At 36.1% G+C, this 72,089-nt stretch overlaps 3 protein-coding genes and 2 long non-coding RNA genes across 6 annotated transcripts in view; 3 read left to right on the top strand and 2 right to left on the bottom strand.

The window, feature by feature from the left end:
• LOC133829850 (receptor-like protein 6) overlaps positions 1 to 1,552 on the bottom strand; it is a 2,888-nt gene extending 1,336 nt beyond the window's left edge. The window contains exon 1 of the mRNA XM_062259665.1: positions 1 to 1,552. This exon is cut by the window's left edge and continues 1,336 nt beyond it. Within this exon, the coding sequence (XP_062115649.1) occupies positions 1 to 1,500 (1,500 nt within the window). The 5' untranslated portion in view covers positions 1,501 to 1,552.
• Positions 1,553 to 19,655: 18,103 nt separating this feature from the next.
• Positions 19,656 to 28,233, bottom strand: LOC133829849 (receptor-like protein 6). 2 transcript variants are annotated; one of them, XM_062259664.1, is made up of 2 exons: positions 27,727 to 28,229; positions 19,656 to 19,870 (listed from the first exon to the last, which is right to left on the bottom strand). In XM_062259664.1, exons 1-2 carry the CDS (start codon positions 28,109 to 28,111, stop codon positions 19,863 to 19,865), a joined length of 393 nt encoding a protein of 130 aa, XP_062115648.1. In that variant the 5' UTR covers positions 28,112 to 28,229; the 3' UTR covers positions 19,656 to 19,862. The 2 variants fall into 2 exon arrangements, with proteins under 2 accessions (XP_062115648.1, XP_062115647.1); XM_062259663.1 differs by lacking the exon at positions 19,656 to 19,870 and adding an exon at positions 21,378 to 21,704 and having other exon boundaries at positions 27,727 to 28,233.
• A 16,787-nt stretch (positions 28,234 to 45,020) lies between these two features.
• On the top strand, positions 45,021 to 47,790 carry LOC133831834 (uncharacterized). Its single transcript, XM_062262245.1, has 5 exons — positions 45,021 to 45,075; positions 45,449 to 46,201; positions 46,302 to 46,463; positions 46,587 to 46,954; positions 47,036 to 47,790. Exons 1-5 carry the CDS (start codon positions 45,021 to 45,023, stop codon positions 47,498 to 47,500), a joined length of 1,803 nt encoding a protein of 600 aa, XP_062118229.1. The 3' UTR covers positions 47,501 to 47,790.
• A 7,696-nt stretch (positions 47,791 to 55,486) lies between these two features.
• Positions 55,487 to 58,355, top strand: LOC133828808 (uncharacterized). Its single transcript, XR_009891327.1, has 3 exons — positions 55,487 to 56,111; positions 57,237 to 57,305; positions 57,923 to 58,355. It is a non-coding gene; the product is annotated as an uncharacterized LOC133828808 (long non-coding RNA).
• A 5,267-nt stretch (positions 58,356 to 63,622) lies between these two features.
• LOC133829848 (uncharacterized) lies at positions 63,623 to 66,067 on the top strand. The gene is made up of 2 exons (XR_009891882.1): positions 63,623 to 64,256; positions 65,382 to 66,067. It is a non-coding gene; the product is annotated as an uncharacterized LOC133829848 (long non-coding RNA).
• Positions 66,068 to 72,089: the final 6,022 nt, after the last annotated feature.

Here is a 72,089-nt window from a genome sequence, read left to right as displayed (position 1 = left end):
CAAAGCTATTACAGAGCCACTGATCATACCGCTTGAACAACGAGGAAACTCCCCACTCAAGTTATTGTTTGACAAATCAACGATCAAAATTGAACTCAAATTGCATATCGACTTGGGAATTTCACCACTTAGAATATTGTCAGAGGCATCGTAATGTATGACAGATGATGGAAGAATTGGCAGTTGTCCTTCCAACAAGTTAGATTGGATTTTTAACACACGAAGACTAGACCAAGGTAGAATGGTTTGATGGTTATGAAACCCTGTTATCAAGTTGTTGGATATATCTATCTCTTCCAAGCGTTGAAGACTTGAGTTCATTAGATTTTGGGGAATTTGGCCATATATATTGTTACTGGAAAGGTCCAACAGTTCGAGATTAGTTTGATTACCAATAAATTCAGGAAACTTGCTCAAGTTACAAGAGGCCAACGATATATAATAGAAATTTGAATGTGTGGTGTTAGGATCTCTTTCTCGTTCTTCAATATGTAACGAAATCATATTGTAGCTTAGACCAAGGGCAGCGAGATTTCTCAGTTTAAGAAATGAATCTAACGGCAATGTACCACTCAAACTATTATGCGCGAGGTCGAGATCTTCAAGATTATTGAGTTTGAACAAGGACGGCGGAATTGAACCAATCAATTTGTTTGAATAAAAATATATGTATTGTATTGCAGTAAGATTGCCAAACCAATAAGGGATTGGCCCTGAAATTTGATTTTTATTTAAATTTATGAAGGAAAGGTGGGTGAGGTTTTGAACAAAAGATGGGATGTACCCAGTGAAATCATTTTCTTTGAGATTTAGAGCAGAAAGCTGGGTTAATTCACCAAGTGAAGATGGAATAGGCCCATACAATCCACAACCTCCTAGACCAAGAGTTTTCAAAGAAGTCAAATTTGCCAAGGAATTACCTAGTTCATAACCTATGTCCACATAGGTTAGAAACAAAGTATCCAAAGCAGTCAAGTTTTGGACTAGGCTTCCAAGATTGGGATTTTTAAGTTTCAAAAGATTCACAACTACAGCTGGATCGTTACCACCAGTGTTACTTGACAGGTCAAGGTGAGACAACTTAGACAAAAGTGAAAGTTGAGATGGAATCTGACCTTGGAAGAAAGAAGAACTCAAGCGAAGAGATTTCAACTCCAGAAAAAAGCCCATGGCAGTGGGAATTGGAGAGAAAGTGAAGTTATTAAAACTAAGATCAAGCTCCTGAAGATGAACAAGCTGAAAGATAGTGTTGTTGGAGTGGAAAGAGCCGTAGAGACATGAACAATTGAGGTAAAGACCGATGACATGACCAGTCTCCACATCACAGTCAACACCATCCCACGAGCAGCAGTTGGTACCATTATTGGATCCCCAAGACAATGTCTTTGGATGGACAACTACAGGAAAATAGGGATCATCTCTACTCCGACAATCTAATTTAAAACTTTTGTTGAATTGTATCAAAGCATTTCTCTCCTCATCATGGCAAGAAGGCTGCATAGAATTAACAAGTTGATGAGATAGTAGCAGAAAATGAAACAGTACATTAATCACAACTAATAAGGAAAGAGCCATAGTGTTTCTTTCCAACTTAATAATGGTTTTTATGATCTTGGTTTAGAGACCATGCAATTCGCTTATTCCTTTAAAAATAGACAGAAATGTGTGGATATATATATATATATATAATTATATATGTTATCTCCATTTATTCAACTTGATGTGTACACGAGTGGCGGAGCTCAAGTCTATCTTCACATATGCATGCATCGTTACAACAGTTTGTCATCATTTCCACGTCCCAATACTAACGAGTCATCACCACATGAAACCAATTCGTATTTTCCACACGTAGAAAGTACGTAATGCTGACAAAACGCATTGTCTTTAAAGTTAACTGATGCACTAATTAATACCATAATATTTGTGTTTGCCTCATTAAAACTAATTCGTAAGGGCAACGTTAAAACTAATTCGTAATGTTTGAATGGTAAGAATGGTGTTGAAAAATGATTATGATGTTTGAATTCTTGTTGGAATGAACATTGGAATCTGTCATTAATTGACTTAATTGTCCATATTTTACTTTTTTGTTTATATTTTTTAAAATATTCAAAATATAAATAAATTTAAAAAATATTTATGATTTAAAGGCACGACAAAAAAATATTTTTAAATAAATAAAAATCACTTTTCAAAATTAAATGTATTTAGTAATGTTGATCACAGATTTAGTCAACGACATTGAGTCAAGTAAATGATAATAAATAATAAAATAACTGAACTTAAGTACACAACATATAAATATGAGCATAAATATATAGTCATCCGGCTCCAAAAGTTGATAATCACTTACGTCCACTTGCACTTTTATTAATCACAAAGGTCTCAGACTCAAAATCATAAAAACAAGATTCAGTTGAGTTATTTCTTCATTAAGCTTGAGAGAGAAAATACAGTTTGAAAGAGTTTATGTATGTAAAGTGCGCATGAAAAATAATGGTGGTGAGAGGTCTTTATTTATAGTCTCTAATGGGTCTTGGGCCTTACAGAAATAATACGGGTTTGTTACAACTAGATATGCAATAAAAGAATATAAAAAAAAATACATTCAAATCGCAGTTAAATAAATATCTTGTTAGATTCGGGTTGCTCAACTGGTCGTTTGAATTGCATCTAGGGATTTCCTGCGACGAGAGGGCTTCTTCGAGCCATCGTAGTTTGCATGTATTTAAATTGTTGTCTTCGAACAACACCCTTTAACTATATCGGATGAACCCGAGGAGGGAAATTCTTAACTTTCTGATCGAGCTTAATTAACAAGCTCTGATACATGCCATTTTGTTATATGCCACATCACTATGTCTATTTTTTTTTTGGAAAAACAAGTAATAACAACAATAATAATAGTATATGAATTAATAATAAAAATAATAATAGTATATGTTTATATGTTTTTATTATTAACATATCATATATATTTTACATCTTACGTGTGTATTTTATGTGTATATATAATATTATCTTAACAAAAAATATTAAATATTAAATATCATATATATATATATCTTTATATATTATTAATGTAAGTTTAACAGAAATTGTTAATTTATGTTAGATTTAATACTTTTTTTATTGTTTTCTAGCACTGTTAGTATTAAAGTCATCTAAAAAAAAAGTAAATAAATTAAAAGATTATCTAAATAAGGTAAATAAATTTAAAATAAAAAAATAATAAATAAGCCATAATAATTTCTCATTACATAATTTAAATTTTTATATTAAAGTATTTAAATTACTCTATCAATTATATTTTAAAAACTATAACAAAAAAATATTTATGTGTTTAATTTTTTTCTTTCTTTTATCAATTATTTGTCTTGTCACTTAATATATTTTGTTTATCCAAACATATATGTAATATTGACATAAGACATAAATGTACATATTTGTTATTTTTTTCCTTTAGTATTTTAATGAGAAATCACTTATTTTAATTGTTCTAGTCATTAATTGAATAATATATTTATATATAAATTTTTGTGTTCGCTTTAAATTTTTTTTAATATATAAATCAAAGCATAAAAAATACCAAAATTTAAATTATTATGGACACTAAAATTAAAACTTGTTGACCGCGTTTTTGGCCAACGACGTGAGAACGTCAAAAACGATAAAACCTTCAAGAGAAAATAAACGACACAGACGATTTTATAGTGGTTCAGCCCCAATGTGATGGTAATAGCCTAATCCACTTAGAATTATGATTATATGTCTACACTCAAGATCAGATGAACCTGAGTCAACTGAGTTTCTTCAGTGTAGATTCCAAGAATACAAGAATTCCCTCAAATACAAGTACTCTCTCTCTCTAGAAAATTCAGATCAAAAGTTCAAAATTCCAAAAGTCCACTTTATGATGCTATAAGCCTTGTATTTATAGGCTTAGGATCGTACATATGATATCCCCATAATCGGGATATTTTATTATTCTCATTATATTTAAATTACAACAATATTCAAAATGTAACAGTACACTAAATTTGTGGGATAAATGAGAGATTCTCGCGTATGCCAAGACCGATTCTTGTTGAAGCCGTTTCTGGGAATCTAGATGTAGTCCTGCTCTATCTAGTTGATCCATATCACCTTCAGTCTGGTCGGTCACACCTTTACTGGGCAGTCATGCACTTGACTGGGCAGACATGCACTTAACTGGGCAGACATGCACTTAGCTGGTCGGACAAAGTCATGCCTGGGTAGGCAAGGTCATTCCTGGGCAGACAAGGTCATTCCTGGGCAGACAAGGTCATGCCTGGGCAGACAAGGTCATGCCTGGGCAGACAAGGTCATTCTTGGGCAGACAAACACGTGACTGGTCGGACAAGGTCATGCCTGGTCGGTCATGACACTTCTCAAGCCAGTCAAAATTCTTCAATGGCCTACTGGGCTACTCCTAAGCCAGGTCGCCCATCCATTCCTGCCACATCATCATTTTCAAATTTTGGGGATAACAAAACTATTAAACAACATCAAATTATTTACTTTAAAACTAGAATGCATCATATTTTTATACATAAAAAGTGTGTATCTAACGAATTCTTGGTTTAACGATATTTTTAAATAAAAATTATGATATTATTTATTTCTTTAAGACTATGGACAATGTTCTTTTATAAAATATGATATTGTTTATTTATTTAAAATGAAATGATAATTAAAAAATATATAATAATTTTTAAATAAAACTAATCAAACGTGCATTGCACGTTACTTATACTTAGTATATAAAAATGGAAGAGTTTTCAATAGTTTTTATTGACCAGCGTTTTCGTCAATGACACATGGTCAAATTATACGACAGGAATTAATTAAATGAACTGAAATCAAGTAAAACGACACAAATAATTTATAGTGGTTTGACCACAAGAATTAGTAATGACCTACGTCCACTTGCACTTTTATTAATCAAAGAGGTTTAAGACTCAAGATCAAGGAAAAACAGGGTTCAACGCCTGGTAGAAAAAGAATACAATTCGGTATAGTTTTGTATGTAAAATGCGCACAAATTTAACTTAGAAATAACGACTGAGAGATATCTCTATTTACAAAGTCTCTTAATGGGCTATGGGCCCTTACAAGTTAATCTAGGCACTACATGTGTAGTGTAGGATTGTTACAACTAATTACAAATTCAAATAATACATAAAAAGTACATTCAAATATCGGCTACATAAATATCTCAGGATATTTTGCAGTGTCTCAAGAAATCCAGATCTTCGGGTGAAAAATGATGCAAAATGATGCAAAATCGATCCTGTTTCGATGCAATCATGAAAACTTGATTTTTGGTCAAAACGATTTTTTATGCAAACTCGATGCTTTTTCGATACAAAATCGATGTTGTTTCGATGCAATCATGAAACAATTACAAAAAATCAAAACCAATCCAATTATCCTGAACTAATCTAACCCAATACAATTACAAAAAATTAGAATTGATTGGATTTGAAAAGTTGGATATTAATTGGATTGAGTCGGTTGGCAGATTAAACTGTGAAAATCCAATTAGGAACAGATCCAATCCAATTATAATTAATATATATATACATATAAATATATATTATATTTACATATAAATATATTTAATTATATTCTTGTTGTTTTTTGATCCTATGTTAGCACTTTGGAGATGTTGTTGTTGTTTTCATGTTATGTTATTATCTAAGAACTTTAGTTATTGGTTTTTGGATATTAGTTTTAAATTTGAATGGTTATATTGTAAACTTAATATTTCAAGAGAAATTTCACTATTCATGCATAATAGTGTCTATTATTACAAAAAAAAAATGCAATCACTATTAACTATTTCATTTGGATGTTAAACATTCCTCATCTACCCAAAATACCCTTCCCATTTTTTTACCCAAATTTTTTTTACATCTCTCTATACACTCGGTTTCTCTCTCTCTCACACAGGTTACCCCAACTTTCCATCAAACCTAACCCCCGTCGAGCCCCAACCCCTTTGAACCCCAACCCTATCAAGCCCCATTCCTCGTCGATCCCCAACATCTGACAAGCCCCAGCCTCTGTCGAGCCCAACCCCCATCGATAACATCTCAGGCGACCTATGGCAAATGAATGCAATTGAAACCCGGCCGATGGTAACACGATTTCCTCCCAATCAGATCAAAGGTTAGATCTCGAATACCCACTCCCTATTTAATCAAAAAACGAGTTTCATTTGGAATATGGGCTCTGTGATCTACGAAAGGGAATGGGTTCATCGATATTGTGCGTTTTTTGTTTGGGTTCATAACAGTTGCTCGATAGGTTTGATATTTTTCTGGGTTCATACCAGTTGCTCGATAGGTTCGATACTGGTTCGATAGGAGCTCAATAGGATGAGTGTAAATTTCTCGATGGATATGTGGTATTAGATAAAAGGGGCTCGATAGACCACTCTGGAAACTGTTCAGACAGAAGATCATGGTCTCCAGAATTGTCTCTCGACCATAGAGCAACTTCAGTGCACCATGATGTCTCAATTTGATGTGGGTCCTTCCAAATGATACCTTCTGTCCCATTCTATGCTTTAGCTGCACCGTTTTCAGTTTAAATAAATTGTAAAAGAATGCTTTTTGTGTCTTTTTGTTTGGCTTCTTTTGTTTGTGTTGTTTTTCTCCTTTGGCTTATTGATAGACAACAAGGGGGAGAAATGTTTATCTTGGTCTATGTTTATTTTGTCATTGTGATAATTGATTATCTTGTTTGTGTTGTTATTGTTGTTATTGAGATACCTATCGCAGGGGGAGTAATTACAATACTATTTTGCTCTAACCTGGTTGTCTTTGTAGGGTCTTTCAAAATAAATTCTTAAAATATATTTGTCTATCAAGTTGCCAAAGGGGGAGATTGTAAAACCCTGATTGCCTAGCTTTATTTTTAGACAAAATATTTTAAATTGCAAAAAATCAGCAGCATATTACCCCATAATTCAGCTGGATTTTTTAAGTGAAAATATCTTTTAGTGTGAATACAATTTTTACCTTATTTATCACAATCAATATTTATTGGTAAAATATTATATTTTATCTTATGAGAATATTTTTAGGGATTATGTTCATTCAGGAATAAAGAAGGTTTCGAAAATGAACATGGTCAAAAGAAATGACCATGCTTGTTTTGCCAGATAAGTCTAATGTCATTGCTGACTCATCAATTTCCTTTTTTGTCAACACAGAATTCATTTGGTTGGCAGATTTCCTAAATCAAAGGAATTTGCAAATTGATTACAAAGATTTCAAAGAATGATGGTCTTGGACGATTTCTTTTCCTATAAATACCTTGTCAAGGCCTTTGGAAATTTCACCTCTTCCATTTGGAAATTTGTAAACATAATGTTATTTTGAAGAGTGTTTTCTTTGTATAGATTAAGTTTGTTCATCTTAACCTTTGTGAGAGTGCTGAGTGTACTTGTGGATATCTATCTGGTCATTTGTAAATAGGTAGTGTCTATTGTGAACGTGTTCATAAGGATCTTCGGGAGAGGATTCTATCCAAGTCTCACTTCGGGAGGAAGTGAGCACTCACTATTCTTTGAAGGGACATCAACTTCTTCTATGCTCATTAGAACTTCTTCTATGTTCACACCTCTAGTAGATGTTAAACCATAACTTCTTAATTTATCACATAATTTGCAAAATACATGTTTTTCCATTCGATAAATTTCATGGCAACGCTAATCGTGTCTATTAAGAATTTCCATGATAAAATTCCATCGTGAAATAGGAGAATCTCTACATGGCTCTTTAAATACAAAATTTTAATACAGTTCACGACCGTGGGAATTAGCCAAGAGATAAGTAGTGAGGTATCCTAGGAGTCTGAATGATCCTTGGGGTGCTTATGCCCCATTTTATAATACGGTGTGTAAATGTGTTTAGTGTGTGCACACATTACAATAAAAAAATTATCCGCATTTTTTGGACCTTTTAAATGTTATGAATGGTTTTAATTCTGCAAAATTGGCGTTAGTATTTTCCAGTCTCTATGTGGTCCAACAAAAACCTATAAAAGAAAGCTTACACATAAGTAGAAAAGAGAACCTACCCAAACAAAAACTCATAAATCATTTCATTTGTCCTTTATGTATGGAATATGTATTTGCTGTTAGCAGTATGTATGGACGACGATGGTGTAGACCTCGGTGAGATCGTCTTGCCCCATTCAATTTAGCGGCCTGGGCATTTGGTTGAAATTATGGCATAAACCTACCAAAAGTCATATAAATAAAAAAACAAATAAATAATATATAGGAGAAAGTTTGGTTGAAATTATGGCATAAACTTAAAATGCAATCTGATACGAGTATGGGCGTTTCTTCTCATAAACCTTCTAAGGATTTCTGGGCTAAAGGGGAGGACGAAAGAGGCACCCCGCTCATGCACATCTGGGTTTTTCTTTTCAGGTGGGGGTCGACGAGTATGGGTTCTTCTCTCAGGCGAGGATGGGCGCTTCTTCTCAGGCGATGGTCAGCATCGGGGCCTCGGGGGTACTCTCGCTAAGGATGGGCGTTTCTTCTCAAGCGATGGTTAGCGTCGGGGCCTCGGGGGTACTCTCGCTGAGGATGGGCGCTTCTTCTCGATGGGCGCTTCTTCGACTGGTTTTCTAAGAGGGAGAGAGACCAGACCAGAGTATTTTTTTTTGTCTGAAAGGGTTAACTGATAAAATATATATTATTATGATTTTGTTTTTACTGATAGTTAGAATTAATTTAATTTTAATTTTTGTTTTTGTAATGTTTATTTGTTTTTAAGATTTGTACCCTTTGTTAAAAATAAAATGACATGTTAAAAATAAGTAAGATGACATGTAGGATATTTTTAACACATCATCACACAACTCAGCATCATTTTTATTAAAAATTAAAATAATAAGAGGGAAACATTGGCGCCAAATGCAAAAAAATTTCCCTCCAGTATATGTGTAGGGTAACACTCTTTACTTACCCATATTATTAGTAGATAATCATCCTTCTAAAATATTATAATATTGGAAATATTTACCTACCAATAAATCTTACGAATAAATATTGGTGGGTAAAGGTTCCCTTTAGCTACCAATATATATTGGTAAGTAAAATATTGGTAGGTAAAGATCAGATTTCTTGTAGTGAACACTCTTCACTTTGGTTGTGTGAGTGAGAGTATCTTATTATTTTTTTCTTGTTCTTATTTTCTTATTTTCTTCTTATCATTCTTGTTATATTTACTTGTATCTTTGCTTAAGAGTTGTAATCTCATCTACATCTTTCTTTCTACTACCTCAAGTTTATTTGTATCTTTTTGTCAAAAGTTGTATTTTCTATTTCAATTCTCTTCTTCTTCTTCCTCTATATTTATTTGTACTTTCAGTCATTGAGTTTTAACCTTATTTAATCAATCAATATTTATTTGTAATATTATTGCATAGAGTTGTATTATCTTACCTTTTCCATTGAGGCAATCTATTTTTTCCTAACATGAAGAACATCCCATATGCTTCTGCTGTTGGAAGCTTGATGTATGCTCAGGTGTGCACAAGACCCGACATTGCCTTTGCTGTCGGAATGCTAGAAAGATTTCAGAGTAACCCGGGGTTAGACCACTGGAAAGCTGCAAAGAAAGTTATGAGGTACCTTCAGGGTACTAAGTATTACAAACTCATGTTCAGACGAATCGACAACCTGGAAGTAGTTGGCTACTCAGATTCAGACTTTGCTGGTTGTACTGATTCACGTAAATCAACCTCTGGTTACGTGTTTATGTTTTTCGGTGGAGCTATATCATGGAGGAGTAACAAATAGACCTTGACTGCTACTTCTACTATGGAAGCCGAGTTCGTTTCGTGTTTTGAGGCTACATCGCATGGTGTATGGCTAAAGAGTTTCATTTCAGGCCTTAGAGTTGTAGATTCCATATCTAGGCCATTGAGAATGTTCTGCGACAATTCAGCTACTGTATTCATGGCTAAGAACAACAAAAGTGGTAGTCGAAGCAAGCACATCGACATCAAGTACTTAGCCATGAGAGAATGTGTTAAAGAAAATAAAGTGGTCATTCAACACATTAGCACTGAATTGATAATTGTTGATCCTATGACGAAAGGCTTGCCACCTCATAAATTCAAGGATCATGTAGTGAACATGGGACTTGGTTCCCTTATGTAAATTTATTGTACAAACTGAAGTTACTATCAATAAAACTCTTATTTTGATGTTTTCTCATATTTATGTGCATCTTAATTTTATTTGAGAAAATTTTATCTTCATAGGACCTGAATAAACATAAAGTTTATTCATTTAAGTACATAGCCACATAAATTACATTGTTATGTAATAAATATATTGTAATACATGGAAGATAATACTCACCATTAAAAGAGGACCTATCGCCATGATTCATGTGTTTATTATCTAATAGGGATAATCGTCGGGCTTAAATAATATATTAATTTACATGCTGACCAAGTGGGAGAATGTTAGAATATTTATTTAAATGGTATATAAAATCAATTTGTTACAATTAATTGATTTAATATATAAGTCAATATTTTATTTATTGACAAAATATTTTTATTAATGGTCAACATTATTTGTTACCCGATTTTGCATATCCCAACAGATTGAGAGAATATCTCAATCTGTGGCAGAGACTCTGATGGTAGGTCTCACTCTATAAATATAGAGTATCGGTCCCCAAGCTCACTGTTCATTCTAACTTTCAGTAACTCCATCTAAAAGAGTTTGTGAGAGCTTGGAAGCCCGAGTACTCGTTCTAATTATTTTCTTTTTCTTTTGTAGATCTAAAGTTTTTAGATCGAGGTTCACCAAATCAATGGCTGGAGGTATACAATTTCGATCCTCTCTTTGTATATGTTCAATCTATATATTAATTCCGCCTACATGTATAGAATTGTTCATATGCCTATATTTTATTTTAATCTAACATTATAAAGATTTACAATCACAAATGGTTGTAGAGATTGATACAATAAAATTAGAAAAGTAGTGATATATGTGGATAATTTAGAAGTTATGTATTATTCTACCCTACTTTACACGTTTGGTTATGTATAATCACTACAACAAAATAGATGTTTTATGACTTTAATGGGGAGACATTGGAAGTCTACAATGTCTCCCACTTAGTGAGACGTTGTTGCTGGGGTCATTGTAGGTATATATCCCACGTCTCCCGTTGGGAGACGTGCCTCACTTCCCACGTCTCCCACTGGGAGAGGTGAAAAGTCAAATGTTGACTTTCCACCTCTCCCATTGGGAGACGTGGGAAGTCACTCACCTCTCCCAATGGGAGACGTGGGAAGTCCATAGGAGACATCCCACGTCTCCCATTGGGAGAGGTGAGTGATTTCCCACGTCTCCCAATGGGAGAGGTGGAAAGTCAAATGTTGACTTTCCACCTCTCCCATTGGGAGACGTGGGAAGTCTCCCACCTCTCCCATTGGGAGACATTGAAAGTCTCCCACCTCTCCTAATGGGAGACATTGAAAGTCTCCCACATTTAAAAAAAATAAATTAAATAAATTTATAATTAATATTATTAATTTAAATTGAATAATTAATATTAATTAATTATTAAATTAATATTAATTATTAATTAATTTAATATTTAATATTATTAATTTAATATTATTAAATTAATTTAATATTTAATATTATTAATTTAATAATTAATTAAATTGAAATAATATTAATTTAAATTTAAATTATTTTAATCTAAATTTAAATTAATTTAATAATAAATTAAATTGGAAGAAAAAAATATATTTGTTAGATATATACAAGAAATACAATATTTGTTAGAAATATTCAAAATGAACAAATATTGCATTGTGTATGAAGAAAGAGTTAAAAAATTAAAAAAAAAAAACCTATCAACGAGGTCGGTAACTTTGGATTATCGGCAACATATATGTCGCCCATTCTTGTCGCAACTCATCAATTTGTGCCTCTGTATATGATGTGCTTGTTAGCTGCAAGAAATATAAAGTAAAATATATTAATTAATTATTTGATTACATTTATAGTTTCAAAAATAATTTGTAAATTTTAATTAATAATACCGTTCTCAAGTAATGCCCAGGACTCGCATGCTCAATCAAATCCTTCAACATCCTCATTAAGTAGTATCCACATGCCACATTGTCCGGTTGGTGTGGACACTAATTATTTAAAAATATGAGTAATTTATTATTAAATTGAAACTTTTTAAAAAAAATGCATACATATTATTCTACTTAATTATTATAAATGTTCAAAAATTTCTGCTAAAGTTACTTACCTGAGGTTGCTTAATGCGTAGAGTATCAGGGATCTCGACATCAGGAAGATTCATAGAGAAAAAAAGATTGAAAGCGCTGACGATCACTGATACAATCTCCTCACGGTTATTTAGCTCTGAATTCACTGGATCACAACAATAAACATGATATGCATATGGTGCCAAAATAAGCAACATCCAATGTTCACTGTATAAGAAAAACAAAAAAATTATAGCTCAAATGTTAAACAATGAAATTATTGATATGGGTCGGAAAAATGACAACTTTTTAAACTTACCCATGGTTCCAAGGGACAAGCATAACTTGTTCTTTTGATTTTACGTCATTGCAACGTCTGAACAGATTCTGAACACGATCGTCGAATGAACTCCCTTGAGTGGCGACGATATTAGGATTGACAAATAAAAACTTATTTTGGCGACCTTGTTGTACCACATATCTGTAAATGAACCTAATACAAAAATATGAAAAATTGTTATATGAATGAATAAATCAAATTAGAAAATTAAATGAACAAACTTATTTGTCAGATATATACCTCATGTAGCTGACAAGTACTGCTTGTCCAATCTTCTCCTTTCGAGCAAACTGAAGTATGTCATCCTTAAATATATAACAGTGAGACATATCCTGATCAAAAACTTCAGACTCTATGCCTAGATTGACACACTCGCCATCATCCCAATGAGATACGATATTCTGTAATCGTTCCAATGGAGTTTGGGCCAATTGTGTTGGAGGAGTTTGTTGTCGTCTTCTTTCTCGAGGTTGTTGTGTTGATGGAGCTCTTGGTCGTTGTGATCTGGTCCTACTTGTAGAGGGAGTCTGCATACAATTATATCAACAATTAAAAAAATTACAAACAAATATAGAATTGTAAAGATAATTATGTAAAAACATGGCATCACCTCATGAGTTACATCTTCAGATATAATGACAAAATCCTTAGGCCACGCTATTGGCGTCCCAATGGCCTGAGCAACTATGTACATGTCCAAATCAGGATATGCAAAAGGGAGAGGACATGTTGGCTTAAGAACACTCGTAATCATAACTTGGAAGTTGTTGCCTGCCTCTCTTTCAATGAGTGTACCTGATGCAACAATGTTTGAAACCGAACCAATTGCTAATTGGCATGCTCGGCCCTGCATAAGAAACATATTATATACAAATAATCATGTTGAAGCAGTAAAGAAATTTATTTGGTTTCAGAATATTCAAGAAAGTTTAATTACCTCTTGCAAAAGCGGTTGTAGTGCAACAATGTGGTGTTCTGCTTGAGGCACTACTGGGTCCGGAGTATAGTAGGACGCCTGCGCTGGTGGCACTGGTGGGTCGGGCACATAGTATGATGATGGCGCTGGTGGGACTCCAACGTTAGATCCTGACCCGCTCTGTTGGGCCAATAATTTTCTCAAGAGCTCATCTTGTTGTTGAAGGCGCTCTTCTAGGCGTTGTGCTTGTTGACGATGCTCTTCTTCTTGTTTTCGAAATCTTTCTTCAAATTCCTTTCTAATGTCGTCATTCGAAGAAGAGGCTTTTGATTTATTTTTCGTTGAGGTAGGTGTTGGAGTATTCCAATATACTGAGCGGGACACACCGTGTCCTCCAGCCCTAACACGTCCTCGAGGCTCAGGAGTGCCCAACGCCCTCGTCAGCACATCATCAGGGCCATCAGGTGTACCCTAGTAAGATTAGTCTTCCAATTTCGGAAGTACTTTCCCGCATCCTTCAACATCTGTTGCTTTTGTTTGGGGTCCAAATCATAAGTTTTCTGCAAGTTTGAAAGTAATAAGAAGCATATTATCAAAATAATATATATTTTAAAAACATTAAATGAAATATAATTAATAAAAATATACCTTCATTGTGTCCCATATTTTATTTTTATCCACCACACTAACATCTTTCCAACTGTTAATGTTGATGGACACAGTTGCTCGAACAACTGATCCAAGCTGTGATGAAACATTACTTCTAGATCCACCCACTAGTTGACCATACTCATTGTATTCAACAGGAGTAAGATGTCCTTCACTCCTTTTTTTGGTGTTTCTAGACATCCATGTACGTCCTCTCACAGATTTATTTTCTTGCTCCACTGACTGAGAATTAGGGCGTTGCTCTCCCTCATCAGAACTACCACCAAAAGGATCAGCCTCCATCTGTGAAACATAAATATCATTATTATAACAATTTTGGACACTCATAATCAAAAGATGAAACACATTGTGATAACAACTAAGAATGTACCCATCAAAAGCTCCCATGCACATCCAACGTCTCCCACTGGGAGACGTGCCACGTGTCCCACGTCTCCCAGTGGGAGACGTTGGATGTACCCATAAATCACTACCAGCCTATTTCCAACGTCTTCCACTATTTTTAATGTCTTCCAATTGTAACCATTAATATGCACTTTCAATGTCTTACACCATTAGCCATTTAAAATCCCTTCTAATTTTTAATGTCTTACACCAATGGTGTAAGACATTGTAGGGAGTCATTGAAAGTAGAATTTGTTGTAGTGAATTTTCCTACTTTTTGTCTCTACTATCAAATCAATCTTTTTTTATTATTATTGATAAATACCTCTACCTATCACTAATTAATGAGATTAAAAGACTTTTCTTCTCAATAGATATTCTCACAACAAAGTCATCACCCCAACATGAATTACTACCATTAATTATACATAGACCACATGTAGGAAGATATATAAAAAAAAATCAATGACTTTATCACCTATATATAATAGAATTCGAACCACAAGTTTTCTTCATTGAAAGTTTGAAACTTGTCAAAATAGTGATAACACGTTTTGGCCAGTTTTTGTTTGATCTTTCTTCTTGTTTTTGTTCTCCCTAATAGAATGACACTCTTGATAAATATGTGAAGGACCTCCATCAATAATGACACATCTAGTGAGATCACCTTATCTTATGGGAAAGTGATCAATTAATGACTTTTCTTCTCAATATATAGGCACTACTCTCACACCATAATATGCCAATTATTATCATTATTTTTTTTTTTGAAAGAAATTATTATCATTATTAATTAGGCATGAACCAACAATTTCTTCTTCTTCTTCTTCTTTTTTTTTTTTTTTAAAGATGAACAATTAATACTAGTATAAATCTTTTAATAAAAAAAGGCTAGTTGTAATTAAAATTTACCAGCACATTAACCGTTAATAAAATCATCTCTAATTAATGTATGTGGCAAATATAGTGTTAAATTTTACACAATATTTTAATATATGTAGTGCTCCCTTGCACCATTTAAAATATTGGCAATTTGATTTGAAAGTTAAAAAAAATACTAACGTTAAAATTGTCAATATTTGTCATGTTATTTTTTCTTCATTTAAATAAATGAATAAATAAGAAGGTATAAAAGGTTATAGTTTTAAGTCAAATTTTGTAAAAGAAATGGACAAAAAAAGATAAACTATTAACGTCGGCTGTACGTGTATGTGTGATATGCCTGACTTTTGAACAAAAATAGTTCCACTCACTTTGATAATAAATAGTTATACTTTATATATAATGTTGAAAAATCTTATAAATTATATGGCTGAGTTAAAGGATTCACTTTCTCATTCATTATCTAGTCTTCGATCGATTAAACATAGAGGGCCAATTATTCCAACTTAGTTTACACGTTTTGATTTTTCTCTTGAGACTATAATGAATTTCTTCTCAATAGACAAAATAATATCATCAAAGTAGTATTAGTTCCATTAATTTCCACCCTACTTTACACGTTGTACCTTATCTATTATTTTCTCTCGTTTCATCCTTTGACCTCTTTTTGTTCTTAGTTAGTTTCTTCTCACTACTAGGAGTATAGGCATTTACTTCGGTTCTTTTTCCATATACACCTCGGTTCTCGCACCAAATAAAAACTGCAGTGTATCCGAGTGAAAGTTAAATGTCTAAAAAAAAGCGAAGTAGTAAATTAACTTTTAACTTCGGTTCTTACATAATAACCGAAGTAAAAAATAGACTTTCTACTTCGATTTTTATGTAAAAACCGAAGTTAAAGTATAAATAAATGTTGCGTAATATTTTAAGAAGACTTACTACTTCGGTTCTTTGTAAATAACCGAAGTAATATCTGTATAAACAAAAAAAAAATATTTACATATATATTACTTAATCCAGATATATTTCTTTCATCCACATATAATTATTTAAAAAAAACATTACAATACTTTCAAGATCTCAAAACATTACAGATTTTTAAACATTGTTATCTTATTGTCTAATAAAATAATAATCTGTCTTTTTTTCTTTCTAGCTCAAGATTATAATTCATACTTCAAAGTTTTTTTCTTGTCAGCATGATCAAGAAAATAGAGTTATTATCATTAATGTGGCTGGCCCATAAAAAGATTACATAGAAAAGACAAAGAGAACCCATGAAGTTCTCGGAAAGACCGTCACTTTAATTCTACTAGAATACAACCAAATTTCTCATAATATTCTCAATGAAAATTAACGAATGACTTCACAACTAAATGACTCTGTTAAGACCAACTTTTATTCTCAAACTCTAACTAAAGACAAAAAAAGAATAATTGAACAGATAAAAAAGAAATCCTAAAAACAAAATAGTGGTCAAAGAAAGAAAATAGATCAATTTCTTCAAAAAGATTAAAAAATTGATTCAGCTAGAATCAAATAGCTCGCATGTTTTGGATTTTTCTGAGAAAACACTTTATTGCTTGAGCCCCCATCTTCTTTTCTATTTCTTTTTGGTCTGAAATTGTAACAATGGCTCATGATAATGATGTGGATGAGACTCAGACGAGGGAAGCAGTAGGGATGCGACTCTCGTGACGAAGCTTGGCGTCGTGACTCTCCCGATGAAGGAACTTGCCAAGGAGGCGAAGGAGATGCATCTTGCGTAATGGCAGCGACGGCATGTGGCGGAGCTTGGATTTGTGACTAGAAGAGCAGAGAGATTTAGATGAGAAATTGAATTTATTTTTTTGATAAAATGGGTTTGCTATAAGAGTGGCGGCTGGGAACACATGGAGGACTATTGTAGGGTTTCTTAATTAATTTGATTATATATACAACTTGGGGAGATAAATAAACGGGCTGGGCCTTTTGTTTAATTAAATATTCAACAATTTCTTTTTTACTTCGGTTTATATATAAGAACCGAAGTAAAAGGGTTTCAAAAAAAGAAAGACTCTTGTTTGTTATGTACAGTTTTTCACTACAGTTTTTTCATAAAACCGAAGTGGAAAGCCATTCATGGTGTACATTTTTTCATTTCAGTTTTTTCATTAAAATCGAAGTGGAAAGCCTTTCGTGGTGTACCCAACCAAATGCGTCCCTTGTCTTATTGCTCTTTTTACTTCTTTTTTTTTATAAAAGCGAAGTAGTAACTTATTTTCTTTGAAGCGTCATTCCCACAAGCGAAGTAAAAATCTATTTAGAAGCTTTTACTTCGTTTTTAATTATTGTTTGTGTAAAAAACGAAGTAGAAGCTTATATTTCTTGTAGTGTATCTACACAACTACAAAAATAGGCTTTAACTTCAGTTTTTTCGCTTGTTATTCTTCGGATCTCGCGGAGATATTAACTGAAGTTAATCCGAGCAAAGTTAAAAGTATTTAAAAACCGAAGTTAAAGGGTACCATTTAACTTCGGTTATTATGTAAAAACTGAAGTTAAAATGTACATTTTAACTTCGATTATTATGTAAAAACCGATGTTAAAGCCCTTTAACTTCGATTTTTACATAATAACCAAACTTAAAGGGTACCCTTTAACTTCAGTTTTTACATAAAAACTGAAGTTAAAATAGTACCATTTAACTTCAGTTTTTACATAATAACTGAGGTTAAATGTATTTTTTTCTAAAAAAAAATATTTTTATTTTTATTATTATTTTGGTTTTTATAAAATATTTTCATAATTATTTTTTTATTCTAATTTGAAATTATTTTAATATTAATAAATATATTTGAACACTCCAATAAACTTAAAATAAAACAAATTTACAAACTATATAAATGTGATGTACATATATATACATATTCATACAGAAATAAAAACCAAGTACCACATAAATATCTAAAGTGTTCATACAATTAAACAAGTGAAGTTCACCTAAGTAATTATTTGAAATATTGAAATTTCTTATGTATTAAATATATTTTAAAAAATTTAGTAGAATTTTCTTTATAAATAGGACTACCCAAATCTGTAGTTCAAAGTAATCTTATCTAATCAAGAGGCATGATAATTTTACTTCAAACTAGGGACTTATGGTTATCAACGCAATACACAAATTCTTGATATCCTATTCAAAACCTATTGCCAAACCTAAAAAGTTTAAATTACAACTCTATGAATAAATACTACATATATAAAACATGTTCAATTAATAAATCCAAAAAAAAAATGGGTAGAGTTAGTTGATTTCAAATTTTACCTTTGTCAGATCATTAGATTCAGTAGGTGGTGTCCAACTAGTTAAGATTGATCTCCATGTATTTTCATCCAATGATTTGACGAAATCTTTCATTCTAACTTTCCATTAAGAATAGTTAGAGCTATTCAACAAGGGAGGACGTATTATTGAACCACCTTCTGAAAAGAAAGATATTTCACAAGGCACAAGACAAACAGAAAAAAAAATACAAGATCGCACTAAGAGTTTAGTGACCCACTATGGTACCAATTGAAATTCCGTATTTTAATATTACCAAGTGATTTAAAATAAATAGCTTAATTAAATGCGGAATACTGATTAAGTTGTTTCGACACATTTCAGATTTGTTAACACTACTTATGCAACTGTTACAACAGAAATAGAAAAATAAGTAAAAATCAACACACGAGAATTATTACGTGGTTAAAAAATCCTTTCAGATAACCTACATCCACGGGGCCACGCTCAGAGAATAAACCAAATAGTAAGGAAATAATGTGTATAAAAGCATTGACTTATACAATGTAAGACTCCCTCTGAAACCATTGCCTTAATCTTTGTTGTACTCTTCTTTACAAATCTGGTTTTGATGAAACACAAATTCTCTTGAAATCCCTTCAAAGAATAGCGAGTGCTCACTTCCTCCTGAAGTGAGAATTATTAGATAGAATCATCTCCCGAAGATCCTTATGAACACGTTCACAATAGACACTACCTGTGTAATGACCCACTAATCTAGACTTTTGGACCATTAACGAAACTATACATACAAATTCTTACTAAAACTTACATTTGCAAAAATACCATAATTTTATTAGGTAACTTGTAGAAATAAAAATTACTTACATAAATACCAAAAAGGATATGGGATCCCATTGTCTTTAAAAACAAAACATGATTTAAAATAAAAAGACATTACATAAATCGTGCGGAAAATTACATGTAAAAAGACATAAAACAGAAACTACATCCTCGAATCGAATAACGCTCGACTCCTTGACTCCATTCACCATCGATACACATTCTCTAAGCGTCACGAATCTTACCGCCTCTTAAAGCTATTTTCCTGCACATAAAACAAAAAGGAATGAGCCTAATGTCCAGCAAGGAAAATCTAACACATAGTCATACACATAAATTTCGTAATAAACGTAAAGACATATCATAACACTTAATACATACACTTATTATAATGGCCATTATTACTTGGGGTCCCATAGACTAAACAAGCATATGCCCATGGGATTAGTGGGGTCCTACTAGCTAAGTAGGTCATATGCCCATAACCCATTTGGGGTCTTGTTAGTCATATGGGTCATATGCCCAAGCCTACAAACATACATGCATACATATTATAACACATTTAATAACATAAAACATATAGATAACATAAGCATATAACATATTGATTCTAGCCTATTTTCCTTACCAAAGTTTCCGGGATATGTGGACAGCGTTGGGACTTTGGAACACTCCTAATAACCATAATGAACAAGAGTGAGTCTAAAGAAGGAAAAGAGATGAAAAGGAATGGGAAGACTAAACCATTTGAGAAACATGCTTACCGAAACTTATGTGCTCAAGAACTTAGATTTCCTAACCAAAATAAGAATGAGGTTAGGAAACTGAATAGAAGACTATGAGAAAGAAAATAACATAAAACAATGAGCTAGAGTTTTGGTTTACCTCAAAGACTTGAAAGACCAATCTACACCACAATCGAAATACTACAGAACCTCACTTCCCAAAGTGTTTGATAAGCTTATGATGTTTAAGCTTATGATTTTCCCAAAGCAGGTGTTTACACTCTCACACTCACTTAACACTAGCAGCTTCTGAACTTAGAGCAAAAGGTGAATAATGGCTGGGTACTAGGTCCTATTTATAGAGTTTGGGAATGAAAGTATCTTGATTTTACTTGAATAAAAATAATGGCTTTTTAGGTGAAAATAATTTGAATAATCGTTCAGCAGAGGCTGAAGACTCGTTCAAAAGATGCTGGACTTATGAAGGAGTTTGAATGGCTGAAAGGAAAAGAATTCAAAAATGTTTGAAAACATGCTGGAGGAGGCGATATATCGCCCCCTGTAGGCGATATATCGCCTGGACTATTATTCCCGAGGCGACCGTGCATCGTTTCGTGTTTTCCGTATCAACGTGCTGCGATATATCGCCCCCTATAGCTGCGATATATCGGCATACGCTGAATATTTAAACACAAAATTACACATTTTTAGCTAAGTTTGAATGGGGTAAACAGCCTTGACTAAGCCCTCAACGTATTCAAAGCTGCTGACTGACTTTAAAGCATTCAAATTTTACCCTTATTTAATTTAATCCTCAAAAATACTTAATCCTTAATTACCCATTCATAACATGTGCTTAAAATCCTATTGGTTGATATCTTAACCTTATAGTATAACAAATATTACCCTTAATATCAGTCATATAATCAAACCTTAGGTTATACTTAATATTCTTAAACTATAGGTTAAACTTAGAAAATCTATAAGTACTACTATGAGTGTCCAAATAATTCCTGGTCTGAACCAAAAATCCACAGTTACAAAGATAATACTATACATACTATAATACTACTAAATAATTAGCTAAGTAAAGTTCTTGGACTCTACAACCTGTTTACAAAGGACTTGATAGATTCCATAAATACACTCAACACTCTCACAAAGATTAAGGTGAACAAACTTAATCTCTACAAAGAAAACACTCTTCAAAGTAACATAATGTTTACAAATTTCCAAATGGAAGAGGTGAAATTTCCAAAGGCCTTGGCAAGGTATTTATAGGAAAAGAAATCGTCCAAGCCCAGCATTCTCTGAGATCTTTGTAATGAATTTGCAAACTCCTTTGATTTAGGAAATCTCCCAGCCAGATAAATTCTGTGTCGACAGAAAAAGAAACTGATGAGTCAGCAACAACATCAGACTTATTTCGCAAAACGAACATGGTCATTTCTTTTGACCATGTTCATTTTCGAAACATTCTTTATTTCGCAATGAACATAATCCCTGAAAATATTCTCACAAGATAAAATACAAAATTTTACCAATAAAAATTGATTGTGATAGATAAGATAAAAATTGTATTCACACTAAAAGAGATTTTCACTTAAAAATCCAGCTGAATTATGGGGTAATATGCTGCTGATTTTTTACAATTTAAAATATTTTGTCTAAAGATAAAGCTAGGCAATCAGGGTTTTACAACAATAATTGCATGTGAGTAGTATATTTTCAATTCAGATTGTACATGAAGCTATGCTCGTTAACGTCAACTAAATTGCATCAGACAGTAGTTGTAGAGACTCAGAAAAAGGAAAAAAAAATATTATTTAAATTATTTTTTTTGTGGGTGGGACCCACCTGAGTAAATGAGTCAGTACTCATTTTTTTTCTTCTTTTCTTTTCTTCTTCTTTTCCCTTCTCTCTCCCCGAAACCCCTTCTTCTTCTCCCTTTTTCTTTTCTTTTCTTTTCTTTCCTTCGTTTTCTCTCCAAACTAGTCACGGCCACAACCAGTTGGACCACCGCCGGAGCGCCATTTCCGACACGCGCCAGAGCTACAGCTTCCCTGACCGGTGATGACGGAAACCCCAAATTTTGGTGGCCATCGGAGCAAGGACGTGCCTATACAGCCACTTCGAAGTTTCGCCGTCGAAACTTTGAGGTGACTTTCCGGCGAACTCCGACCACCGTTCAGCGAGTGGGTGGTACCGTTGGAATCAGCGCCGTGAGAGGATCGTCGCCCACTAAGTCATTCTTGTCAACTCACCATTTTTCTCTGGCGAGATTTTGGGTATCTTCGCCCCTTTGGAAGCATTTTCCGGCGACACCGGAGGTCATTTGGGCGAAGGAGCTGTACTTTCGTGATGTACTCATCGGGATGATCGTATCGACATATGCCATGCATATATTCGTTGACGTTTCCGGTACCGCCACCAACCGCTATTGTGCACCGCTTGGGTGAGGTTCCGAAACTTGAAATTTTAAATATGGTCATATTATATGTCATTGGATACGATTTTGAATAAGGAATGCTATGATGATAATCGTTTGCTCATTTGGTGCACGTAGGAAAAACGTGATATTAAAACCGGACTAAATCATTCTAAGATCATCGATAAGCTTAGGAGCGTCGCTTTGGGCTCGGATTAAATTCTAAAGAGGTAGGGATTCAACTAGACTATTGGACTTATTTTACTCGTATTAAATTGCATTCAACATATTCCAATTTTGATATTTATAAACTGTTTGAAAAATTGAAAACTTAACCTGCATGTTTTCTGATCTGTTCTGAGGGCACCGAGTGCCAAATATATATTTTGTTCACTTATTTATGCAGGTTATGATTTTTGGGTTTACTCAAATGTAGCTGTTATGCTGCAAAATTTTCTAAAATATAAAGGGAATATGTTTCTTTCTTTTTATGTTTACCTGCATTTGGTTATACTGATGAGAGCCATAGTGATCATGATTGGTGCACGTTGTTGTTTCACGACCTAGTCTCTATGTCATCATAGGTAGATCAGGTGTCCACTCACCTGTAGGTGTAAATACCTAGCATCTGTATATAGGAAGTGTTCTGAGCCTCCCCCTTGTGGTGGTTATCAAGTCCGGCTACCCGGTTTAGGATGTCGGATTTTCTATGGTGGGTAACGGGAACTAGGGATCTAGTGGACGGTGTGATGTGCACTTGTAGCTATGCTCTTATGATTATTTGTGGTTTCTCTATTTTGGTTTATACATGATGATATATGTTTTGCTTTCAAAGCTAACTATGCAGGGGTTTTATTAAACTCTTGGGTCCATGATATCAGTTGTTTTCCTACTGGGCTTTATAAGCTCACCCCTATCTCTCCCATTCCAGGAGCCTAGTGACGCGAATTTGGAAATGATGAATTATCGATGGAGCCAATGTGTTTAGCCTATTTCTATTTCGGGTCATTGTCTTATCTTTTGAGCATTATATATGTATTCGATTTCGAATCTAATGATCGGTATATCTGAATGAGCTATGAAATAGTTAGGGATGAGGAATGGTGGATGCTAAGTATTATTTTGAGTGTTTATGACTTATTAAATTTAACTATTTGGTGATTACATAACTGTGAGAATATTATTGTTTTATGTATAATGATGAATAATCATACTTTTATTACTCATATTTTTCTATCTAATTATAGGAGTTATTTCATTATTTTAACTTATAATTATAGTACGATTTAATATAAATTAAATGATCATTTATAAATACTATTTTTCAACGAGGGTCAAAGTTTGACCTTTGACCACCCAAGTTATGGATATTACAAATCTGCCACGGCCTAGGGCTCGGGTCGTGACAGAAAAATGGTATCAGAGCACCAGGTTCAAATACCTCGAAGTGTGTCACCAAATAGATTAAATTTATTTTAAAATAAAGTATTTTGATCTATAAAAGGCGTATGTATATAGATAGCATCCATTCCTCACTAACTGGTTAGCTTTTGATTTACTGACCTAAGAAAATGCCTCCGAAAGGAAGGACAACAAGGAGAAGGTCTGCAGATGATGTCCTTAAGGCTGAGGTTCCTTCTTCACCAGTTGCATTCCTTGTGAACGCCATTCTTGAGGCTTTAAGAGGCATTCCTGCCAAATAGATGGATCCAGCTGCCCGACAAAGCAATCACTTCCAGATGTTCCATCGGATTCAAATGCGTAAGTCTAAAGGTGGAAAGGATTCCACGGTTGCTGAAAGATGGTCGAGGCATATAAAGAAGAGTTTAAACATTATGGGAACACCTAAGGAGTATCATGTTAATATTAATGTGCCCAAGTTGGAAAGGAGCGCACCAGATTTGTAGGAAGCCTTAAGTAGGATGAGTGGAGCTGATGGGATGACTTGAGGAAATTTTGAGATGGGTTCTCGAAGAACAACATTTTAACCCATCTCATAGGAGGACTTGATTGGATCATTTGATTGCTTAAGATCAATGACAGGTTGATGAGATCACAGAATGACTAGATAATGATGGATGTCAGTGAATGAATTCTACATGAAGTTTGTATAGTTATCTTCCTATGTTTAAGCCTGTACGGTCTATTAGCCTCTTTTAATTGAGCAGTTCCTCCGTCCCTTACTCCCTTCAATGCTGGGTCCACTTGCCCTATGACCTTTGGAAATTTGAATGAGTGTGTGACAGCAGCCTTACGGATTGAGGCTCATCAAGAAGGAATCGAAAGAAAGATTGCCCACACGACAACAGAGGTTCCAGCCATCACATGGAGGACCCATAGGGAGTTATGCAAGGTCTACTCCTTTCACAGGACAAACTAAGAGTAACCAGTCTCAGACTTCATCATATGGTTTCACACCCACACTAGGGCAACAATCCCAATATCAACATTAGTTATAGCCCCAAAGTTCAGGATTCAACCAGGGGTACTCGCAGAGTGTTCAAACTCCTATTTCAGCTGGAAGTTAGAGAGAGTTCAATCCCGAAGGAGACTCTAGTGCAAGCACAAGCCATATGGTCAAGGAAAAGGGAAAGCAGAGGAAAAAGCCTATGGTCAAGCCTATGCTCTTAGTAGTGATGATGTGCAAGGAGGAGCATGCCAAGGAGTTATGGATGGTGTGGTTCTTATCTCACACTCTTGGGCTCATGTATTATTTGATACTCGTGCATCTCATTCTTGTATATCATTAATGTTTGCTAGCATGTTGGGTTTGAGTTGAGAAACTTTTAGTCCTACATTGCAGTTGAGTGTACCCATGGGAGGGTATGGTGAAGTATCAACCATATACAAATCGGTTGTATTATGTTTGAATGGCATAATTTATTAGGAAACCTGATGGTGTTACCTATAGGACAATTTGATGTGATTCTTGGCATGGATTGGTTGTTTAAGTACCAAGCCATTGTTGATTGCTCACGCAAAAGGGTGACTCTTTTAACTCAAAGTGGAGATTTCATTGTATATTGAGCCAACATGAGTGCAGTAAGGTAGGATCCTATCCTTAAGGCATGTTTAGGTGGGAAAAGAAACTTAGAGTGTTATGGGAGTCTGTTTGCAATTGAGGATAAGTCTAGGCCTCTAGACAAGTTTCCTTGGATATCAGTGGTTAGTGGCTTTCCAGATGTGTTTCCTGAGGATTCGCCAGGATTACCACCTTATAGAGAGATCAAATTTTGCATTGATTTGATTCCCGGGACTCAACAAGTTTCTACTACCCCTTATCGCATGGCACCTACAGAGTTGGATAAATTGAAAAAGCAATTGGGTGAGCTAATGGATAAGGTACATCAGGAACAGTACTTCCCCATGGGGAGCTCCAGTTTTGTTTGCCAAGAAATCTGATGGATCCTTGTGATTGTGCGTCGATTATAAGAAATTAATTTAGATGACAATTAAGAACAAGTATCCATTGCCAATGATATATGAGTTGTTTGATCAGCTCATATGTTCAAAGTGTTTTTCCAAGATTGACTTAAGCTCAGGCTATCATCAATTGAGGATTTAGGAAGAGGATATATTCCCATGCGTTCATGTATTTCAAATTGCTCACCTTAAAAGCTTTCATTGTGAGACACATCAATAATTTGTAGCCTTGGAAACTCGCCCTTAGTGTATTCATGTTTCCCTATGACTCCATGAAATTTGTTCTCCCTCATTAAAACAACTTTTAACAGAGGAAACCTCCCAAGCCAAGTGGGGAACACATCACTGATTTGATTGTAAGAAAAGTCAAGAAACTCAAGATTCACACATGTTGCAAATGGTCGTTGAAGTTTTCCCTGAAAATTATTGTGACTGAAATCCACCATCCTCAAATCACTTTCCTGCTACTGACATTCAAGAGGAATGGTGCCATGGAAAGAGTTGTTTCTCAAATTCAAAGCTATTATAGAGCCACTGATCATACCGCCTGAACAACGAGGAAACTCCCCACTCAAGTTATTGTTTGACAAATCAAGGATCAAAATTGAACTCAAATTGCATATCGACTTGGGAATTTCACCACTTAGAATATTGTCAGAGGCATCGTAATGCATGACAGATGATGGAAGAAATGGCAGTTGTCCTTGCAAGGAGTTGTTGGATATATCTATCACTTCCAAGCGTTGAAGACTTGAGTTCATTAGATTTTGGGGAATTTTTCCATATATATTGTTACTGGAAAGGTCCAACATTTCGAGATTAGTTTGATTACCAATAAATTCAGGAAACTTGCTCAAGTTGCAAGAGGCCAACGATAGACAATAGAAATTTGAAAGTGTGGTGTTAGGATCTCTTTCTCGTTCTTCAATATGTAACGAAATCATATTGTAGCTTAGAACAAGGGTAGCGAGATTTCTCAGTTTAAGAAATGAATCTAACTGCAATGTACCACTCAAACTATTATGCGAGAGGTCGAGATTTTCAAGATTATTGAGTTTGAACAAGGATGGCAGAATCGAACCAATCAATTTGTTTCAATTTCTTGTATTGCAGTAAGATTGCCAAACCAAGAAGGGATTGGCCCTGAAATTTGATTGTTTTGTAAATTTATGAAGATAAGGTGGGTGAGGTTTTGAACAAAAGATGGGATGTACCCAGTGATGTCATTTTCTTTGAGATTTAGAACAGAAAGCTGGGTTAATTCACCAAGTGAAGATGGAATAGGCCCATACAATCCACAACCCCCTAGACCAAGAACTTTCAAAGAAGTCAAATTTGCCAAGGAATCACCTAGTTCATAACCCATGTCGACATAGTTTAGAAAAAAAAAATCCAAAGCAGTCAAGTTTTGGACTAAGCTTCCAAGATTAGGATTTTTAAGTTTCAAAAGATTCTTAACTACAGATGGATCGTTAACACCAGTGTTATATGACAGGTCAAGGAGAGACAACTTAGACAAAAGTGAAAGTTGAGATGGAGTCTGACCTTGGAAGAAAGAAGAACGCAAGCGAAGAAATTTCAACTCCGGAAAAAAGCCCATGGCAGTGGGAATTGGAGAGAAAGTGAAGTTATTATAGCTAAGATCAAGCTCCTGAAGATGAACAAGGTGAAAGATAGTGTTGTTGGAGTGGAAAGAGCCGTAGAGACATGAACTATTGAGGTAAAGACCAATGACATGACCAGTCTCCACATCACAGTCAACACCATCCCACGAGCAGCAGTTGGTACCATTATTCGATCCCCAAGACGATGTCTTTGGATGGACAACTACAGTCAAAAAGGGGTCTTGTCTACTCCGACAATCTAATTTAAAGCTTTTGTTGAATTGTATCAAAGCATTTCTCTCCTCATCATGGCAAGAAGGCTGCATAGAATTAACAAGTTGATGAGAAAGTAGCAGAAAATGAAACAGTACATTAATCACAACTCATAATGAAAGAGCCATAGTGTTTCTTTCCAACTTAATAATGGTTTTTATGATCTTGGTAGAGATCATGCAATTCCCTTATTCCTTTAAAAATAGACAGAAATGTGTGGATATATATATATATAATTATATATGTTATCTCCATTTATTCAACTTGATGTGTACACGAGTGGCGGAGCTTAAGTCTATCTTCACATATGCATGCATCTTTACAACAGTTTGTCATCATTTCCACGTCCCAATACTAACGAGTCATCACCACATGAAACCAATTCGTATTTTCCACGTTAAAACCATCAAAAAGACAAAACCCAAACCGTAGAAAGTACGTAATGGCGAGGAAAAGTACGTAATGCTGACAAAACGCAATGTCTTTAAAGTCATCACTGATGCACTAATTAATACCATAATATATTTGTGATTGCTCATTAAAACTAATTCGTGAGTGCAACGTTAAAATTAATTCGTAATGTTTGAGTGGTAGGAATGGTGTTGAAAAATGATTATGATGTTTGAATTCTTGTTGGAATGAACATTGGAATCTGTCATTAATTGACTTAATTGTCCATATATTTTCTTTTTTGTTTATATTTTTTTAAATATTCAAAATATAAATAAATTTAAAAAATATTTATGATTTAAAGGCCCGACAAAAAAATATTTTTAAATAAATAAAAATCACTTTTCAAAATTAAATGTATTCATTAATGTTGATCACAGATTTAGTCAACGACACTCAGTCAAGGAAATGATAATAAATTATAAAATAACTGAACTTAAGTACACAACATATAAATATAAGCATAAATATATAGTCGTTCGGCTCCAAAAGTTGATAATGACTTACGTCCACTTGTACTTTTATTAATCACAAATGTCTCAGACTCAAGATCATAAGAACAAGATTCAGCTGAGTTATTTCTTCATTAAGCTTGAGAGAGAAAATACAGTTTGAAAGAGTTTATGTATGTAAAGTGCGCATGAAAAATAATGGTGGTGAGAGGTCTTTATTTATAGTCTCTAGTGGGTCTTGGGCCTTACAGAAATAATGCGGGTTTGTTACAACTGGATATGCAATAAAAGAATATAAAAAAAAATACATTCAAATCACAATTAAATAAATATCTTGTAAGATTTGGGTTGCTCATCTGGTTGTTTGAATTGCATCTAGGGATTTCCTACAACGAGGGCTTCTTCGATCCATCGTAGTTTGCATGTATTTAAATTGTTGTTTTCGAACAAGCTCAGATACATGCCATTTTGTTATATGCCACATCACTATGTCTATTTTTTTTTTTGGAAAAACAAGTAATAACAACAATAATAATAGTATATGAATTAATAATAAAAATAATAATAGTATATGTTTATATGTTTTTATTATTAACATATCATATATATTTTATATCTTAGGTGTGTATATATAATATTATCTTAACAAAAAATATTAAATATTAAATATCATATATATATGGAAGACTTCTCAATGGTTATTACCCATAGATGGGTACTAACAATTATGATGATTTGATAACATAGTGACTTTGTATAGCAAGTCACCAACAGATAAATATTTTTTTTCTACATTAATTTCGAATTTAGTTATTTTTCTTTTGTCATAGTTAATGTTGTGTACAACCAATGAGAGACACTAGTATATTTAAAAATTGACATGTATTTGAAAAATGAAAAGTTTAGAATATTATATTTTCATAATAAATACACTTTTTTTCATCAAGTAAACCTTCCAAAAATTTGAAAAATCAAAATTTATTTTTAGAAATATTAATTAACAACTATAAATATGGATCATTGATCTTAATCCAATGGTTAATAATAAAGTAACTATTCATGGGTAGTAACCATTAAGAGTGCACTCATATATATATATATATATATCTTTATATATTATAAATGTGAGTTTAACAGAAATTGTTAATTTATGTTAGATTTAATACTTTTTTATTGTTTTCTAACACTGTTAGTATTAAAGTCATCTAAAAAAAAAGGTAAATAGATTAAAATATTATCTAAATAAGGTAAATAAATTTAAAATAAAAAAATAATAAATAAGCCATAATAATTTCTCATTACATAATTTAAAATTTTATATTAAAGTATTTAAATTACTCTATCAATTATGTTTTAAAAACTATAACAAAAAAATATTTATGTGTTTAATTTTTTTTCTTTCTTTTATCAATTATTTGTCTTGTCACTTAATATATTTTGTTTATCCAAACATATATGTAATATTAACATAAGACATAAATGTACAAATTTGTTATTTTGTCCTTTAGTATTTTAATGAGAAATCACTTATTTTAATTGTTCTAGTCATTAATTGAATAATATATTTATATATAAATTTCTGTGTTCGCTTTAAATTTTTTTTAATATATAAATCAAAACATAAAAAATACCAAAATTTAAATTATTATGGACACTAAAATTAAAACTATTAAACAACATCAAATTATTTACTTTAAAACTAGAATGCATCATATTTTTATACATAAAAAGTGTGTATCTAACGAATTCTTGGTTGAACGATATTTTTAAAGAAAAATTATGATATTATTTATTTCTTTAAGACTATGGACAATGTTCTTTTATAATATATATGATATTGTTTATTTATTTAAAATTAAATGATAATTAAAAAATATATAATAATTTTTAAATAAAACTAAGCAAACGTGCATTGCACGTTACTTATATTTAGTATATAAAAATGGAAGAGTTTTCAATAGTTATTATTGACCAGCGTTTTCGTCAACGACACATAGTCAAATTATACGACAGGAATTAATTAAATGAACTGAAATCAAGTAAAACGACACAAATAATTTATAGTAGTTTGACCATAAGAATTAGTAATGACCTACGTCCACTTGCACTTTTATTAATCAAAGAGGTTTCAGACTCAAGATCAAGGAAAAACAGGGTTCAACGCCTGATAGAAAAAGAATACAATTCGGTATAGTTTTGTATGTAAAATGCGCACAAATTTAACTTAGAAATAATGACTGAGATATCTCTATTTACAAAGTCTCTTAATGGGCTATGGGCCCTTACAAGTTAGTCTAGGCACTACATGTGTGGTGTAGGATTGTTACAACTAATTACAAATTCAAATAATACATAAAAAGTACATTCAAATATCGGCTACATAAATATCTTAGGATATTTTGCAGTGTCTCAAGAAATCCGGATCTTCGGGTGAAAAATGATGCAAAATGATGAAAAATCGATCATGTTTTGATGCAATCATGAAAACTTGATTTTTGGTCAAAACGATTTTTTTTATGCAAACTCGATGCTTTTTCGATACAAAATCGATGTTGTTTCGATGCAATCATGAAAACTTGATTTTTGGCCAAAACGATACTTTGCCGATGCAATTTTGATACAAAATCGATGTTGTTTCGATGCTCTTGCGATACAATCATAAAAAAAAATGATTTTTGGCCAAAACGATATTTTTTCGATGCAATATCGATGTTCTGTGCTGAAATTATTTGACGAAATTAAACTTTGGAGGCTTATATCTTTTCACTCAAATGTCTGTTTCAGGTATTTTTTTTTTTAATTCTGGTATTTTTACGAGATCTACAAGACGAGATCATGTAAAATCCTAAAATTTGTATGTAGTACACACAATTTTGATGAGTCCTTACATGGGTACTTGAATGGTGGTGTTAATGGGGTACGTACTTGTAACGACCTCATTTCTTAACATACGTATATATAGTGTAAAACAAAGTTTAATCTGAATACGACAATTCTGAAATTCTGAATTTACAAAAAACTTTATTAAACATTACATAAACCAATGTTCATAGCTTCAAACCATACAATACTCTCGACTGAATAAATTTTTTATCTTACATACAAATCTTAATACTTTTATAAATAATTTTCGTGGCATTACTACATCTTCACGTAAAACTATAGATGTATCCAACCGATAAATTTAAACGCTTTAGGTAAATTACAACGTCCACGAAATACTTTTAAAGCCTTATGTAAATTATAAAGTCTCCAAAATACTTTTTATGAAATATAAATATAAAATCAAGTTTCTTGTTTATTTATAATATAGCATAGCAGAACTCAATTCCCTTCAGGTCAGTCCTATATGTACAGTCATGTTGGCTCCACGTATACTCATCAACGATTTATATTTGGGGCCTCTTACCTACAATACAAAACATTATCTGATGAGCCAAGGCTCAGTAAGCAGAATAGCTACCTCGTATGCATTAAAATAAACGTGCAACATGTTATGTATTTTCTTTATTTCACTTTCCTTTCTTTTGGGCCCTAGAGGATGCTGCTGCTGGCATTACATAGGGAATCACATTCCCTTCTGAATATAAACATGATAATAGGGAATTTCTCCCTCATAAAAATTCATTATATAGGGAAGTACATCTCCCTCCTTACATTTTTGGGATGTAGGTCTCCCAAGCAGCACCTCTACTTTAACGCTTTCAATAACTTGTTTGTGAACATTAAGCGTGCTTATGCATAAGAAATATAACATTCTTAAAAATAACTTATGCATAACAACATGACAGGATAACATATAAAGCATATAAATGCACATAAGATACATAAAAGACTTGTATTGTAGATGAGGGTTCTACTTACCTTGCGTCTTGATAAAACAACTGAAATTGTTAGCTTCCTGATAAAAACACAAACTATTAACTTACATAAAATCTACATGATGTAAATTTTAGTTTATAATTGTTGTTATTCTATTTTTCTTATTTTATTGTTTATTTTATATGTCTAGGCGTATGGTCATACTATAATTGTCCATGTCAAGATCCCGGTCTAAAAGTCGTGGTCATGGTCATGGTCATGGTCATGGTCATGGTCATGGTCATGGTCATGGTCATGGTCATGGTCATACGGAAATGTCCAGGTCATAGTATCAGTCCATAATAATAAGAAATAAGGTCATATAATAAAAGTCTATAATAGTCCAAAGTGTGACCATAGCCTATATAAGTTTAGTATTATAAAGATACATAAAAATAGTTTATATTTCAATTTTGGCATTGTAAGCTATGGCGACATGGTAAAATAATCTATATATAAATTTTAGCATTATAACGGCATAGTAAAATAATATATATATAAATTTTGGCATTATAACGGCATAGTAAAATAATCTATATATAAATTTTTGCATTATAACAGCATAGTAAAATAATCAATATATAACTTTTGGCATTATAACGGCACAGTAAAATAATCTGCATATATATAATAACTAAATAACTAAAATGAAAGGCTCGGGAAAGAGCTTACCTAAAAGGTTTTCGTAGGCTAGCGTTACGGACAGAACTTCGCCTAGATCTTCGAGGTTTAGAACTTAAGAAGATTTTTGGGTAGAGTGAGAGAAAGAAAATGAGGTTTTGTGATTCAAAATGAGTTTTGGAAGATCTATTTATAGGAAAAACTTGGGATACTATGCTAATAAAATATTTAAAATATCAAGCATAGTGGAATAATAAAATAATCAAAATATTAAGCATGGTGGTTTGCTAAAGTCATCATTGTATCACTACTGCATCATCATGTAAGAACCATGGGTGGACCACGTTGTGGGACCCATGTGGACCCTATTGTGGGACCCACTATGAATAGTACCTGGTGAATAGTAACAAAAAAATGAAAACTTCTCAATCTTTTTATATTACTTAGTCCAACATTTTTTACTCACAAATTTTTCTAAAAAAGTTTCTCTAACATCCATAAATTAATTATTCTCATGTGTTAGTTACTTCAACAACTTAGAATTGTTAAAATTCCACAATAAAATACAACTATATCCCCAACGGTCAGGTTATTATTTCCAATGGTCGGATCAATATTCACCAACGATCATAACGGCTAGTTTTTGTCCTATAAATACTTGTTCCTTCAACCATTTACTTACACAACTTCTTCATCTCTTAACCTTCTAGATAAAATTCATCATCAAATCATGAATCTCTCTTTATTGTTCATAACTTTAGTGATTGCTTGCTTGTATTTAGCATCATTCTATGGGTATTATACTAATGAAATGCCCATGAATATTATATTTGTGTATTCATTAGTTATTCTTCCACTTTACTTAATAGCTCTAGCATTCGATTAACATTGTAATGCACTCAAAAGTATGAATAAAAACATCTTCTCTTATTTTTCATAATTGTTATAATGCATTTGTAGAAAGAAGTGGGAGTTACAGTACTTCAATGGTGCTTCAATCCAAAGGATGGTTATGGGTAGAGATCCAAAGGAGAAATGATTTTGAGTGAGAAAAAGAGCTTCAATGGTGAGGTAGTGGTGGTGGTGTCACCATAGCAGAGAGAGGAATGGAGAGTGTGAGAGATAGGTTGAGAGAGAAAGAGAAGAGTTAATGAGATGGACATTATAGTAAAAATTTAAGTGTCTATAGTAAAAAAAAAAAAATTTAAAAAGCCTATTTTACAGATGCCACATAATTTTGTCATATTTTTGAATTAGTGTGTGTTATCATGCATAAAGCACGAAATTTCCTAATAAAATTACAGTAGCTTGGGAGCAGAGTCATGTTTGTAATTCCAAGTCAATTTTTGAACATTCAAAATATGTTGCTTATTTGAAAAAGTGTTGGCTTCCAATAAATTTGTTTTTTTTTAAATTATATAATTAATCATTTTACAACTTAATGTATAATGTTTCATAATTTTTTAAATAAAACTTACGAGTAGGGGTGTTCAAAATCAAAACCAATCCAATTATCCTGAACTAATCTAACCCAATACAATTACAAAAAATTAGAATTGATTGGATTTGAAAAGTTGGATATTAATTGGATTGAGTCGGTTGGCAGATTAAACTGTGAAAATCCAATTAGGAACAGATCCAATCCAATTATAATTAATATATATATACATATAAATATATTTAATTATATTCTTGTTGTTTTTTGATCCTATGTTAGCACTTTGGAGATGTTGTTGTTGTTTTCATGTTATGTTATTATCTAAGAACTTTAGTTATTGGTTTTTGGATATTAGTTTTAAATTTGAATGGTTATATTGTAAACTTAATATTTCAAGAGAAATTTCACTATTCATGCATAATAGTGTCTATTATTACAAAAAAAAAAATATACAATCACTATTAACTATTTTATTTGGATGTTAAACATTCCTCATCTACCCAAAATACCTTTCCCATTTTTTTACCCAAATTTTTTTTACATCTCTCTATACACTCGGTTTCTCTCTCTCTCTCACACAGGAAACCCCAACTTTCCATCGAACCCACCCCCCGTCGAGCCCCAACCCCTTTGAACCCCAACCCTATCAAGCCCCATTCCTCGTCGATCCTCAACCTCTGACAAGCCCCAGCCTCTGTCGAGCCCAACCCCCGTCGATAACATCTCAGGCGACCTATGGCAAATGAACGCAATTGGAACCCGGCCGACGGCAACACGATTTCCTCCCAATCAGATCAAAGGCTAGATCTCGAATTCCCACTCCCTATTTAATTGAAAAACGAGTTTCATTTGGAATATGGGCTCTGTGATCTGCGGAAGGGAATGGGTTCATCGATACTATGTGTTTTTTGTTTGGGTTCATAACAGTTGCTCGATAGGTTTGATATTTTTCTTGGTTCATACCAGTTGCTCGATAGGTTCGATACTGGTTCGATAGGAGCTCAAAAGGATGAGTGTAAATTGCTCGATGGATCTGTGGTATTAGATAAAAGGGGCTCAATAGACCACTCTGAAAACTGTTCAGACAAAAGATCATGGTCTCCAGAATTGTCTCTCGACCATAGAGCAACTTCAGTGCACCATGATGTCTCAATTTGATGTGGGTCCTTCCAAATGATACCTTCTGTCCCATTCTATGCTTTAGCTGCACCGTTTTCAGTTTAAATAAATTGTAAAAGAATGCTTTTTGTGTCTTTTTGTTTGGCTTCTTTTGTTTGTGTTGTTTTTCTCCTTTGGCTTATTGATAGACAACAAGGGGGAGAAATGTTTATCTTGGTCTATGTTTATTTTGTCATTGTGATAATTGATTATCTTGTTTGTGTTGTTATTGTTGTTATTGAGATAACTATCGCAGGGGGAGTAATTACAATACTATTTTGCTCTAACCTGGTTGTCTTTGTAGGGTCTTTCAAAATAAATTCTTAAAATATATTTTTCTATCAAGTTGCCAAAGGGGGAGATTGTAAAACCCTGATTGCCTAGCTTTATTTTTAGACAAAATATTTTAAATTGCAGAAAATCAGCAGCATATTACCCCATAATTCAGCTGGATTTTTTAAGTGAAAATATCTTTTAGTGTGAATACAGTTTTTACCTTATTTATCACAATCAATCTTTATTGGTAAAATATTATATTTTATCTTGTGAGAATATTTTTAGGGATTATGTTCATTCAGGAATAAAGAAGGTTTCGAAAATGAACATGGTCAAAAGAAATGACCATGCTTGTTTTGCCAGATAAGTCTAATGTTGTTGCTGACTCATCAATTTCCTTTTCTGTCGACACAGAATTCATTTGGTTGGCAGATTTCCTAAATCAAAGGAATTTGCAAATTGATTACAAAGATTTCAGAGAATGCTGGTCTTGGACGATTTCTTTTCCTATAAATACCTTGTCAAGACCTTTGGAAATTTCACCTCTTCCATTTGGAAATTTGTAAACATAATGTTATTTTGAAGAGTGTTTTCTTTGTATAGATTAAGTTTGTTCATCTTAATCTTTGTGAGAGTGTTGAGTATACTTGTGGATATCTATCTGGTCATTTGCAAACAGGTAGTAACTATTGTGAACGTGTTCATAAGGATCTTCAGGAGAGGATTCTATCCAAGTCTCACTTCGGGAGGAAGTGAGCACTCGTTATTCTTTGAAGGGATATCAACTTCTTCTATGCTCATTAGAACTTCTTCTATGTTCACACCTCTAGTGGATGTTAAACCATAACTTCTTAATTTATCACATAATTTGCAAAATACATGTTTTTCCATTCGAAACATTTCATGGCAATGCTGATCGTGTCTATTAAGAATTTCCATGATAAAATTCCATCGTGAAAGAGGAGAATCTCTACATGGCTCTTTAAATACAAAATTTTAATACAGTTCACGACCGTGGGAATTAGCCAAGAGATAAGTAGCGAGGTATCCTAGGAGTCTGAATGATCCTTGGGGTGCTTATGCTCCATTGTATAATACGGTGTGTAAATGTGTTTAGTGTGTGCACACATTACAATAAAAAAAAATTATCCGCATTTTTGAGACCTTTAAATGTTATGAATGGTTTTAATTCTGCATAATTGGCGTTAGTATTTTCCAGTCATTGATTAGTTATACAATAACATTCAAACATGCCTTTGATAAATTATACATAATCATATATATTATATGTTAGAATATTTATTTAAATGGTATATAAAATCAATTTGTTACAATTAATTGATTTAATATATTAGAGTCAATATTTTATTTATTGACAAAATATTCTAATTAATGGTCAACATTAGTTGTTACCCAATTTTGTTTGTTACCCGATTTTACATATCCCAACTGATTGAGAGAATATCTTAATCTATGGTAGAGACTCTGATGGTAGGTCTCACTCTATAAATATAGAATACCGGTCTCCAAGCACACTGCTCATTCTGACTTTCAGTAACACCATCTAAAAGAGTTTGTGAGAGCTTGGAAGCCTGAGTACTCGTTCTAATTATTTTCTTTTTCTTTTGTAGATCTAAAGCTTTTAGATCGAGGTTCACCAAATCAATGGCTGGAGGTATACAATTTTGATCATCTCTTTGTATATGTTCAATCTATATATTAATTCCGCCTACATGTATAAGATTGTTCATATGCCTATATTATATTTTAATCTAACATTTGGTATCAAGAGCATGGTTTACCTCTGCCTTGATTTATATTGTCTGCCATGAATTATATATATACATACGTATGTGTTCAATTTTTGTACACATACATATATATATATATCTAAATTTCAATTTTTGTATTTTGGTTGTGTTTTACTGTGTTTGTTGTTGGGTTTACGTTGATTTATTCATTCCTAACAATTTTGGACATAAAAACCTATACCATATGGCCATATACACTTATATATATAAATATATTATTTATTTTGACCAATCATTTTATTTGTTTGTGGTGGATGGTTTCTTTTTTTTTTATCCTAATTTCATTAGAAATATATTAAGCTTCATGTTTCTTTTCATTTGGGATAAATTGAGCTACGTTTCATATCTATTCATCCATGTAAATGGCCATAAGTTTTCTTTGATATTAAAGTTCGGTTTCTATTTGTTTTTAAAGCAATAAAACGCCATGAATCTCTTTAGACATTGTTTTAGATCAAATATGGGCAAAAATCTATGCATTTGGATGTAAAAATCATTGTTTTCCATCAGGTTTTTTCGTTCGGACCCGTTTATGGCCGATTTTATTTTTTTGAAATTCAAGCCCGATTTTAGTTGTTGTTTATGCAAAATAATCCCATGAATCTCTTCATATAAGGTTTTCTAATTGATCTGGGCTTTAAAATCTTGAAAATCGACGTCAAATGGGGTTTATCAGTCAGGTTTGGAAATTGGGTCGCGTGACTCGCTTTCAGAAAAACAGGTCAAAACAACCCGGTTGGCTGAAGAAGATGACCAAAATGACATGTCGTTTTTGGTCTTGCTGCAGAAAAGACAGGTCCTACGAAAATTCTAAGGCATGTTGTTTTCCCCATGGTGATTTTAAAAAAAAATTAAGAAAAATTGAAGAAAATTTATATTTTTTATTTATTTTGGGGTTTTGTTATTTTCTTGATTTTAATGCTTATTTTGACAATAAATTTCATTTTTAATTCTTTTACCAATTTAATTAAAACATATAATTTTGGTATATTATATATATATGGAAATTAATTAAAATGTGCAATTACTTGATTTTGGTGATATATTTTCATTATTCATGCAATATAAAATAATTGTGTTATTCTAAGAATGTAATTACATTTTTATTTTACAATTAAGTTTGTGCAATTATTTTATTAATTCACCAAATCCATAAATGATTTTATTGTCTTATTTAGCATGAATTTTTCTGCCATTAAGTATATATATGGAATTATTGATTTTATTTTCGTACATAAAGTTAATTATGCTTATTTGTATGATTATTTTGTTATTATTCATCCAAATTTATTCTAAGTATAATTATCTTTAATTTTATATGTATGATTTTATAATTTTAAATACGTTGTATATTCCATAATTTTGCTAGATATATTTAGATTATATTTAAACATTAAGATAAGTTGAATAAATTTAGCATATTAATATTCATAAAATATTCATAAAACATTTAGGGTGAATAAAATTATGAATAATTCATAAACAATTTTGTGGTTGACATAAGAACGCATGAAACTTAGACAAATGCTCAATCTAGAACGGTTTTTAATGATCTTCGGACGACCACACTAGGAGCACTACTCTCTGTGATTGCCTATTATGTTATAACGAAATAGTTCTTAGGTTTTCCTAGAGCCTAAAACATAATATCTAGTGAACCATATAATTTTAAATAATTAGGGAGTAGCCACAACATCTTTAATTATATAAAATTATATATTAATTTGAAAGATCACATAATGGACATAAATTATGATTGATTATATAGATATAATAATTTTACCCCACAGAGATTTTATTATATTTATATAATTAATTAGGATAATATATTAAATTAATTTTCTTAATTTACCCATAGGATTTATGAAAATTAATTTAATTGTTTATCATAAAGTTTAATAAAGATATAAGTATCAAACCTTAATTTATCTCAAATAATTCGTTTGAATAATCTATCATCTTATACATCTAATTTTATTAAATTAAAAATTTAGCCCACAGGCAATTTTTGTTTAATAAAACTTCATTCTTCAACATGTTATACATTGGTAAAACATGACTTCATTAAGCCTCAATCTCAAAATCTAAGTTTGTAATCCTATTCATGCAGCTTCTTCATCCTCCTCTAGTTTCGTTGAAATCCTTACCGAAATTCCTGAGCTTAGGGGTGACAATTTCAAAATCTGGAAAGAACGAGTTCTTCTTCATTTAGGCTGCACCGACATGGACTACGCAATAAGGAAGGACGAACCTATTGCAATCACTGCGACTAGCACTGCTGCTGAGATCGCACTATATGAAAAATGGGAGCGATCTAATCGCCTCAACATCATGTTCATTATGTCCAAGATCCCCCTGGGAATGCGTGGATCGGTGGAGCAACCTAAGAAAGTCAAAGACTTGATCAAACTAATTGATGAGCAGTTCGACACTTCGGACAAACCACTTTACAACAACCTCATCCACCATTTCTCATCCACAAAACTCACTGGTGTCAAAGGAGTTAGAGAACATATTTCAAAGATAAGGGACATTTTTGCTCAACTAAAGAAGCTCGATGTAGTCATTCTGAAACCTTCCTGGTCCACTACATCCTTAACAATCTTCTACCTCAATACGGGCCTTTCAAAATTTCCTACAACACACATAAGGAAAAATGGAGTTTCAATGAATTGATAACCATGTGTGCTCAAGGAGAAGCAAGGTTCCTGCAGGAACAAGGTGAAAGTGCTCACATGGCCACCCAAGGGAAGAAACGCAAACCATCTAAGAAGGACAAGGGGAAAAATAAAGTGCCTCCCCAAGGCGAAATAAAGAAAAATTCCATCAAGTGTTTCTTCTGCAAAAAGAATGGACATGTGAAAAGGAATGCGCCAAGTTCAAGAAATGGATGGACGACAAAGGTAATCCAATTTCATTCGTATGTTATGAATCTAATAGGGCTAATGTTAATATCAACACATGGTGGATTGATTCTGGATCAACAATTCACATTTCAAATTCCTTGCAGGGTTTACAAAACCTAAGGAAGCTAGTGGGAAGTGAGCAAAACATCTTATTCGGAAACAAGATGGGCTCACATGTGGAGGCTATTGGAACGTGCCATTTAGTTTTAAGTAGCGGTTTTGTTTTAAAGTTAGAAAAGACATTTTATGTACCAAGTTTCTCTAGAAACCTGATTTCCATTTCAAGACTTGTACCTTTTGGTTTTTCCTTTACATTTTCAGACAAATCTTTTAATTTATATAATAAATCTGAATGGGTTGGAAATGGTATTTTGTCTGATGGTCTTTACTGCCTTAATTTACAAAACAATACTGCTTATAATACTGTGCACGTTCACACTGGCAATAAACGATGTGTTATGAATGAGATCTCCTCTACATTACGACACTGGAGATTGTGACATATCTCCATTGATAGAATTATAAGGTTAGTGAAAGATGAGGTACTCAATACCTTAGATTTTACTGAGTTTGATACTTGTGTGGATTGCATTAAGGGAAAGCATACCTCCAAGTCTACGAAAATTGGTGTACATAGGAGTTCAAACCTATTAGAAATCATACATACTGATATATGTAGTCCAGATATGGACTCATATGGTCATAAATACTTCATCTCCTTCATAGACGATTACTCATGCTACATGTATATCTACTTACTTCATAACAAAGGTGAAGCGTTAGATGTCTTTAAAACATTTAAAGGTTAAGTAGAGAAACAATGCAACAAGTAAATTAAGATAGTGAGATCAGATAGATGTGGAGAATATTATGGTAGATACACTGAAGATGGACAAGCACCTGACCCTTTTGCAAAGCTTTTTCAAGAAAATGGGATTGTTGCCCAATATACCATTCCCGGTACACCCGAGCAAAATGGTGTTGCAGAAAGGAGAAATCGAACATTGATGGACATTGTGCGAAGTATGCTTAGCAGCAACCCTAACCTTCCTAAATCCGTGTGGACTGAAGCTCTAAAGACATTCGTGTACATATTAAATCGAGTTCCAACCAAGGCAGTCTCAAAAACTCCTTTTGAATTATGGAAAGGTTGGAAACCAAGTTTGCAACATGTACGCATTTGGGGATGCTCATCTGAAGTTAGGGTATACAATCAACAAGAAAAGAAACTGGACCCAAGGACCATAAGTGGATACTTTATTGGATACGCAGAAAGGTTTAAAGGCTACAAGTTTTATTGTCCATCTCATAGCACTAGGATTGTGGAATCAAGGAATGCAAAATTTCTTGAAAAATGCCTTGATTAGTGGGAGTGATCAATCCAAGGACTTAGGTTTTGAGAAAGATCGTTCAAAACCCTCCTCCTCAAGAGAAAGATTGATTGTGGTTGATAACACCCCTGCAGTCCAAATGGATGTTGAACCACCACAACCAATTGTTGAAGATCCACAAATAAATGATGAAGTTCAAATGGATCAAGTTGTTCAGAAGTTTCCTATAATTGTTGAACAACAAGCTGAACCACCTGCTCCCCGAGAGCCTGCTGGTGTAGCCTTAAGAAGATCCACTAGGACAACAAAATCGACAATACCTAGTGACTACATTGTGTATTTGCAAGAATCTGACTACAATATTGGAGCCGAAAATAATCCAGAAATGTTTTCACAAGCTATGAATAGCAAAGAATCGAAACTGTGGTACAATGCCATGAATGAATAAATGAATTCTATGAAGAGCAACGGAGTTTGGGATCTTGTTGAGTTGCCTAATGGGGCGAGGGCTATTGGGTGTAAATGGGTCTTCAAAACAAAGAAAGACTCATTAGGCAACATTGACAGACACAAAGCGAGACTCATTGCTAAGGGATTCACTCAAAAAGAAGGAAAACGACTACATGGAGACCTTTTCTCCGATATCTAAGAAAGATTCCCTAAGAATTATCCTGGCATTAGTTGCTCATTTCGATTTAGAGCTGCAGCAGATGGATGTGAAAACTGCTTTCCTAAATGGTGACCTAGAGGAGGAGGTATACATGAAACAACTAGAAGGATTCTACTCTAGTGATGGTGAGCATTTGGTGTGCAAGCTTAAGAAGTCCATCTAAGGTTTAAAACAAGTGTCCCGCCAATGGTATTTAAAATTCCATGATGTCATCTCTTCTTTTGGATTTGAAGAGAATGTCTGTAGAGGTGATTTCCTACAATTGATTAGATGGGCACCAGCAACCTGTCAATAACAAAAAGAAGAGAGACGAGAGTTCAATTGGGAGCACCGGTGGGGTGTCAGCCAAAGGGACTCCGACGCTCAAGTCAGTCGGGTTGTAACGAGAGCTAATAGAAAGTAATAAAATTAAGATATAAATAGTCGAAATGATGATGGATGAAGGAGTCGTAAAATGGTCAGAGTGACGATGGCGATGACGGAGGAGTCAAGCGACTAGGTCAGGTCCAATCAGACTGACTAATTAGTCTTGCTTGACTGGATTGCTCAGAAATAGAGTAGCCTTCGTTTCAATTAGAGAGTAAAGAAAGTTCAGTGATTATTTGATGCCTTTTCTCAACCTCTGATGGTCTTATTTATTGTCCTCCTCCTCGTTCCGTCCTCCTCCGTCTTTCTCCTTCGCTTGACTCGCTCCAAGTGGTTTTATTCCGAGATTCTTGGCGAACGTGATGGGAGCCTTGACTGTTTCAAGGTCCCTGGCTGACTGAGTGTATCCGAATTCGGGTCCGGGTATGGTTTTGGGTAATTGGATGGTACTTTGTATATGCGAGCCTATTTTACATGGGCTTTGGGCCTTCTTGGCTAGTTAGATAGCTTATTGGGCTGACTGACTGCTTGTTGGACTATTATTTTTCAAGTATACGAATTTTGTCCACTACAGTTTGTCCCTCACTCTTTGGTATAGAATTCATTCTTTTATCAAAGAGTAAAAAAGAAATTAATTCCATCAGAATTTATCCATTTTCCCAATAGTTACAGAATATGCATTGACTCAATTTACCTTTTTCAGAAATTATTCACGGGGGTCAGCGAGTCGGGGTCTAGGGGTGAAACGCCCTAGTTTTGGGGGTTCGGGGGCGCAACGCGGCCCCCGAAAGGTATACTCGATTTTTCTTGTGGCCGAGTGATGCGTTCCTATGCATCCGGCCGAGTGATGGGCACCTACGCATCCGGCTGTCCGAGTGACCTGTGGATGTGCGCGGCCTGGTTGGCCGATCGGCTGTTTGGGCCGACTGGCTGCTTACTTTGCGGCCGAGTGATGCGCACCTACGCATCCGGCCGAGTAATGAGCACATATGCATCCGGCTGTCCGAGTGGATTGCGGATGCGCGCGGGCCTGGTTGGCCGACCGGCTGCTTGGGCCGACTGGATGCTTGGGCCGAACGGCCTTCTGGCCTAGTGGTCCACGGGGTGGCCCTGAGGCATGGCCGAGTGGGACACATGTTGGCCGACTGAATGGGCTGCACGAGCCGAGTGTTCCTCCGGGAAGGCTGAGTGTTTCGTTGGCATGGCTGATTGCTCCCCCGAGTGCTTTACCGGGGTGGCCGAGTGCTTTGTCGGCATGGCCGAGTGCTCCTCCGGGTGGGCCGAGTGCTTCGCCTGGGTGGCCGAGTGACTCGTGTGTTTGGGCCGAGTGGTCTGCCGAGGAGGTAGTGTGTCCGGGGGAGATGGCCGAGTGGGCCTAGTGCGCTCAATGTGAATTTTCATTTGTCTCTGAGACTTTAAGTGTCCTTAGGAAGTTAAATCCTTTTTGGTAGGGCCACCTGATGGTTGACACTTGGCACTAATCGGGTGGATTTGTGTGCCTATATAAGGGTGGTTTGTTTTTACTATTGCATTCATTTGAGGAAGGCTTGGAGAGGAGGTGCAAGGTGTGGAGTAAAAGAGCTTCTCAAGAGGTAAGTTTTCTCTCATTTGTTTTCCTTTCAATGTCCTTATGCATGTTCTTTGTGTTCTTCGTGTTCTTCATGTTCTTCGTGCTAGGTTAGTTTATTCAACTGTTATTTTTGTTTGATCCTGTAGATTTTCTGTTTGCGTTTGATCTGATTGCAATGGTGGCATATGAATTTCTGTTGTTTAGGCGTATGTCTAATTCATGTGTTTCTGTTCCTTGAGCTGAGTGGTATGTCTGACTGATTAGTAGAGACTTATAGGCTGACTGCTGTTTAACTGAATACTTTGTAATCTAATTTGATATAGTAGTCTGTTTTGCCTCGTTTAATCATATGTTTTTTATGTTTGGTCCGTCTGACTGATTGATTGATGAGTCGTCCAGCGCTTCTTGATTGTGTATCGAGCTAAATATTCTTCATGTCTTTTTTGTGTTCCTTAAGGCTTAGCTGTTGTTTTGCTCTAGGTGATCAGCTCATTATGTCTACAAGTAGGTGTGATAGTCACGCTGATTCAGTCTGTCGACTGTCTTGTTCGTTTAGTGAAGAAGATTTTAGTTCTCTCTTTCAAAGTTCTGCTGAGATGGTTGATTGCAACCGAATTACAGTAGTAGAATTGGGGGGTCGTCCTTTAGGTGATGTTACTGGAAGGGGAATAGATTCTAACGAACCTATTGATGGTGGTATGCCGGGTTCTGGTAGTATGCTTAGTTCTAATCCTAGGTCTTCCATAAGTTTAGGTGAGTTGACCTATCTTCGTCGTCATTATGAGATCCCTGATACCATCAGTCTGCATGCTCCTGCTAAGGCGGAGCGGCCTGACTGGCACTTACCTGGTTGGGTGTGTCTGTATGAACTTCCCTTCAAAGAAGGGCTTCGGTTTCCCATCCCCCGATTAGTCGTTGAGTTGTGTGAGTACCACGAGATTTCGCCCGGACAACTAATGCCAAATTCATGGCGAATTTTGATGTCTCTCGAAGTCCTTTGTGAAAGGCACAAGATAACACTTGGGGTGGCTGACTTGTTGAGAGCTTACTACTTGAAGGCACACCTTAATGACAAAGGTAGGTACCAGTTAACAACTAAGGGGAAGGACCCTCCTTTAATTATTAGTTTGAAGAGTGGAGATAAGAGGTGGAAGGACCGTTACTTCTTCGTCCCTTTCGTCTCGTTGGGGTTACCTGCTGATAGTAGGATACCTTGTTCATGGTCTCCTGCATGTGAGTCTTTTATGCTTGCCTACTAATTCGTTTCCTTGCATATACATGTTGTTGTTGTTTTTATTTTATTTTGTGTGCTGATACTTCTATCATTTTGCAGGTAGGCTTCGAGTTGAGTACCTTTGGGATTCGAGGGAGTCTTCTGGTCGACTTAAGAGTATTCTTGCTATTCCTGAGGCGGAGCGTGAGTGGAGTGATTTGCTGTCTGAATCGAGTCTTCGTCAGAGTTCTTTGTGGCGCTCTGTTGAAAAACTCCCTGAAGGTATTCCTCTTCTACAGAGTCCTGATAATCCTCGTGTTGTGTTTATCAAGAGAAGTTTAGAAGTCTTGGGATATACTCCCAATTTTTTGACTGAATTGACGACAAGTGAGCGGTTGTTTGCAGACGTAGCTATGTCCCGACCCTTTACACTTCCTCTAACCGGTTCCAATGCCTTGGAACGTTTGCGTCAAGCAAAGAAATCGTCCGTTGGGAGCTCAGAAGCTGATAGAGAGGTTGTTGTGCCTCCGGCTGATCCCCCTGTTTTGACGCGGAGTCAGACGAAAAAAAAGAAGAAGGCTGTGCGGGATGATTCTTCCGACCCATTTAGCGACACCGTTGCCCTTTCGTTCCCTTCCAATGCTGCGGCCTATAGTGAGATTGGGCCTCACTTAGGAGAGATTGATAAGTTGTTGTGGCCCGAAGATGATCACAGAATGGAGCAGGTTGGTACGGATGGGTCAATTGATACCACTGTTTCTCATTTGTTCCAGGTACGAATATTTCATTTAGTTTTGTTTGTGCCGACTAGCTGATTTCTCTTGTTGTCTTACATTTTCTTTTTTATGTGTCAGGGTTTGCAAGGGGTCATTTGGCTGAAGAAGAAAATCAAGTCCTTAATGGCAACTCTAAAGGAAGTAAGGAGTCAGAGAAATGATCTTCGGGGTGAAGTTAGTCGGCTGAAAGATTCCAAGAAGGAGTCTGATCAACTCATAGCTGATTTGAAGGCTCAACTAGAATCCAAGGAAGCTGATGTCGAGAAGCTGAGAGTGACTCTTGGTCAAGTTGATGATTTGAAAGCCGAGGTTGCTTCGTTGGAGAATCGGATGTTGGTCATTGGGCTGGAGGCTGAGATCCAATGCCGTGGCGTAATGGCTAGTGAGTTTCGGGATGGTAAGGCTGATAGCTGGGATGTTCCCAAATACATTGCTGATCTTGAGGAATTGGAGAAGATGAGGGCTGAAGAGATAACCCGGGCCGAAGAGTTAGCCACTTCTTTTGGCATCATGACTACTAATGATCTGGTTGTGGATGACTGATTCCTCTTCTACTCGTGTTCATTGTCGTGGGATAACAGAGTTTGTCGGGCCTTTTCTAGTTGTAGTATGAACTTTTTCTTATGTAGTATTGTATCCTGATCTAACTGACCTAGTTTTGTTGTATTATGGCTTGTTGTAGCTTTTGTTAGTGTTGTTTAAGTTATTGTTCTGGTAGCTTTTGTAGTCCTTGTATCGGATGCTGATTGGCTGAATGACTTATGGAGTATTAGTGTCTTATTCCCCCAATCTAAGTATAAAGTGACTTAGTCAATTTATATTTAGATTTGTTATTGAACTGTTCGTAGTATATATATAAAGAAAAAATGGTTGTGATAGGGGGCTGCGCTCCGTGGAGCTGCCTACATACCCTTTGCAGGGATCAAGCCCAAATGTAGTTCTGACACTTCCTGCATTATAAGTGTCAGTATGTTGCTCGAATGAAGATCTTGTGAGAATACTGATGAAAGAAAATGAAAGTAGACTGGGTTAAGTTAAGAGTGATACAGTCTCAAGTGGATAGCATTCCAGCTGTTGTTGATATCGCGTCCCTCCTTTGTTTGTAGCTTGTATGCTCCATGTCCGACTACCTTTGTGATGAGGTAGGGACCTTCCCATGTCGGGGCGAGCTTACCTGCTCCAGCTTCCTTAGTGTTCTGGAAGACTCTTCGTAGAACCCAATCTCCTACTTTGAATGTCCGAGTGCGGATGTTCTTGTTGTAATGTCTGGCTATGCTCTGTTGATAGGCTGAGACTCTTAAGAGTGCTTTGTCCCTTCTTTCGTCGATGGTGTCGAGTTCATGGCACATGTTTTCCCAATTTTCTTCGTCTGTAGTTAGCTCATATCTGGCTGTCGGAACTTCGCTCTCAGTTGGGATGACTGCCTCCATCCCGTAAGCTAATGAGAATGGTGTCTCCCCTGTCGCAGTCCTGGTTGTGGTTCGATAGGACCACAGGACTCCTGGCAACTCGTCAGCCCATCTTCCCTTAGCTTTTTCGAGGCGCTTCTTGATGTTGTTCATGATGGTCTTGTTGGATGACTCTGCCTGTCCATTTGCTTGGGGATACCTTGGTGTCGAGAAGCTGAGCTTGATGTTCCAGAACTTGCAGAAGTCTTGGAAGTCAAAACTGATGAATTGAGAACCATTGTCTGTCACAATTTCTTTTGGTACTCCGTACCTACAGATCACATTCTTCCAAATGAAACCCTTTACTTCTTTGTCTCGGACTTGGTGGAATGAGTCTGCTTCGATCCACTTGCTGAAGTAGTCGGTCACTGCAAGCATGTACATTTTCTGTCCTGGTGCGGTTGGAAGCTTGCCTACTATATCCATCCCCCATTTCATGAATGGCCAAGGGGACGTGATTGAGATGAGACGCTCCGGAGGTTGGTGGGATATCTGAGCGAACCGTTGGCATTTGTCGCATCGTCTGGCATAGTCAGAGGCATCAGCTCGCATGGTTGGCCAGTAGTAGCCTTGTGTTAGGGCACGGTGCGCCAAGCTTCGTCCTCCAGAGTGGTTGCCGCACTCTCCTTCATGCAACTCAGCCAGTACGTATTTGGCCTCTGCAGGGTTAATGCATTTCAAATATGGACCAGAAAATGAACGTTTATATAGTTTACCTTGTATAATAGTGAAGCGGGCTGACTGAGCCTTGACCCGACGTGCTTCGTTCTTATCTTCGGGAAGTATGTCATGTTCTAAGTACTCGACTATTGAAGTCATCCATGTTCGGTTGTTGGAGATGTCATTAACTTGCTCTTCTTCATCTTTCCAGACAGCTGGCCATTGGAGATATACTACAGGTATTGTCTTGGGGTCGGTTGTCTGGATGGAGGATCCAAGGTTTGCTAATGCATCTGCATGGCTGTTCTCCCCTCTTGGTACTTGGTTGATAGTGAACTCGTCGAAGACTGACTGCAACTCTTTAGTCTTGTTGAGGTAGGCAGTCATCTTGTTATCCCGGGCCTGGTAGCTACCTTGCATTTGGTTGACTACCAATTGAGAATCACTGAAGACCACGATCTTTTTTATTCCCATGTCTTTGGCTAGTCCGAGTCCTGCTATCATTGCTTCGTATTCAGCTTCATTGTTGGTAGCTTTGAACCCGCATCGGACTGCTTGTTCGATTATGTCACCTTGGGGTGAAGTCAGGACGAGTCCGAGTCCACTTCCTCTGGTGTTACTTGAGCCGTCTACTTGCAACTTCCAGATTCCGACTGATTGTCCCTCGGTCAGACAACAAAGTTCTTTTTCTGCCTGCACATGCATGTTAGGTGTAAAATCTGCAATGAAATCAGCTAATACCTGAGATTTGAGGGAAGTTCGTGGCTTGTATGTTACTTCGTACTCGCTGAGCTCTACCGCCCACTTGGTAAGTCTGCCTGACAATTCTGGTTTATGGAGGATTGTTTTGAGTGGGAAGGTGGTCAAGACCGTTATTGGATGGCACTGGAAGTATGGGCGTAGCTTCCTTGCTGCGTGGATGAGTGCTAGTGCAAGCTTCTCCAGCTGGCTATATCGGGTTTCTGCATTAAGCAAAGCTTTGCTTACATAGTAGACTGGAGACTGCTTGCCTTCCTCTTCCCGGACTAGGACTGCGCTAACTGCCGTCTCGGATACTGCTAGATAGATGAATAATGTCTCATTGTCTTTTGGCTTTGAGAGGAGAGGCGGGCTGGTCAGGTACTGTTTTAGCTGGCCCAGTGCCTCTTCGCATTCAGCTGTCCACTCGAAGGTTTTTGATTTCCTTAGCGTGTTGAAGAAGTGGTGACATCGTTCTGAAGACTTTGAGATGAATCGGCTGAGTGCTGCAATGCGTCCAGTTAGTTTCTGTACGTCTTTTATGCACGTTGGGGAAAGAATCCTTTGGATTGACTCTATCTGTGCTGGGTTTGCCTCGATTCCCCTTTGGGTTACAAGGTACCCAAGGAACTTTCCTGCAGTCACACCAAAAGAACATTTAGTTGGATTCAGTTTCATATTATATTTCCTGAGAATGTCAAAAGATTGTTTTAAATGGTTGATATGGTCCTCTGCAATGAGGGATTTGACGAGCATGTCGTCAATGTAGACTTCCATCGTCTTCCCCAGTAATCCGGCAAACATCTTGTTGACTAGTCTCTGATATGTTGCTCCTGCGTTCTTCAATCCGAATGGCATGACCTTGTAGCAGAATATGCCTAAGTTGGTCATGAAGGCTGTCTTTTCCTGGTCGTCTGGATGCATCAGGATCTGGTTGTATCCTGAGTATGCGTCCATGAAGCTTAGGAGTTCATGACCGGCTGTGGCGTCTACTAGCATGTCTATGTGCGGTAATGGGAACGAGTCTTTTGGACACGCCTTGTTGAGGTCTGTGAAGTCAATGCAAACTCGCCATTTGCCATTCTTTTTTTTCACAATGACTACGTTAGCCAACCAGTCGGGATAATGCACCTCCCTCACGAACCCATTATCAATAAGCTTTTGAACTTCTTCGTTAATGGCTTTGTTCCTTTCAGGGGCAAATTTTCTTCTTTTTTGCTTCCTTGGTGGGTAGTCTGGATCAACCTGCAATTTATGGACAATTATTTTGGGGTCAATTCCAGTCATGTCCGCATGGGACCAAGCAAAACAATCATAATGGGCAGATAAAAAGTCAATGAGCTTAGTTCTGATGTCAGGATCCAATCGTGATCCGATTTGGACTTTGTGATCTGGAAAGTCCGGATGTATCTGGACTTCGTCCAACTCCTCCATGTCTGGTTGGTTCAACTGGGAGTCAGTCAGTCTGTCTTCCTGTAATTGCTATAACTGAGCGGGTTTGGGTTTCATGGTAGTCTGGTAACACGCTCTCGAATCTTTCTGTTGGCCTTTAATTTCTTTTACTCCCCACTTAGTTGGGAACCTTAAAACTTGGTGGTATGTTGAAGGGACTGCCTCCATTTCATGTATCCATGGTCGTCCCAGTATCACGTTGTAAGCAGACGGAGAGTCTACTACCAGGAATCTTGTGCATAGATTGACTCCTTCGGCATAGACAGGTAGCTCGATCTCTCCTAGTGTGTTCTTTTGTTCTCCACTGAAACCGATGAGGATTGTAGTCTTCTTTATAATCTTTGATTCATCTATCCCCATTTCCCTGAGAGCACTTAAAAATAAAATGTTAGCTGAACTACCATTATCAATAAGTATACGTTTAGTAAGACAATTAGCAATGTAAAGTGCAATGACAAGAGCATCATGATGTGGGTTGAGGAGTCTGGTTGACTCTGTTGTTGAGAAACTGATGGTTTGAGCTGGTAGGTTGATGGTATTCTTCTCTGTCTCGTCGGACTCTCCTTTGACCCAGTTGGTCTGCCTGGCATGTCTTTTGGCTGCTGAATGGGTGACTCCGCTTACCTCAGAGCCACCAGTTATTACGTTCACCGTCCGTTCATGAGTAGGTGGTTTCGGCGGGGTTACTTCTCTTCGGACGACTGACCTGTCTGCCTCCTGCTGGAATGTTCTTTTGCCTTTGTCTGTAAGTAAGTCAGTCAGGTGACCACGCTTTAACAGGTTGGATACTTCGAGTTTTAAGGCAATGCACTCATCCGTTCGGTGACCGTGGTCATTGTGGAATTCACACCATTTTGCTTTGTCTCGCTGGTCAGACGGAGTCCTCATCCTTTCCGGCCATTTCACTTTGTCTCCGAGTCCTTTCAGTACGCCAACGACTTCAGCTGGTGAAATTGAAAGATTGTATTCTGGTATCTTTGGTCCATCTCGCAGACGTGTCTCGGACGACCGGTTGTACTCCCTCCTTCTGTTCTCTGATCTGTTGGGATACGGGTATGGCTCGGATCGTCTATCACTCTGCCGTCTGCCTGCCCTCGAGTCTCTTCGAGTGTCTTTCCTCGGAGAAGAGTGATAATAGTTAACTTCATCCTCCTCCCACTTGATCTGTGCCCAGGCTTTGGCGAGAACATCTTCCATCGTCTTGCAAGGATACTTGGTAAGTTCTTTGTATAGGTCTGAGTCGTACCGGAGTCCCTTGCGGAAGGCTGAGATGGCTGTGTCCTGATTACAATGGGTTATAGAAACCTTTTCTTTGTTGAAGCGGCCTACGTACTCTCGTAAAGGCTCACCCCGTCGTTGAACTATGATGTAGAGGTCTTCTGCAGACTTTTCAAGTTTCCTGCTACTAGCAAACTGCTCAACAAAAGTGTCAGTCAATTGTGCAAAAGTAGAAATAGAATTATTAGGTAAATTAGTATACCACTGGAGGGCTGGTCCAATCAGACTAGAACCAAACCCCTTACACATGCATGCTTCCCTCATATCACGTGGGATGGCAACGGTGAACATCCTCTGCCTATACTGTGCGATGTGATCATCCGGGTCAGACGTCCCGTCAAACATCTTCATATTTGGGAAGTTGAACTTCTTTGGCATTTCCACTAGTGCAATGTCATCTACGAATGGAGAGTCCGCATAACAGCTTGCTGCACTCTTCTTAATCGGAGCCGGCATCCCAGGAATCCGTTGAATGAGCGCCTCCATCTCAGCTAACTTTCGAGCCAACTCAGGATCTTGGATTGGAAATGAGCTTGTGGTTGCTCGGCGGATTGGCTCGCTCAAGACTGGGTGATTAAATCCGATTGCCTGTTGCTCAGGTATATTCTGACCAGCTCCAATGATGATCTGGCTGGCTCCAATGGTAGGCTGACTAGCACTTGGAACCTGCTGCTGTCCGGGTCCAGTGACTGGCTGACTGGCTCCTGGAATCTGTTGCTGTCCGGGTCCAGTGGCTGGCTGACTGGCTCCTGGAATCTGTTGCTGTCCAGCTGCACCGGCTGGCTGACTGGCTCCTGGAATCTGTTGCTGTCCAGCTGCACCGGCTGGCTGGCTGATTCCCGGAATCTGCTGTGATCCGGGCGCAGATGAATGTCCATGTTCAGTCATGGTTACCTGTTCGCCTGTATTGACAACATAATTTTGAATGTTAGACATGGTGGGTGGAGTTTGATAATTCCTTACCGAGGGTGATGGAACTGTCTGATTCGGTCCATCACTGTTAGAGATAGGAGTGAGGTCTCCCAGAGGTTGCATAGGGCGGACTGGGCCTCGGAAGCGGGATGGCTGAGCCTCGGTGGCTTGAGAGGACATGGCCTCCATTCGTACGAGCAGGTCAGCATTTTCAGTTTCGAGCCTCCTCATTTTCTCGCGTTCTTCATTCATCTGGGCAGTAAGAGCAGCGAGTTGAGCAGACAGATCGGGTGTCTCAGTCACGTCTGACATGGCTCTCAAGTGAACTTTTTGATCTCTTTGTTGATCGTTTGATTGCTAGGGCCCCACGGTGGGCGCCAAATTGTAGAGGTGATTTCCTACAATTGATTAGATGGGCACCAGCAACCTGTCAATAACAAAAAGAAGAGAGACGAGAGTTCAATTGGGAGCACCGGTGGGGTGTCAGCCAAAGGGACTCCGACGCTCAAGTCAGTCGGGTTGTAACGAGAGCTAATAGAAAGTAATAAAATTAAGATATAAATAGTCGAAATGATGATGGATGAAGGAGTCGTAAAATGGTCAGAGTGACGATGGCGATGACGGAGGAGTCAAGCGACTAGGTCAGGTCCAATCAGACTGACTAATTAGTCTTGCTTGACTGGATTGCTCAGAAATAGAGTAGCCTTCGTTTCAATTAGAGAGTAAAGAAAGTTCAGTGATTATTTGATGCCTTTTCTCAACCTCTGATGGTCTTATTTATTGTCCTCCTCCTCGTTCCGTCCTCCTCCGTCTTTCTCCTTCGCTTGACTCGCTCCAAGTGGTTTTATTCCGAGATTCTTGGCGAACGTGATGGGAGCCTTGACTGTTTCAAGGTCCCTGGCTGACTGAGTGTATCCGAATTCGGGTCCGGGTATGGTTTTGGGTAATTGGATGGTACTTTGTATATGCGAGCCTATTTTACATGGGCTTTGGGCCTTCTTGGCTAGTTAGATAGCTTATTGGGCTGACTGACTGCTTGTTGGACTATTATTTTTCAAGTATACGAATTTTGTCCACTACAATGTCATGGATCAATGTATATACCAGAAGGTCAGTGGGAGTAAGATTTTTTTTCTTGTTTTATATGTGGATGATATTCTTCTTGCAACTAATGATAAGGGCATGCTACATGAGGTGAAGCAAATTCTCTCAAAGAACTTTGAGATGAAGGATATGGGTGATGCGTCTTATGTCATTGGCATTAAGATCCATCGAGATAGATTGATAGGTATCTTAGGTCTATCTCAAGAAACCTACATTAACAAAGTTTTAGAGAGATTTCGGATGAAAGATTATTCACCAAGTGTTGCTACTATCGTTAAGGGTGATAAATTATATTTGAGCTAGTGTCCAAAGAATGATTTTGAAAAGGAAGAAATGATGTAATATCCGTTTTCCCGGAAGGGCAATTTCGTAATTTTCCCATTGTGTGCATCCTTGTCATTTTTTTTTTCTTTTCCTTTGATGGATTATTGGATATGTATGACTTCCAATGGAAATAAAATTCATGGTTTCTCATGTTTGAGTTTTTGTGGAATCACAACATGAGAATAATGTCAAGTGAATAAATAATGGCTCGGGTTAAGTTATTTTATTTATTTAAAAATTATAATAGTAATTATTATTATTATTATGAGCATAATAGTAATAATAATATGCTTGAAATTATTTTATCTTATTATGTGTAATTTTTGATTTACCATAATATTAAATATTAGAATTTGTGAAAAGACCATAATACCCTCAAGTTTGGGATTGGTTCAAGGGGCATTTTAGAGACTTTATTTCTTCTGTTTTAACATGATTAAATATTCATAAAATTGATTAAATTTTTTAAATTTAACTGATAATATCAGTTGTGGAACTTAGTCAATTTATTTTATTTTTTTTTAAAGAAAAAAAAAAAAAATTCCTTGAAAAGAGGATTTTACCACTTCAAACGCTAATTTATTTATTTTTTTTTAAACCTATTTCCAAAACGTGTTACCATGATAATCTGATGAAGAAATCGTGGGAATATTGAGGGAATCAAAGGATTGAAGAGAGAGAGTGTTCTTATCGTTTTTTTTTAAAGAGAAGAAATTTTTGAGTTCTTGCACTTGGGAAAAATCTGGGCAGTAAAGAGCATTGTAGAATCATTCTAGGGGAGGAAATAAACATTTTGAGTGTGAGAAATACATTTATAAAGCCTCGGATTGTGATTCACCATTTTTATCCAAGAAAATGCATATTCTTGGATAATTTTGGATTTAAGTGTGTTCAAGAGTGTATGGTGTGTGTGGTTGGTGATAAACAAGCTTAGGGGACTCCAATAATCGGTTTTGACGTGAAGAAATGGGCTGAAATGGTCTAGAGCAAGAAAAACTAATTTTGAGCTCCATTTTTGGCGGTACACCGGACTTGGAGAAGAAGACTTCGGAACAAGGGGTTACGGACATCTTTTTGGGCTGGGGTCTATTGATTTGAAGTTCTGGACATAAGGGGATCATTTTCCAAGCAAGATAAGGATTGGAAAGCAGCAAAAGTCAGCCATAGAGTCGCCGTCGCCGGAGAAGAAGACAAAACCGGCGATATTTCCGGCGAACCCGATCTGGGTGTTTACTGAGGTGTTTTTTTTGGTTTTTCAATCTTAAAAATTAGTACATTAATTTTAGAGCATTTTCCAACTGGTTTCATATTTTTCTGATTTTTCTTTGAATTATTATGATTTATTGAAGTTTAAATAAAGATTAATTATGAAAAATATTTTTATTGTTCAGAAAAATATGATTTTATGTTTCAATGATATCTGTATGTTTTAGAATGACTTTGTACGTTTAGATTTAAGTTTTGATCGTATTTGATAATTTTCTTCAATTATTTACTTTTAAATGTGTGATTTAAGAAAATAAATGTGGAAAATTATTTAAAGTATTCTGAAAATTCTGAGAATTTTTTTATATGTTTAAAATGAGATTCTAAGGCTCTCTGTAATTTTATTTTGAATTTGTATCATTTATGAAATTTTCATGATTTATTTGGCTTATGTTATATTTTAAATATAAAAAATATTAATGCTACTGTTCTGAACCTTAGATAATTTTTTGTGTGTTAATGTAGGGTGTAGAAACCGATCTGTATAGTTAGATTCTATTTTTAATCAGTTATTAATTTTTCTTTAATTAATTAGTTTCTCTATAAATTAATTAAGAAAATTAGTTATTTTGCCCAGAAAATTCTAAAATAATTTTTATAAGTTTATTTTGGAATTTTAAACAGTTCTGTATGTTAGTTTGATTTTTGGGCTTGGTTGTGTATTTATTTATATTATTTGGGTTTTATTTGAGAAATTGAGGAAAAATAATTTATAAATGTTAAAAATTATTTTTCTGGTCGTATATGAGAATTTGCTGATTATTTAGGGTTCTGGAAAAGTTATTTATTAAATTTTGTTGTCATATGATAATTTTTATAAAATTATTGAGTCTTTAATGTAATTATGATATTAAAGGGTATTTTGGTAATTTTCACATAAAAAGTAATTATATGAATTCATGCAATATGTTAGAAACATCATTGTTTGTGTATGTGACATGATGGTTTGAACCTTTTGTGGAAAATTGTTTTAATTTACGTGTCATGCATGTTAAAATGGCATAGTTAAATTATTTCGATAATTAAGGTTTCGAAACAAAACCTTAACGCCTATTTTATTTTTTTCCTAAATTTTCGCTGTGTAATTGGACGTCTAGGAGCTAGTGGTCATCGAGGTGACGCAGCGAGTGGTTCGAGACACGTCAGCGGAAAACGCACTGTGTAAGGTAAGAAGAGTGGACATCTGCGCATAGGGTGTACGTTATGCGTACAACCTTGTTTTCTTATTTGTTAGTTATGTAATTATATTTGTGACCTGAATTGTTGCATTAGGTTGACTAGCATGAGGATAGTGCTAGAGATTTTAGTTAGTAGACATGCTAAGAGGATAGAGTAGGCGTGCTACTAGATTTTAGCTGCTTGTGTGAGTATAACACTTGCAGGAATTATCTTGGGTGTGTATAACTCATGATAATAGGATGCCACCACGGAACTGCCGAGTGTGAGTACAGCGCAGGCAGGGCAACGATGTCTCGAGGGAACGGCCGAGTGTGAGTACAGCGCAGGCTAGACTAGTAGCCACCGTGGGAATGCCGAGTGTGAGTACAGCGCAGGCAAGGCAGATTACATTTCATGTCCGATCAACATGACTTGTTAGTATTTATGTGTGTGAGTGTAACTCACATTATGTTAGTGTGATATGGTGTTTATATATCACACGATGATTATTGTGCTTATGATGTTTATTTATGTTTAGTTGAAAGTTTATGTTTTCTGGTTTGGGGAGTTATGTCCTACATAGCTCTTCTTACTGGGCGTTAGCTCACGGGTACTCTGTGTGCAGGTAAAGGCAAAGCAAAGCAGTGAGTGGTGCGGGCTCGAGGCATGGACGAAACATGTTAGAGGCTGGGCTCCAGTTATTTTATGTTTTTAGAAATAAATGTTATGTTTTTAAATTTTCAGACTTGAATGGTTATTTTCCTTATGTTTTGTTATTAAACCTAGCGTCCAACATTTTTATTTTTAAATAATGAGATCTCATTGCTGCTTAAATTTTAAATACATATGTTCTCTTAGTGTCTTAAAGTATTTATTGTTTATTATTTTTAAATGGACTCCCTAAGTAACGTCTCGGGAAATCGGGGCGTTACAGTATGGTATCAGAGAAAAACGGTCCTAAAGAATCTGTGATAAGCCCTAACATGTAAAGTTCATCGCCAAGGACGAGCTCGACTCACTGTACTGTAAGCGGTTAAAGATTACTTAAGAATTTTTGCTTTTTGACTATGCACATTTACGTACTTAGTGTTCTCTTATATCGATCTCTTACCGCAATAATTCCTTTTCATTATAAGTTATTTACGTGTGTGGTTCAGGAGATTGAGAATGCTCCCTCGTAGATCAGTCAGAGTAGGACGTGGTCGAGGTAGGGGGAGAGCAGCAATGAATGCAGCACAGCCCGAACCGCCACAAGGATGGGAGGAACGTTTTGCGAGAATGGAAGAGACCATTCAAAGACAGAACGCAGAGATCAATCAACTGAGGCAGCAAGCTGGGCCACCTGTAAGGTCTGAAGCACCAATGGTTAGTCAGCCACCTGCCATCGTAGGGTTACCGGTTGCGGAGAATCGTATGGAGCCTTTGTTTGAAAGGTTTCGAAAGCAACACCCGCCAGTGTTTGAAGGCAGCATCGATCCAGTCCAGGCAGAGGAATGGATCAGTGGGATGGAGAGGATCTTGAACATGATGGGAGTTCAAGGCAATGAACGAGTGGTGTGCGCATCTTTTATGCTGAGAAAAGATGCTCGGATTTGGTGGGAGGTGGTGGAGCAATCACGGGATGTTAACACTATGGATTGGGACGGATTCAAACAGGTGTTTAATGATAAATACTACAACTCAGCAGTGTTAGCAGCAAAAATGGATGAATTTACCAAGCTGACTCAAGGTAATCTCTCAGTGACAGAATATGCACAGAAGTTCGATCGGTTGGCGAAGTTTGCCAAGGATCTTGTACCTACTGACAAGGTACGAGCAGATCGGTTTGTGAGAGGTCTAAAACCAATGATAGCTCGGGATGTGGAGATTGTTTCTAGAGGTGCTTTCACCTATGCTGAAGTGGTGGAAATGGCTCTTACGGCTGAAAGAAGCGAAGAGAGAATCTGGAAAGATAATGCTGCTAGAAGAGATGCTAAGAAGAGTAGGGCATCCACCTCCACTGACAATAGGAAAAGGGGACAGGACCAGCCAAGCCAAGCCAGAAATGATAAACGGCCCAAGCCCAACAATGACAACCGTCCTGGTGGAAATGGTAGCAGAAACATTCCACCTTGCCCTAAGTGCACAAAACGCCATCTTGGTGAGTGCAGAGCTGGAGTTTGCTACAAATGTGGGAAGGAAGGGCATGTGAAGCGCAATTGTCCGACATGGGAACAATCTGGCAGTAAGGAAGAACAGAAGAAGGATGACAAGTACGTCCCAGCCAGAGTCTTCACCATCACCCAAGCTGAAGCTGAGGCAAGTCCTTCCGTCGTAACAGGTCAGATCCCTATGGCCAATATCACATGTAAAGTTTTATTTGATTCTGGTGCATCACACTCTTTTATTTCTAGTAGAACTGTAAATGTTGTAAATGCACCTAGTGAAATATTTGATGTGGGGTTTGGGACTATGTTACCTTCTGGGGAAATTGTAATATCTAAAAATTGGGTTAAAGCTGTACCTTTATGGATAGGTGGGAGGGAATTGTATGTAGACCTGATTGTATTAGATTTGTATGATTTTGATGTAATTCTGGGGATGGATTTTCTTTCCAAATACGGTGCATCTATCGACTGCAAACGCAAGAAAGTGGTCTTTGCACCGGAAGGTGGAGATTCGTTTGAGTTCGAAGGCATAAGCAAGAAACCCAGAACTCCTATCATATCAGCGATGAAAGCTAGAGAAATGTTGCAACACAGATGTTTGGGGTATCTCGTGAACATGGTCAATGAAACCGAAGAGACAGAAAGGAGACCTGAAGAGACAAGAGTTGTAGCTGAGTTCCTCGATGTTTTTCCAGAAGAACTGCCAAGTTTACCTCCGCACAGGGAGATAGAATTTGTAATTGATCTGATGCCCGAGACAACGCCAGTATCTCGAGCACCATACAGAATGGCACCAGCAGAATTGAAAGAGCTCAAAACTCAATTGGAGGAATTACTAAAGTTGGGGTTCATCAGACCGAGCTATTCTCCTTGGGGCGCACCAGTGCTTTTTGTCAAGAAGAAAGACGGGTCTATGAGGATGTGTATTGATTATCGGGAGCTGAATAAGGTCACAATAAAGAACAGATATCCTTTGCCAAGAATCGATGATCTGTTTGACCAGCTTCAGGGGACCAAGGTGTTTTCAAAAATTGATCTTCGGTCGGGATACCATCAATTGAGGATCAAGAATGATGATATACCAAAGACAGCCTTCAGAACCAGGTACGGGCATTACGAATTTCTGGTGATGTCGTTTGGACTCACAAATGCCCCAGCAGCTTTTATGGACCTCATGAACAGGGTTTTCAAGGAGTACTTGGATCAGTTTGTCATTGTGTTCATAGATGATATATTGGTCTACTCCAAGACAGAAGAAGAACATGAGGTTCATTTACGTCTGACCTTGCAACGATTAAGACAACATCAGCTATATGCCAAATACAAGAAGTGTGAGTTCTGGTTATCTGAGGTTGGTTTTCTGGGTCATATTGTCACCGATGGAGGAGTGAAAGTAGATCCTGCAAAGATTGCTGCAGTGAAAGAATGGCCAAGACCAAAGAATGCCTCGGAAGTCAGAAGTTTTCTGGGTTTGGCGGGCTATTATAGGAGATTTGTCGAAGGGTTTTCAAAGATAGCCGCACCGATGACAGAATTGACAAGAAAGAATCTGAAGTTCAATTGGTCAGATAAATGCGAGCAGAGCTTCCAGGAATTGAAGAGTCGGCTTATATCAGCACCTGTACTCAGCTTACCCTCAGAGGACGGGCAGTTCGTGGTTTACTGTGATGCATCAAAACAAGGGTTGGGATGTGTACTGATGCAGTCTGGTAAGGTGATAGCCTATGCCTCTAGGCAACTGAAAGATTATGAGCAGAGGTATCCGACACACGACCTGGAATTAGCAGCGGTTGTCTTTGCACTGAAGATTTGGCGTCACTATCTCTATGGGGTGAAATGTGAGATTTACACCGATCACAAGAGCCTCAAATACTTCTTCACCCAGAAGGAGTTAAATATGAGACAGAGGAGATGGTTGGAGTTAGTCAAGGATTATGACTGCGACATACTATACCACCCTGGTAAAGCCAATGTTGTGGCGGATGCACTTAGTCGCAGAGGGCCGGGAATGGTTTCTTATTTACAAGGAGTATCAAGGAAGATCCTAGAAGACATGGAACGCGCTGGTATAGAACTGATCACAGGAAAACTTGCAAAGGTTACACTTCAGTCCACCTTGTTAGAAAGGATCAGGGAAGGACAAAATGCAGACAATAAGTTAAGTGACCTAAAGCAAGAGATGCAGGATGGGAATGCCAAGGATTTCACTATGTCAGATACTGGACTAATCAGATTCAAGGGGCGTATTTGTGTGCCAAACAATGATGAGCTGAGGAAAGAGATTCTGGTAGAAGCTCATACTACCCCATATTCAGTTCACCCCGGGACCACTAAGATGTACCATGACCTTAAGGTATTGTATTGGTGGCCGGGAATGAAAAAGGATGTAGTGGAATATGTGGCAAAATGCTTAACCTGTCAACAGGTTAAGGCAGAACATCAAAGACCAGCGGGGCTATTGCAACCGTTGAATATTCCTGAATGGAAATGGGATGAGATATCTATGGATTTTGTGACGGGGTTACCTAGGACCACAAAACAGCACGATGCAATTTGGGTAATTGTGGATAGGTATACTAAGTCAGCTCACTTCCTACCAGTGCGCATGACTTATTCTATGGATCAGTTCGCCGAGTTGTACATGAATGAGATAGTACGGCTACATGGGACACCGTACTCTATTGTGTGTGATCGGGATGCTCGGTTTACATCATCATTCTGGGAGAGTTTGCAAAGAGCGATGGGAACTCGGTTGAAGTTCAGTACAGCTTATCACCCAGAAACGGATGGTCAAACTGAGAGAACAAATCAAATCTTAGAAGATATGCTCAGAGCGTGTGGCATTGACTTTCAGGGATCCTGGAGTAGATACTTGCCACTAATTGAGTTTTCGTACAACAACAGCTACCAATCTACCATCGGGGTAGCACCATATGAAATGTTGTATGGAAGAAAGTGTAGGTCCCCACTTCACTGGGATGAACTAGGAGAGAGAAAACTACTTGGACCCGATGCAGTGCAACACACCAATGAGGCTATTCAGAAAATCAGGGCTAGAATGGTCACAGCTCAGAGTAGACAGAAGTCTTATGCAGACCTAAAGCGCAAGCATGTTGAGTTTGAAGTTGGTGATCATGTATTTCTTCGTGTGACTCCAAGGAAAGGAATCTCGGTGAAGAGGTTTGGCAAGAGGGGAAAGCTAAGTCCCAGATATGTCGGACCTTTTGAGATTTTGGATAGAGTGGGCAATGTGGCTTACAGGGTAGCTTTACCACCATCATTGTCCGGGGTGCACAATGTATTTCATGTGTCACAACTTCGAAAATATGTATCCGACCCATCGCATGTGCTGAGCTACGAGACCTTGGGTTTGCAGGAGGATTTGTCATTCGATGAGCGTCCAGTGAAAATACTCGATCGAAAGGACAAAGTTCTAAGGAATAAGACCATTTCCTTTGTAAAGGTATTGTGGAGGAACAGTGTTGTTCAGGAGGCAACCTGGGAATTAGAGTCTGATATGCTGCAGCAGTATCCCGAGTTGTTTGAATAAAATTTCGGGACGAAATTTCTTTTCAGGGGGGGATAATTGTAATATCCGTTTTCCCGGAAGGGCAATTTCGTAATTTTCCCATTGTGTGCATCCTTGTCATTTTTTTTTTCTTTTCCTTTGATGGATTATTGGATATGTATGACTTCCAATGGAAATAAAATTCATGGTTTCTCATGTTTGAGTTTTTGTGGAATCACAACATGAGAATAATGTCAAGTGAATAAATAATGGCTCGGGTTAAGTTATTTTATTTATTTAAAAATTATAATAGTAATTATTATTATTATTATGAGCATAATAGTAATAATAATATGCTTGAAATTATTTTATCTTATTATGTGTAATTTTTGATTTACCATAATATTAAATATTAGAATTTGTGAAAAGACCATAATACCCTCAAGTTTGGGATTGGTTCAAGGGGCATTTTAGAGACTTTATTTCTTCTGTTTTAACATGATTAAATATTCATAAAATTGATTAAATTTTTTAAATTTAACTGATAATATCAGTTGTGGAACTTAGTCAATTTATTTTATTTTTTTTTAAAGAAAAAAAAAAAAAATTCCTTGAAAAGAGGATTTTACCACTTCAAACGCTAATTTATTTATTTTTTTTTAAACCTATTTCCAAAACGTGTTACCATGATAATCTGATGAAGAAATCGTGGGAATATTGAGGGAATCAAAGGATTGAAGAGAGAGAGTGTTCTTATCGTTTTTTTTTAAAGAGAAGAAATTTTTGAGTTCTTGCACTTGGGAAAAATCTGGGCAGTAAAGAGCATTGTAGAATCATTCTAGGGGAGGAAATAAACATTTTGAGTGTGAGAAATACATTTATAAAGCCTCGGATTGTGATTCACCATTTTTATCCAAGAAAATGCATATTCTTGGATAATTTTGGATTTAAGTGTGTTCAAGAGTGTATGGTGTGTGTGGTTGGTGATAAACAAGCTTAGGGGACTCCAATAATCGGTTTTGACGTGAAGAAATGGGCTGAAATGGTCTAGAGCAAGAAAAACTAATTTTGAGCTCCATTTTTGGCGGTACACCGGACTTGGAGAAGAAGACTTCGGAACAAGGGGTTACGGACATCTTTTTGGGCTGGGGTCTATTGATTTGAAGTTCTGGACATAAGGGGATCATTTTCCAAGCAAGATAAGGATTGGAAAGCAGCAAAAGTCAGCCATAGAGTCGCCGTCGCCGGAGAAGAAGACAAAACCGGCGATATTTCCGGCGAACCCGATCTGGGTGTTTACTGAGGTGTTTTTTTTGGTTTTTCAATCTTAAAAATTAGTACATTAATTTTAGAGCATTTTCCAACTGGTTTCATATTTTTCTGATTTTTCTTTGAATTATTATGATTTATTGAAGTTTAAATAAAGATTAATTATGAAAAATATTTTTATTGTTCAGAAAAATATGATTTTATGTTTCAATGATATCTGTATGTTTTAGAATGACTTTGTACGTTTAGATTTAAGTTTTGATCGTATTTGATAATTTTCTTCAATTATTTACTTTTAAATGTGTGATTTAAGAAAATAAATGTGGAAAATTATTTAAAGTATTCTGAAAATTCTGAGAATTTTTTTATATGTTTAAAATGAGATTCTAAGGCTCTCTGTAATTTTATTTTGAATTTGTATCATTTATGAAATTTTCATGATTTATTTGGCTTATGTTATATTTTAAATATAAAAAATATTAATGCTACTGTTCTGAACCTTAGATAATTTTTTGTGTGTTAATGTAGGGTGTAGAAACCGATCTGTATAGTTAGATTCTATTTTTAATCAGTTATTAATTTTTCTTTAATTAATTAGTTTCTCTATAAATTAATTAAGAAAATTAGTTATTTTGCCCAGAAAATTCTAAAATAATTTTTATAAGTTTATTTTGGAATTTTAAACAGTTCTGTATGTTAGTTTGATTTTTGGGCTTGGTTGTGTATTTATTTATATTATTTGGGTTTTATTTGAGAAATTGAGGAAAAATAATTTATAAATGTTAAAAATTATTTTTCTGGTCGTATATGAGAATTTGCTGATTATTTAGGGTTCTGGAAAAGTTATTTATTAAATTTTGTTGTCATATGATAATTTTTATAAAATTATTGAGTCTTTAATGTAATTATGATATTAAAGGGTATTTTGGTAATTTTCACATAAAAAGTAATTATATGAATTCATGCAATATGTTAGAAACATCATTGTTTGTGTATGTGACATGATGGTTTGAACCTTTTGTGGAAAATTGTTTTAATTTACGTGTCATGCATGTTAAAATGGCATAGTTAAATTATTTCGATAATTAAGGTTTCGAAACAAAACCTTAACGCCTATTTTATTTTTTTCCTAAATTTTCGCTGTGTAATTGGACGTCTAGGAGCTAGTGGTCATCGAGGTGACGCAGCGAGTGGTTCGAGACACGTCAGCGGAAAACGCACTGTGTAAGGTAAGAAGAGTGGACATCTGCGCATAGGGTGTACGTTATGCGTACAACCTTGTTTTCTTATTTGTTAGTTATGTAATTATATTTGTGACCTGAATTGTTGCATTAGGTTGACTAGCATGAGGATAGTGCTAGAGATTTTAGTTAGTAGACATGCTAAGAGGATAGAGTAGGCGTGCTACTAGATTTTAGCTGCTTGTGTGAGTATAGCACTTGCAGGAATTATCTTGGGTGTGTATAACTCATGATAATAGGATGCCACCACGGAACTGCCGAGTGTGAGTACAGCGCAGGCAGGGCAACGATGTCTCGAGGGAACGGCCGAGTGTGAGTACAGCGCAGGCTAGACTAGTAGCCACCGTGGGAATGCCGAGTGTGAGTACAGCGCAGGCAAGGCAGATTACATTTCATGTCCGATCAACATGACTTGTTAGTATTTATGTGTGTGAGTGTAACTCACATTATGTTAGTGTGATATGGTGTTTATATATCACACGATGATTATTGTGCTTATGATGTTTATTTATGTTTAGTTGAAAGTTTATGTTTTCTGGTTTGGGGAGTTATGTCCTACATAGCTCTTCTTACTGGGCGTTAGCTCACGGGTACTCTGTGTGCAGGTAAAGGCAAAGCAAAGCAGTGAGTGGTGCGGGCTCGAGGCATGGACGAAACATGTTAGAGGCTGGGCTCCAGTTATTTTATGTTTTTAGAAATAAATGTTATGTTTTTAAATTTTCAGACTTGAATGGTTATTTTCCTTATGTTTTGTTATTAAACCTAGCGTCCAACATTTTTATTTTTAAATAATGAGATCTCATTGCTGCTTAAATTTTAAATACATATGTTCTCTTAGTGTCTTAAAGTATTTATTGTTTATTATTTTTAAATGGACTCCCTAAGTAACGTCTCGGGAAATCGGGGCGTTACAAATGAAGTGTTATATTATTTTATAATATAATGTAATATTATATTATAATATAATGTTTTAGATTAAATAAATGTGACAAAGAGTGTCACATATTGTAACATATAATAAAGAGTTACAATATTTAGATATATGAGATATATCCAAATAATGTAACATATTTGGTGTTACAAATTTGTAACTTCAAAATATTACCATTTATTGTGTAAATTTGATGTTACACAATGTTGAGATTAATTTCTTAAAGCCATACGTGAAATGGATGTTAGATATATGATTTTTACCCTAATAATGTGTTTTGGGAGTTACAAAATCATTTGGGAGGGTTTGGAACCATTTGGAAAAACAGCACATTTTCAAGTGCTGAAACTGGGCTGTGGCCGCGGCCACTAGATGATGATGACCGCGGCCTGGGGGACAAAGAGTAGTGGCCGCGCCACTGATGTCCCTGGCCGCGGCCACAGGTGCATTTCAGGCCATTTTTTCAGTTTTTTCCAAATGTGTTAAACGGTTCCAAAAACCCAAATAACTCCCAAATCTCATTTTTAATTCCATATTAATCCAATTAAACATTGGTAACAACCATGGGGGTTGGTGGAATTTGAAATTCAAAGGGTGTCTCTAAACTCTATAAATAGGAGCCTATAGCTCACTTGAAAGACACAACATTTCTATATTAGAGCACTTGGCTAGAAACACCTTGAGGCTTGATAATTCCATAAAGCATTTCCAATATTTGAGAGAGATCCCTTAGTGCTTGAGTTAGGGGGAAATAAGCTTTTGGACAAAGGTTTCAAACATTGTTCAAGTTGGTGATCCCCAACACTTTTCACTTTGGTTGTGTGAGTGAGAGTATCTTATTATTTTTTTCTTGTTCTTATTTTCTTCTTATCATTCTTGTTATATTTACTTGTATCTTTGCTTAAGAGTTGTAATCTCATCTACATATTTCTTTCTACTACCTCAAGTTTATTAGTATCTTTTTGTCAAAAGTTGTATTTTCTATTTCAATTCTCTTCTTCTTCCTCCTCTATATTTATTTGTACTTTCAGTCATTGAGTTGTAACCTTATTTAATCAATCAATATTTATTTGTAATATTATTGCATAGAGTTGTATTATCTTACCTTTTCCATTGAGGCAATCTATTTTTTCCTAACATTCAAAAGCTTAATCCTTTGTTTGTTTCAATGGAAGGTGAGACCACCAAAATCATGAATCAAGACCTAGTGAGGTTGGACAGGTTTGATGGGTCCAATTTCACTAGGTGGCAAGACAAGGTGAGATTCCTTTTGACCACCCTCAAAATCGCCTACATCCTATAATCCACTCTAGAACCTCTCCCAACACCATTCGACAAGGACACTCCCGAGGAGGTGGAGAAAAAAGGAAAGAGGGAGGAGGACAATCTCCTTTGTAGGGGTCATATCCTCAATGCCCTTTCCGATAGGCTCTATGACCTCTACACCGAGACCAAATCAGCCAAGGAGATATGGGATGTACTTGAGAAAAATTTCAAGGTGGAAGAGGAAGGTACCAAAAAGTTTTGATATCTCAATACTTTGATTTCAAATTTTTGGGTGATAAACCTATTCTTCCTGAAATTCATGAATTGCAAATAATTGTTAACAAACTGAAAGTTTTAAAGATTGAGCTTCCCGAGGCCTTTCAAGTTGATGCTATAGTGGCTAAATTACTGCCAACTTGGAAGAGTTATAGGAAAAGAATCCTTCATAAAAATGAGGATTATTCTTTGGAGGAAATCCAAAAGCTTATTCGAATCGAAGATGAATCGATATGTAGAGATAAACTTGTGGAGGGGTCTAATGGAGAGACTTCCAAAGCAAATGCGGTGTCACAACCAAAACATCCCAAAAACAAAGGGAAAAAGGGTAACGAGAAACTTTTGGGTCCAAAAACCAATCCAAACAATTTAAGGGCGAGAAAGGTCCTTGCTTTGTGTGTGGGAAAAAAGGTCACTATGCTAGAGAGTGTACGCATAGAAAAAACCAACAAGGACCTAAGGTAAACGCAACTCAAGAGGAAAACATAGTTGCTACCCTTAGTGAGGTGAATGCGGTCCAAGGCAAGGTGAAAGGGTGGTGGTATGATACATGTGCCACCATCCATGTCACCTATGACAAATCATTGTTCAAGACCTTTGAAGAGTCAAAGGGCAACCATGAGATTCAAATGGGCAATGAGGGAAAATCCAAGGTACTTGGCAAAGATACCATTGAAGTCTTTTTCACCTCCGGCAAGAAAGTTACATTAGTGAATGTACTTTATGTTCCCGAAATGAGTAGAAACTTGGTAAGTGGTGATTTGCTTGGCAAGCCCGACATTAAAGCCGTTTTTGAGTCTGGTAAACTTATACTTACCAAATCAAATGTATTTTTGGGAAAGGGGTACTCTTGTGAGGGTGTGGTTAAATTGTGCACCAATGATGTAACTTTCAATGTTATCAATAAAAATGCTAATTCCGCCTATATTATTGAGTATGATTCTTTATTTTTGTGGCATCTTAGACTATCGCATATAGGTATTTTAACCATGAAAAGAGTAGTAAAATGTGGTATGATTGCATGAAATATTAAAAACTATGGTAAATGTGAAACATGTGTTAAGGCGAAAGTGATTAAGAAACCATTTCCTAGTGTGGAAATATCATCTAATTTACTAGATTTAATCCATAGTGATCTTTGTGAATTAAATGATGTTTTAACTAGAGGTGGTAAAAGGTATTTTCTTACTTTTATAGATGATTTTAGTAGATATACCTATGTGTTTCTTTTAAAGCATAAAGATGAAACTTTTGATGTTTTTAAATTGTATAAATTAGAAGTTGAAAATCAACTAAATAAAAAGATTAAGGTGCTAAGAAGTGATAGAGGATGAGAGTACTTCTCTAATGAATTCAATACATTTTGTGAAGAAAATGGTATAATTCATGAGTGCACTGCACCTTATACACCACAACACAGTGGTGTTGCCAAAAGGAAAAATAGGACTTATCTAGAGATGATAAATTCTATGTTGGTGCTTTCTAAGTTGAACTTCAACTTATGGGGTGAAGCGCTTTTAACCGCTTGTCACATTCTTAATCGAATACCGATGAAGAAAAATGAGATATCTCCATATGAGTTATGGAAATGAAGAAAACCCAACATAGGGTACTTCAAAGTGTGGGGGTGTCTTGCATATTGCAAGAAAAAACGAACCTAATAGAACAAAGTTAGGTTCAAGAGCCATAAAGTGTGCTTTTGTTGGTTATGCCAACAATAGTAAAGCTTATAGGCTATTAGACTTAGAGTCTAATATTGTGATTGAATCTAGAGAAGTTGAATTTTTTGAGAATATGTTATGTGACAACAATTCTCAAGCTTCAACATCTCTAAAGGAGAATTTGTTATATGAGAACTGTTGACCCTAATTTTGGCCAACTGACACGGAGCCAAATATGCTTGATGTGGACAAACACGTTGAAATGAATGTGATGACAAAAAACAATAAAGAACACAAGAGCTTATAGTGGTTCGGCCCCAGAATCTGGTAACAACCTACATCCACTTGAACTGTTATTGATATAGGATTCAAAGGAGTGATCAAAGAACTAGGGTTCAATGAGTTTCACCAACCTCTGAAGAACAAGACAATATATCAAATAGAATCACTCTAGTCTCAAATAATTCAAAAGTCCCTTCCTTGAGCTATCTTTCTCTATTTATAGGCTCAAGGGGGATTACATTAATTTGTTACAGATATTCTTTCCTAAATAATCGGATACTCAGGAAATCATGGGAGTCAATCTCGGGATTGACTAAGATCTTTATAAAATTATCATGAGACACATGGAACCTGCGACCATACTGGTCGCAAGTAAACTTCGACTGCCTTTTTCTTGCAATATCTTTACTGGTCGATACCCTAGCAGAACTCCGCCAGGTGTCAGCCACGTGTCCAGAAATCACTTGCCACGTCATCCGTGCCTGTTTTTTGGATAACATTTTCCCCCCAAGTTTATTTATTACGAGCAATAAATAAACTTTTGAGTAAATGACCCTTTGGTTACCCCACCATACCTGTCAGAACACTTCGTGCAATCTTGGAAAAAGCAACCTACCCTTGTCTAATCACGGATTTTTGCTTCCCAAGTAACCTTTCGACGGCTATCACCCTTCCCCATGCTTCGAAAAAGGGGAAGCTGATGATTACTTCCTTTTAATGCTTACGGACAAAAATATATATATATAGCCTCTTCAAAGTCTCCTTTTCCTTTTTACGCAAGCCATCACTCTTTCAAGAAACCCTAACACCAGAGCCCCTGTTTTCCTCTGAAGACCGTCCTTCGGCATTTCAAGATTCAGTCCGTGAGCCCTTTTACGCCCGAAAAATTTCTCAAATCTCCACAATCTTCATCCTGGTAAGTTTCTGGGCTCTTACGCTTTATATTTTTGCCGTGCATGCTTCTGTAGACCGACTGTTGGGTTCATTCGTTTATGGGTTGAGATGCATGTCAGTAGGGGGGTTTAATAGGTGATACTAAATGTTGTGTTATATTTCTCTGTTACTAAGGAGTTACGAGTTAGTTTGATAGTTAAGATCATGACTTTAGGACGTAAAACCGAAGTAAAAATTCAATTTTTATGCTAGTTGAAAAACCAGGTTTTTCTTGCCCTAAAAGGAGTTGAAAAAGCTTTTTCAAAAAAACTTTTTTCTTTCACTTTTGATCTGTTTCTCAAACTGTTCGTGTGAAATTTTTTAGTTTTTTGTTAGAATGCTGTCGTATAAAAGCTTAACTTTTATACTCGACCACCGTTATTCTAAAAAACTTTCAAAATTCTTCATCCTCACCTCCCCATTCTTCTGTTTGCAGACTTTAATGCCAGATTTGTGGGGAGGTGAGCGGTCCATCGACGACAATCTTCTTGCCCAGCTGCTCGAAGGCGAAGAACAACCGATCGACCGAGTTCACGAGATTCCATTTTCACGATCTTCCTCTAGACCTCATCCATCGCCACCTCAAATGGCCCGCTCTAAATCTCTAGGCAAGAAAAGACCTGACTCTGAAAACAGTCCAAATTCTCCTGCCCAGCCTGATTCACAGGCTAGGGTTCCCTCGACCAGTGGTCGAGAAAATGCCGCCCCAGAACCTCCTATCCAAGTCAGGGCCCGCCCTCAGCATCAAAACCTTCCTGATGTCGAGTGGTATCTCTCCCCCACCATCCAAGTGACTCCTCGGATGCTTGCCAATTATCACAGGAAGTATCCTCTTACAGGAGTCAATCTCACAATCCCAGCTGCTGACCAAAGAGCTAACCTTCCCGGGGGTGTCTATAGCGCTTGGTCTAGATATCACATAGAGGCGGGGGCTATCCTCCCTCTACATCCTTTCTATCAGGGGGTGGCCAACTATTTCGGTGTCGCCCCCTTTCAAATTACTCCAAACGGATATAGAATGCTGGACGCACTCTATAAGCTTAAAAAATGGCCAGAACCCACTCTTCATGAGGTCAATTTCCTCTTCGACCTTAAGTCCAACCCTCAACAATACGGGACGAGCTTCTTCCATCTCTGTCACCAGGAAACTAGCTGAACGTTCCTGAGTGACACTACCCACATTTCCAACTTGGGGCAGTACAATAGGGAGTACTTCCTCACGCCGGACATGACTACGAACAACCTGGCCTTTGCTCGCGGAGGTAAATTCTTTTTTCA

This window comes from Humulus lupulus, chromosome 4 (genome assembly GCF_963169125.1).
Source record: "Humulus lupulus chromosome 4, drHumLupu1.1, whole genome shotgun sequence".
NCBI lineage: Eukaryota > Viridiplantae > Streptophyta > Magnoliopsida > Rosales > Cannabaceae > Humulus > Humulus lupulus.
The sequence above is the reverse complement of the archived record's forward strand: the minus strand, read 5'-3'. Positions and strand labels throughout refer to the sequence as shown.

What these genes read in the sequence shown, in the direction of transcription:
- LOC133829849 (XM_062259663.1), bottom strand. Translation starts at nt 28,111, where the DNA reads ATGCAGCCTTCTTGCCATGATGAGGAGAGAAATGCTTTGATACAATTC. An exon ending in GCGTTCTTCTTTCTTCCAAG is followed by an intron (nt 21,705 to 27,726) that starts GTCAGACTCCAT and finishes CTGTCGACACAG; the next exon opens with AATTTATCTGGCTGGGAGAT.
- LOC133831834 (XM_062262245.1), top strand. Translation starts at nt 45,021, where the DNA reads ATGTCCTTATGCATGTTCTTTGTGTTCTTCGTGTTCTTCATGTTCTTC. An exon ending in TGTTGAAAAACTCCCTGAAG is followed by an intron (nt 46,464 to 46,586) that starts GTATTCCTCTTC and finishes GGTTGTTTGCAG; the next exon opens with ACGTAGCTATGTCCCGACCC. An exon ending in CTGTTTCTCATTTGTTCCAG is followed by an intron (nt 46,955 to 47,035) that starts GTACGAATATTT and finishes TTTATGTGTCAG; the next exon opens with GGTTTGCAAGGGGTCATTTG.